This window comes from Cupressus sempervirens, chromosome 10 (assembly GCF_028749045.1).
Source record: "Cupressus sempervirens isolate cs-2001-9-10 chromosome 10, ASM2874904v1, whole genome shotgun sequence".
Lineage (NCBI taxonomy): Eukaryota > Viridiplantae > Streptophyta > Pinopsida > Cupressales > Cupressaceae > Cupressus > Cupressus sempervirens.
Window position 1 is genome coordinate 937159406 of NC_143127.1, and position 72089 is coordinate 937231494.

Here is a 72089-nt window from a genome sequence, read left to right on the forward strand (position 1 = left end):
CTCTAATTCAACACATGGTGTCTACAACACTGTAGTTTGCATCATTAACTAAGTTGTCATGTAGACAACACAATTATTCGCACTCCTAATTTAACACATAGTGTCTACAACATAATTTTGCGTGCTACACCATTGTAGGCTTATCCTCTCATCATCACACTTACTCCTATGCTTAATGGAGGATAACCCATATCTAGTGGACATGTACCTAGTTGTATGACTTATCATGTTGCTGATTCCTATGCATTCTAGAAACATTCTAGAGGCCTTTATATACAGGCACTCCTAGTGTACTTTCATATTGAATCGAATACATATCGATATTCTGATCATACTCTTTTAGGTCTACTGTTGTGCTTGTGCTTGAGTTTTTTGATCTTGGGTGAATTTTTCCCTGAGGCAAATTCTTACATAAACAAAGGGTTTTGAATTTGTTTACAAGGAAACAACCAAAACCCTAACAACTTAGGAACATAGAGCCCTAGGTCAAGAACATTTATTGGAGCACAAGGCAAAAACTTGAACTTCTAAAACCCTACCAATAGGTCACGTTCTCAACTTTTTTCACCTCAAGACTTGACTACACCTTTACGCCATCAAGGATCTCCCTCAAAGCTAGGTGACAACTTTGCTTACTCCACCAACAACTACTAGATGACCCACTAACAGTGACACTTCATGATAGCCCTCTTCTTCCAAAGGCTTCCCACGATTGACACTTGTGTTCTCCCCTCAACGAGAAGAAAATGAAGAAGATGATAATGCTGATTGTTGAACATTGTTGGACCCAAATCCAACTTAGAAAATAGGCTAGGGACATAAGGATGAACCAATGCCTCTAACTTCTCCTGCCACTATTCTTATGACCCGAGGGTGTTCCTTTCTGAAGTTGAGCCTTTTAATTATCAACTCTTGTTTTTAGACTACGCCCATATGACTGTGTTTTAAGATTTGATAACTATTTTTCGACACTACCCATACGACTCGCTTTGGAGCTTGCCCACATTTTTTTCATGGATATTTTTTGATTATTCTCCTCCCCTTTTTCTCCCTTGTAACTTTTGAAATATATAGGGGAGAGGACCCAGTAGTTGAATGGGTTCCAATTGTTCTGATAGTAATTGTTCACTTAATGTCCAATTTTTTTGAAAAAATTGTACCAATACTTGTGACTTTAAAGTTGTTAGTACAATGATGATTACCCAAAATTGAATGAAAATGTACCCTTTGTTTTAAAAAGTAACCAATGATGTGATGCCCCATCAGCTGTTCAACTATGGGTACCCTTTATGCGCTATTATTGGTCTCACTTTTTTTTTGGGCTGTTTTGGACAACTTGGCAAAAAGTATGCTGATGTGGCATCATAACAGGTGACGTGGACTTGAAACCTTAGTTATAAGTAGGTGACTCGCCAAGTAAGCTACTGTAAAAAATTAAGAGCAATTTGAAAATTTTACGTAAGATTTTGATAAGCGTGAAGTTAGGGTGTTCAACTAGTGGGTCCTCTCCCCTAGTAATTTAATTGGTCAGCTTTTCAATTGAAAAATGGAAAACATTTTCCCTATGTATCAACAGAGTGTCAACGCCTCTGCCGTTGATTACCCTATAAATGCAGTCATCATGCCTTGCACATACGCTTCGAAGATTGCAGGCGAATATGTAAACCTCATTTTATTAAGGCCCATTGGGGTTGCTGCGCACACGAGTTATTCTTACATTTTCTCCCAATTTTCCACTATATTGGCGAAAGTACGATTCGACATCGCGAAGTCAAGGTAAGTTTTTAAAGATTCTCAAATTTCAAATTGCGTAAATTTATAGTTTTCAGTTTTTTTTAATGCAAACAACAGTTTTGGTCTGTGGATTCCTTTTTGGTTCTATGGATAAGTTTTACCCTTCCAAATTTTAGTTACATAATTTCTGCCATCTACTTCAAAATCCTGTTTTTCTATAGTTGTTCCCTGAAACCCTTAGTCGATTAGGGTTGTAAACGAGCCTTGCTGTTTGATTAGGCGTAAAGCCCTATGGGGGTATTTTGTTTTCTGGCAGAATTCGGGCGAGCACAGTAAAGAAATTAAGACCATCTTTACACCGAAACCAAGTTTAACTCGGGAACCACCATTGTCGAGTTGTTTGGAAAAGGTTCAAATCACACTGCGAGTTTAGCTTTACATTCTTATTGTTTATTGATTATTTTCATTTGGGTATTAAAAAGGTCCAGTAGATGAAGTATCATTATTGATTTCGAGATTTATGCAGTGCATAATTTTTAGTTTTAAGCTTCTGGAAAACTGTCTTAAGTGTTTAAAGAAGTTTTAACACCAAGCACAGTCCAAGTAAATCCAGGTTCAATGTCAGAAATGTATGAAATACCTTAGAGACTCGGATTTTGCAGGTCCAGAAGAGTCAGTCAAAGAAAGCTCTAGCATATTATAGAGGACAAAATGAATTCAAAATTACGAAAAACGGCTAAACAATCTGTGCTCTGCACTAAACACCACGCTTTTCTTCTTCGCTTGGTTTTCATTTATTTTCTGCTTGTTTGTTTTTCTCATGATCTTGCTTGGCTGAGGACTTGGCATACCTAAGTCTTGCCTATTCTTCCAACTTTGGTTAGTTTCCTTTTCTAACTTTCTTTTCTTCATAATCTGAACTTAATATTTTGGAGTCATTGATTTTCTGCTCAGTTTTCACGTTGTATTATATTTAATGTAGCATAGCCTGTCTTCATAGCCGTTAATACATTTTTACCTGCTGAAATATACCTTATTCATAATCTTGTCACTGCATTCACATTACTGTCTCTTATTTCACGTCTTCAGATAACCAGAACATCTGCACTCTGCTTCTATCTCGAAATGACGTCTCAAGAGCTTTATCCTATATAACCTGGCAATTGTTGTCTTTTTTTTAAAAACATTTACAGCAGTTTTTCCAGAACTTTGATCTACATTGGAAGAATTATTATTTTTAGAACTTATTCTATCATCCTGTTCATGTGTGCATCTTGTGTAATATAAATGATGAATACTACACTGCTAAAATTCTACTTGGGTTCACTTGGCTTAGGACTTGGTTCCTGTACCTTAAGCCATGTTTTGTTATGAATAGTATTCTATATTTTGAGGGGAACACATCAATGAAATCATTTGCTGTTATGCCAAAATCTCTAACTTTCAACACTTGAAGGACAAATGCCAGATTTAATCTGACCCAAAGGAGGCGGTTAAGCCATAACATGAGTCCCCTTGGTGGTGCTGACCACCAAGTCAACAATTTCCCCTCAACATGGACTGAACCTTCGGCACCCATTGAAAGGAGACTTGAACCTGTGACCCAAGGCTAATTTGTGAAATTGTTTTCTCTTGTGCCAAAAGCTTGAACTGTCATCGTACAATACAAACTCCAGATTTAACTAGACCCATGGGAGGTGATTAAACCATGTCACGAGTCTCCAAGGAGGTGCTGATCAATTCAACAAATGCCTCTACACAAAATGACGTAGGTGAAGTATAATCTAAGTTACCAGATTCTTTCCAGCAACCCTCAAAGCTTGGTTCAATTCTGTACAAAGTCTGGTCCTTGTCAAATTCTCCCCAAATTCGCCTATAGAGCCACAAATTCGCTGCATATGCTGTCTGAGGAACTCGGCCAGAATTTAGAGTGAATTTTGATTTTTTTTTGCTCAGCAGCCAAATCTGGGCTGAATTTGGTCTCAAAATAATTTGTTTAACTATTTAATGTGTTTGTTTGCCTAATTTGATCCAAAAAGTGACCACCAAAAAGGTCAAAAAAGATGGAGTATATGTCATTTATGCAATTTGAATGAAAATGAATAGTTGCTTATAGAGGAAATCCAAATTGACAATAGGTGAAATCCAAGTTGACGATTATAGAGGAATTTCTTTCAAAAGCAATGATATCTTTGAATCCAGGGCTAAAAATATGAATCTCAACTTTTGATCTAGCCTGGTTGGAAATCCTCTAACCAATGCAAAATAAATATTCAGTTAACTGCATTGATCTTTTGATGATTCCTTTTGTTTTCATACTGTCCCCTTGATATTGAAATATGTCCCATGCATATGACCAAGCAAGTCACAAGTGTATCATGTTGTGCATATGGCTAAAGTATTTTTCTTTGTTGCGTAATGAGCCCAAATTAATGTATGAACAATAGATTACTCCATAAATTATTAGTTAATACAAAGACAATTTATAAATACATATCTTGGATTATTTATTTGTTCGGTTACTATTGATTAATCAATTGTTTATAAATTAAATGATTGTAATCTAAATCAATAAGTTATGTAATCATCCTAACATACAAATTGATGTAGGAGCATCTAGTAGTGTAAGGGCAATTCTGTATCAGCCAAAAAATATGCTTAGAGATAGTTTCTGTTTAATGTGTTTTTATTTTTGGATACCCATTTGGGTCAAATAAAAGTTTCAACTCTCACAGTTCCACTATTAGTTTTCTGGGTTAGAGTTTTTAAGCACCTTAAGCACCTTGGGATATGTGTAAATGCAGAAAATGAGTTATTTTATAATTGAGCCAAAATTATGATGAGTTAGAGGGTGTAAGTTGGAGGGATGATTATACTTGTAATTTGAAGTGCTCCAGTAAAAGAATCAGGTCAAAAGGTTTTACGGTTAGAAAGTTATTGCAGTTTTAATTTTCTTGGAGACCTCTGAAAAGTGCTTCAAAGTCAGATTCGAGGCACTAAACAGCCTCGTATGAGGCCGAAAAATGGGGGACGAGCGAAGCTGGTCCATAGGGCTATAGAGAGCTTCGAGAGCTTTCCGGAAATGTAAATGGTTCGTCAATCGGAGTCACGGTTCAAAAGTTATGCCTCTTGGAAGTTGGACTACTGTTTCTGGATCCTTCTAATTTTTCACCAACTTCTAACGTGATTTTTGGAACCTTTTGTTTTGGCGGTGGATGCTAACTGGCATATTCTAGAATGTATTCTTAACCCTAAATCATTTGGGGCTTATTTAAGAACACTTTGGGCATTGTAAAAGCAGTTCTCGGTGGAGTTAGAGAGAAGGTACTGTGTGGAGGATTTCTTTCTCCAGACTCATACTATTGTAAGCCCATAGGGTATTTTTCATTGATAATAATAATTCCCCTTTTCCTGTGTGTTCATTCTGGTCTTTATCACAAATACTAATTACTACGTTATATAATATCTAAATCTAACAATAACAAAATTTTTATAATTATAAACTAATGACAAATTATCTTTAAAACACTGCTAATAAGCGAACCCCATATGTGGAACGACCCTTCTAGGGTCACGTCACCTCAACCCACGAATATAAGAGGGGAGAGGACGAGTACAATCAAGGGGGGAAATATAATTTAATGCACACAGATTGAGGTGAATCAGACGCGAAGTCAAAGGTAAAGGACATCGTTTACAGGTGAAGGGTAAATTAAAGGAGCATGGGATTGAAGGAGTGAATTCTCCCAAGCACAAAGTTAAAGTACTGCTGGCAGAAGACAAGGACGCCATCTCATACCCTCCACATCGAAGACATTAAAATGAAGTGCCTTGTAGCAGAAGAAAATGGAGTTATTTCGGTGAAGAGTCCCCAACTAGTGGTCACGTAGGTACAAAGACCACTCACAAGGTATATGACATCGGACCCTACAAAGGTGAAGTAAGTTCTCTTAATAATATTAAAAAACGTCTACACATATATAAATTACAATAGAATAATAAATTTATTAAACCAATATAATAAGAATGTATAATGATAATAAATATTCAATAGAAATATATAGAATTTATGATCCAAGTATAGACCTTTTGTGGAGGACATTGGTTCTAAATGTCATATAAGGTCCGGGTATAATTCTTGGTGGAGGACATTCATTTGAATGTCATAAAATGATCCAAGTGTACTTGGTGGAGAATGATCCAAGTTTAACTTGGTGGAGGGCATTCATAGGAATGTCATGGAATGATCCAAGTATAACCTGGTCAAGAATGATCCAAGTATAACTTGGTAGAGGGCATTCATAGGGATGTCATGGAATGATCCAAGTGTAACTTGGTGGAGAACATTTGTTATGAATGTTAGTTATTTAGATAACTTATTAAAGAGATGTCATATTCAATTGAAAATTATTATGAACAAACCAATTTTTGTAGTTGTTATGTGTGTCCCAAACTAACCTTGATAGTGGGGACATTACATGTTGGCTTACTATTAGCAGAGTGTTGTATGCACACATATTTTAGAAACATATGTTTTTGTATGGAAGAACCCAAAACAAATTCAAACCCAACCAAAAAAAATAGGACAGATTTCAAACCCGAATCTTGAACCTGCATCCATACCAGTATCTGAACTGGCAACTTATAGACTATAAACAAATAAATGCAAAAAAGCAGCAAAATCTCTTTTGAATAGTAGAACAACTAGATATTTTAAGAATTAATTATTACGTTCCTGTTCATATGGGCGTCCTGTGCATGTAAATGTTTGGTACTAAAGTGCTTAGGTTTTTTACATGGGTTTGCTCAGGTCAGCACTTAGTTTGCATTTCCTAACTCATATATCCTTGTGAACAGTTTTATATTTAGAGGGAAAAACAACTCTACACAAAATGACCTAGGGGAATTAAATAATTGCAACTAAGGTCCAAGTAGTAATCAGTTAAGCATTTCAAATGAGCTTGGACTGACAAGTGAAATTCATGATAATAATATTCTCAAATAAATGCATAAATGCATAAATGATATACAGTAATTGCATGGACACATAGTTTTGATATATTTGGGAGATATTTTTCCCCGAGTGTCAAGAAATCCTTTCACCAAGGCATTAGAATTTTGCACTCTGTTGCTTGTCTTTCAGTTTAACTGTGCATCGTCCGGGTTCACTTCTGGCAACACTGATGTTTTTGAGACTCACATATCTGATCTGGCAGAATGAATTCTCGTAGAATTTACTTGCTCTGAATTTTTATGTTTGATTGTGTTAAAGTATGGGCAGTTTTTACAAGCATCGTTTGAAATGCAAGCATCAAGTCCTTCTCTGTTAGGTCTTGGGCCGGCTAAGATTTACGAGACCGAGTAAAAGATCACAGATAAATAAACAAGTGTGCAGCAGACCTTGGATAATGCCATAAGCAGAGAAATGCAATTTGGTTTCTTCTCTTTGTTCCTAGGTCTAGATTTTCTTACACTCAAGCATGCTAGATGATTTTCAAATGAGTGAGGGTCTTTAAATGCAATAATCAACAAAATGTGCACTAGGTTAGCTCACAATGGCTAGTGAAGTGGTTTAGGTGAGCTGCAAATTTGAAATTTTGAATTGTAAATGTGTAAGGGTCAAATCCACAATTGCAGAGCCATGTCAACTCCATACTCACAATTGAATCCAGCCAGGACCAAATTATCCAAACCCGGGGATCAATGATAACATGGATAGCAGAAGGTGAGGTCATGAGCTCTGATTTACATGATTATGCCACTTGTAAGCTAAAATTGTTGCATTTTGGACACTGTCATCAAAGCAGGTCCAAAACTTAAGGGAATAAGGCACGTGTATGTGATTTCCCCCATCATAATATGCGCCTGGGTATAATTTGTCCCTCAGTTTCTACTGATAATTCTCGGCAAACTATACTTAAATGTAGTACAGTTAGTGTTCGTTTCTTTTATACATGGTCTGCTCACTAAAATATACTAACTCTTATTTATATACTGTTTTATACTATTTACAAATGATTTGGCTGTCAGTTTATGTTGCATCACGGTGTTCATATCCCACATCTCTAGGTGACCATCTTTTTCTCCTATACTTCCTATCATGTTTCAATTTCAAAGCGATTGTACCTATTGGTGCACAAAGTTGTGGGTTTGCAACTATGACAACTCCTTGAAGTTATAAGATTTTTGTAAGTGCTAGCAGTGTAAAACTTATGATTGTACAAGAGCAACATTTGCTCAATTGATAGGGATGGCTAATTCTTTCCACTTTAATCATTGCTATAAGCCAAGATAACATTCTATAAGGTGTTTTTTAAAAGGAAATGAAAGAGAAGTTACATTAGATTGAGCTTTGAAATAAAGACACATAGCATAAAAAAACTATGTTCCCCCGAGTTTTTGGGATGGGGACGGCAGGGGAGAGCGGGATGGATTTATGGGACGGCAAATTTTTTTGCCAATTTTGGGGATGGTGGGGGATGGCAAATGGGGATGGCTATATAACAATAGGGAAAATTAAAATATATAGAGAAATTTAAAATATTTAAATGAAAACATGGATAAAGCATGTACTTATACATGATAGAACCTTAAAATATAAGAATCAGCAGAATTCATATGCCAAATTTGTGTTACTTTGAGAGTCAAAGTCTAATTTGTACTAGAAGTCAAATTCAAAGTCCCCTAGGTGTCCCCAAGTCTGGGTTTGTGCCTCCCAAACTCACTACATTTGTGCAGCATCATCCTCGCTCTTTCAATGATAACCATAAATTTATCTTTTGTAGCATATATTTAATTAAACCATATGGTATTACATATTCTAAGACAATCTACAATCCATAGTACTGTATGCAACATTTTGGATTACACTTAGTGATCCATCATGAGGATGAGAGCTGAAGCTTTTTAAATGTTTTGGATCACACTTAGTAATCTGAAACATCGGTGCAAGAAAGGACACATAATTGTATCCAGAAGTAACATAATGCGATACATATAATATATACAAAATAAGTATAAATTATTCATATATATTTAATATTTCACATCTAGATTATGTATTACTATATTGTTTAATTGTGTGTGTGTATATATATCTGTACCTGTATTTGTATCCTAGTGGGAAAGAAATTGTTGTACTGCTGGAACAGAATTTGTATGCCGCAATTGCACATGTACTTGAATTGTCAACTTAAAAAGATCCTTACCAATTAAGGAGCCCAAAATATTTCTTGATAACTCCTAGTGATATTCACCTTAAGCACAAAAAATGCATATCCCATTTGGGATAAGGCTGGAAGAAAATACAAAACTTATGTAGTGCTAAGAGAGCTGTTAACACTGTTGTTGTAAAAAGATATGTATTTTGTTGTTTTTAATGTGATTTTATGACGAGGGTGTGGACATGTAGCAGATGGGTGCCTTTATTTTACAAGGGCAGCAAAGTCTATGTTTCGAAACTAAAGAATAACACAAGTATAGTCCAATAGAAGACACTTAATGAAAATGGCTATAAAGACTATGCTTCACGATCCCACACAAAACTGGCTTCTATGCATGTATACTGGAGATAGCATTGCAACAAGTGTAGTTGAACATGCCTTAGCAAGCCATTAAAAAAATAAACTTTACACATTGTTCTAGTAAAATGCCTTACAAGAGCTATACAAGGAGTTTTATAGTCTTTCAATTGAGAAACTAGTCAATAGCAATATTTAAACCAACAAATGTGATAGAGAGAATCAATAAGACCATTGAAAGATAATAAAATGCTCATGTAGAGATATAGGTATATTAGGGTTGAAAAAAAATTGTTACGTGATGATTGCAAAGTCATATTGGGAGAAATCCAAAATATTATACTCAACATGCTTTTGGTTTGTTATAGGATTGATAAGAAGGAGATATTTTTGAACATGCCTTAGTAAACCATAAACAAAAACATAAACTTCACATATTGCTTTGGTAAATTTTCTTACAAAAGTTATACAAGGAGTTTTATAGTCTTCCAATTGAGAAACTAGTCAATAGCAACATTTAAACCAACATATGTGATAGAGAGAATCAATAGGACCATTAAAAGATTATATAATGTTCATGTATAGATATAGATAGGTATTAGTGTTTAATAACAAATTTGTTATGCGATGATTGCAAAGTTGTATTGGGAGAAAACCAAAATATTATACTCAACATGCTCTTGGTTTGTTATAGGATTGATAAGTAGGAGATATTTTCTACATGTCAAAATTTGATACTGCTGTTAGGATTTAATTGTGTAGTTTTAGAGTCAAACTCTTTGATGATTTTGCGAACAGGTTGTAAGCAAAGCGGGCTTAACCTTGGAGGGAATTTTGTGGTTAAGTGTGCTTGAGATGAGTAGTATTGGGACGGGTGACCAATCTTCTAGGTGAATGCTAGTAACCTTGTAAGGAAAAGGACTACAAAGTGATTTTCTTCAATATTTTGTTGTCAAAGAAGAGGGTGACTCTTTGAAAGAAGATCCAAGGGCTTATACCTCAAACTGCCTTGATGATTTGTAACACTCAAGGTATTGGCAAAATTTTGAAAAAATGACTATTGATTCTAGGGTCTTTTCAAAAAACTCTGAAAGTCATTCTTTTTGTCCCCTTATCCCTTCTATTGATAAGGACCCACCTTTGGAGGCAGAGTAATTCTCATCAGTACATCCATCCATCAAGTTTCAAGATTCTTGGATTTCGGTTTCTTCTCCGCAATGTTCAAAATTCTTGTTAGGATTAAACCACGGACAAAAATAACAATTACATGCAAATATAAACAATATCAAAAAATAATAGAGCACACAAAAAACAACACAAGACACCGAGATTTAACGTGGTTCACCCAATCCCTGGGCTACGTCTACCAAACAACAAGTCCGATATTATTACAATCTAGTGATTACAACCTGATTACAATCCGTAATCTCTTACAACTCAATACCGCTGCAAGAACCAATTTTCGTATCACAACAACAAAACAATCCCTAACCTTAAGCCCTTTTATACAAGTATTTTTACCGCGTTAGGGTTATAATTAATAATTACATGTTGGCCCCGAAGAATTTATGAAGTATGTACAATACTTTCTTGATCAATCACCACAAACTAACAATCCTTAGATTTGCTTGTAATGACACCTCAACTCCTTGTGTATTTGGTAGATTCTCTTTCTCTTCCTCCTTATAATGTTCCTACTTTGTCGGCAAGTGATTAATGTCATATCAGATCAAGGACCTCTAGTATTGATTTGTTAGAATATATAGTCCACCAATATAATTAAGAGGGTGGGGAGGTGAATCAATTATACAACTGTTATCACAATTATTAATCTTAATCAAACTTAACCATGTGAGCAATAGAATCAAAAAATACAACAAGATACTCATGCACAATAACACCTGATATGTTAACTAGGGAAACCCTTGATCAAAGGGAAAACTCCGATGGGGATGTGTTAGTACCCAGTATGGACATGGTTTTAAAACTTGTAATTTATGTTTTCGAACCACTTTGAACCTTAGGTCAAAGTACTTCGAAGTGGTTCAGCGGTAAAATGATCTATCTTGCAGGTTCAACACAAGCAAAGTTTAGAAATCCAATGGTTCAGAGATCAAAGTTTCAAAGTTCAAGTCTTGGGTTACAAATTCAAGGTTCTGCAATGGGGACAAACTGGTGGTTTTCTCTCCAAATTATCAGGAAAGTTTTAACTGCACATTGCCTATTTGATAACATCTCTCATGAACACAATATCAACTCCTGTGGATCATAAGGGAGGTGATTTGCATAGGGGCTCATCATTCCTCATAACCTTTTCAAGAGGTAGAAGTCATGCATTTGCAAATATTGTTGGAAGAAGCTGCTGTAATTTCTATGACCACAAATTTGCAGGAAGCCAGAATATTAGTCTCAGTGCAGGGAGCATAAATCCCAATCTAACCGTTGGATCAATCTCATTTTTAGAGATGTTTGAAGAAACCTAGTTCAATAAATCCTCTCCAAAGAGTTTTGTTAGATTATATATGGATCAAAAGTTACAGGTTTTTGAGTGCAACACTATCGGATCAGCAATAGCAGTGACAAAATGCAGAGCACAGTAAAACAGTCATGTTGCGGGGGTTGTATCTCACCATCCAACTACTGGATTGGGCTGAATTTCAGATATGTATGGCCAAACCTAGTTCTCTGAATCCTCTCTAAAGTGTTTTTTCAAATTAATTATGGATCAAAAGTTACAGGTGTTTGAGTGCACTACTATCGGATCAGCAATGATAGTAACAAATGCAAATGACAGGAAAATAAGTCTTGTTCCGGGGGCTATATCTCCTAATCCAACCGTTGGATCAAGGTAAATTTTGGATATGTTTAAAAAAACCTAATTCTCTAAAATCTCTTCGAGCAGTTTTTCTTGATTATGTACGTATCAAAAGTTATAAGTTTTTGAGTGCAACACTATTGGATTAACACTCTATCACCAGCAAATGCCACCTGTCCATGCATACATCATAGAGGTGCTCACAAAGTTCCTAATTAAATGTAGTCGAAGGGAAATCTTGAAATATTTTAAAGGCCTTGAAATCTGTTTAACATATCAGGATATTATAAAAAGGAAAGGCCATTGAAAATAATCAAAACTTGCGGTAAAGTTTATCTTATAAAGAAAAACTTTTTAAAAAGTTAAAGGAGAGGTCATGTTATAAAAGATTGGAGTTGATCTAATACCCCAGGAAGAAACTTTTTAAAAAGTTAAAGGAGAGGTCATGTTATAAAAGATTGGAGTTGATTTAATACCCCAGGAAGATGAAAAGATGGGGTTTCTTTCAAAGAATCAGATACTCAAACTGAAAAGAAACCAACAACAGGAAAGATAAAGATGCCAACAACAAAGATAGCAAGGGTTCCATTCTTTAGCAACTTCCGGACTGTAGACTATGTGCTCTAGGAAGGAAGGAGATTTTCGAAGATCATTTCATTTTCTTGAGAGATGGTGAGAGGCAGAGTATGAGCAAATTTTTCTGTTTTTGAACTGTGTGTTTGAGATAGAGAAAAGATTTTGGTGATTGATGTAATATTGTGGAAAATGTTTCTATTTTCTTTGAATAATGGTTTGATTGTAATGTGTAAAAGAGTCTTTGTGGTCTTTTACAGTCAGGGAAGGGAGGTTGGAGGTTAAGCAAATTAAATTTTGATTATAATGTATTTTTCTTTCCACTGATTATGATCTTTGTGTCATTTTCAGTTTTCTCTGAAATTACATTCCAATATCATTGTTTCCTTGTTACACTATCATTTCAAAATATCTTTCAAAGCTCTGATTTTAATTCCCTCAAGAAGATGAAAGACATGGTTTCGTTTTCATTATGTAATGCAGCGTTCAACAAATGAACCTTGTGTCATTTGTTGTTCTTTACTTTCTTTTCCTTTTAGTCATTAAGGTTTATGCATCTACGTTGTATTTACGGATAGATTGCTTGATATCCTTTCGTGCTTTTTGGTTAAAAGTGCCTATAATTAATTCATTTTATATTTCACATGGGGAGTTGTATCCGATAAAATTCAGAGGAAGGTTATCAATCCAATGATAACTTGTCCAACTGTTGGTGCTGATTAGTCCTTTTACTTGGGCATTTAGGGTCAGGTTTGCACACGTTTTCTCGGAGGACAATCTGTTCACTAACAGGAGGATACTCACAAGATGATGTACTAATATAAATATTCTTTGTTAGAGGATGAACCCTGTTAGGAGTCTATAACAACATTCAGTACATATCAATCCCTATTAGGAGACTTTGAATCCCTATTAGGAGATTCCAACCCTATTAGGAGTTGTTGTCATGCCCCCTCTTTAGCTTTCTCTAGCAGTGACATGAGGGCTAGCCTATTATGGAGTCTTGTAGGTTGGTAGTGGTGATCAGGGACTCAGTTGGGGTTTTCAGTGTCCAAATTCGGTATTACAAGCAATAGTAGATCAGTTGAGATCAATTCCTTGATTTTAGGAGGTAGTTCCTTAATTGTAGGAGGAGATTCCTACCTTTTAGGAGGTTGATGTTTTCCAGAGTTGAGGTTCTATGATATCACCCCCTGGAATCAATTTTAGGAGATTTGGGTGTGTTCCTATTTTTTTGGAGTATTGCTAGATTTGAGGGTGAGACTGCTAGTTGGCCCACGTTGTCTGGCATCAGTTACAGGTAGGTGACAAACTCAGTTTCATGTTTTAGAGGTGTTTGGGTTGTTCCTTGGCTACTTGGGAAATTTTTTAATATATTTAAATATTCTCCTAATTTAGCTTTTTAATAATTTAAATAAGGCTAAGTGTTTAGCCATTTTGGAGTAATAAGGAGTTTTCTGGCTCCATCTGAATTGATATGCCTATGTGATAGCTTGTTGGAAAAAGCTCAGTCTCCACTATTTGATTATCACTTACCGGGACCTATTTGATGCTTGAAGCTATTTTTCATTAATAGAGTAATGATTTCTTTCTATTTGGACGATTTTATTGGGGAAAATAATATTATGTTATAAAGTTTAAAAGAATTTCACTTTAGGGTTCTTTTAGGTTCGAATTGCCTTGGAGAGGGGATATAAGGAGAAGGCAACCTAAATGTGAGCATCTTTTATCATTTTGTCAACCTATTTTGGAGGCCATTGCTTTCGAAGAGCATTCCTCACCTAGGACGCAAACCCTAGTGTTGAGAGCAGATTTGTTGGTACGTAGTCCTCAACAAGATTAGATTCGAAGGTTCTTATGCATATAGTTTGATCAAAGCAAAGGATCGATTTCTACTATTGCAGTCACATTTTTTAGGCAGTGGATTTTTAGGTAAGGCGGCCACTTTGGTTCAGCCTGGCATCTCCTCACAGCGGCTCACATGAGGAATTGTGGGATGTTTATTTGTAGCAGACTGGAGTTATTTTATTGCAGCAGATTGGGCTTTATCATTTAAACTTGTTTGGCTGTAGTTGGTTCCCATGTTCAGCTGGCGTCAACCTTGTTTGAAGTACATCTGTATTGGTACTATTTTGAAATAAATCGGACTCTGTTGGTACAATTTTAGAATCATTTCCAAATTAGTATTTATTGCTGCATATAATTTCTATCACTTCTATTTTATCAGTTATGGTTATTTATTCATTGTAATAACTATATTCTGAAAAACACAAAAAGAAACAACCTTCTTCTGCAATTTCTGTCTAGCTTTATAAGATCAAAGAAAAATCTATAGGAAAATATAATTTATATAATTTAACATTATAGCAGCAGCAGTGTAACGCCCCGCCAAGGGATCCAAAAGAATTAACCTAAAGTTTTACTAAGTTTGCCAAACAATTTTTTTTTAATCATGAAAGATAAACCATTCATATCAATCGCATAGTAGTGGAAGCAATAACATATAATCATCTAAAAGCATACATAACAGGTTACATTCCTTAAAGATCCCAAGAGGTTGAGTCACATTTAATTTAATTAATACTAAGTCTAACAACTACCACATCCATATGAAAGAATAATTAAAGGTCCAAAGTCCATAATATACATTTGTTCCGAATGCCTCTTGGCAATTTAAATTTGGAATGCTCAATCATCCACTGTACATGTCACAGGGTATGAAAAGCTTAAAAGAATATACATATGTAAAAATAAAGATACATCATCCTCATCGAATCCATGATATAAGTGCAATAAAGTAAGTGAACCATAACATACATGATACATCCATCCATCAATAAGGATATAACAATCATTGTAAAAGATAACCATCTATCATAGAACACAACTAAGTGCGCGGTTCCTCCCAACCGTCAATAGCATCATTAGACCATCGTGGGCCCTAGCCATCCCTTCGTGCGTAACATCCCAAGTCATCGAAGAGATCATCGATATTATCATAGTAGGAATGTTACTCCTAAAACATACTACTACATATGCATAAGGAAATCTAACATGCATGAATAAAACATAAGATAATCCTACAAAGTAGATAACATCATCTATCACATGCTAATCATCAATATAAGGATATGTGTTAGTAAATAACATCCATCATAATGATCCAAGAACAGAATGAAGATAAATACCAACAAAGAATGCTTTAACCATGGTGTTTACGGACGGATCTCAAATGGTAAGAGTGAAAAAAAACTACCACCCCACCATGTGGAACCTAAATGGCCCACTCCCACTGCGCTGAGGAGATAGTCTCAAGTCCCAAACATGATATCAAATCACATAACACAAGATAACAAATCACATAACACAAGTACTCTCTAAGTTCAAGAATCCTAGAAGTATACTAACTCAAAGGTTCTAGTGAGAATGACATCTAATCCCAAAGGCACAACAAAGACATGTAGGAAATCTACTATGTAAGCGGGAAAGTGTCATTGCACGAATCACGCTAGAGTTACCCTGGTAGTCTCTCAATAGACCCTGACCCGCTAGTGATCCCTATGCGGCCACTAGTATCCTCTCATACTGATGAGGAATACTACAGAATGCAAGGTCGCAACTAAGCGTTCTCTCTACTCCCATCCTAGTCTGTACTATCACTCGAGGCATGGGCGAGAACGTACAATTATCTTATTAGGTTCATTTTAATCTCCATTTAGTGTAAATGTTTTCACTTATTAAATAACTTACAATGAGTTACCCTGGCAGCCACTTAGGGCCCCGACCCCCATTGCAAGCCACTTTCCGACACTACAAGTAGACAACCTACCCTAGGCTTATGAAATCACAAATCACAAAATTACCTCAGTCCTATACAAGCCACTGGAAAGCATCATAAAGATAATCAAAATAATCACATCAGTTCTCCATGAGCAACTGAAAAACATCCAATGATAATCATAATATCCATCGGTTCTCAACGAGCAACTGGAAAGTATCTCGAAGTAATACTGATCGAAGACTCCAAAATGGTCAAGTCAAACATGTCACAATATGACGTCATCAAGATCAAACAAACACTTCAGTCCCATCAAGGTGACTAGAAAGTAACTCAAGTATAATTGATCGATGACTAAAAAATGGTTAAGTCAAGTATCTCATATACATACACCTCAGCTTCACACAAGAAGCAATAACAATCAGTAAATACAAACATCTCATAGAGCATACCGTCACATTACCATGGTTGGGTTTTAAAAAGATCGAGATCAACATCAGTATGAAATCACAAACACATAACCCTCGAGCCTCTGGTAACAACCTGAGACTAGTCAAAGCTAGGACAAACCCTCAAACCCTAAAACACATAAAGCATAGAGAAACAAGACACAAACACATGTTTTGGTTTGCTTTTGCAATCACATGGTTAAGCCAAATATGAGGTTTTTGATTTTCGGTTTAGGTATATTCCAAATGTATAAGATTCATCATTTATTCTACAAGTCAACCCATTTATTTTTCAAATAACGCATAGAATTATCCCTCCATTAATTTAGACAATTTTCTAAAATAATCAGAAGATAATTATTTACTTACTTAAATCATTGAACTAGTTCCCATTGACTTTTAAATAAAATCATTGCATTATTTTACTAAAATCAATGTTATTAATAATTAAATGAAACTCCCTTAATTCCAAGAGCATCTCCCATTATTCAAATCATAAGAATAATACTTATCAACTTTCAAATAATTAGTTTACAATTTCCTTAAAACACTTCAAGGACAATCATTTATTTAAAATAATCTTCATTGATTTTAAGGAAAATCAATCTCATTAATTATTTAATTCTACTAAACACTTATTAATATCTCTTTTCTTTTAATTTGCCCTCATTTAAAAATCCATATACTTAAATTGACTAATAATTAATTACACTTCTGCTATTTATTAACTAATCTAATTAAAATTTTAGTATTTGTTAAAAGAATGAATGTTAGATCAATGTGATTTTCGGTTTACTATTAAACCAGAATCATATTGCTCTAAGTGTGTTGTAGTGTCCTTAGTGGAATCATATCCTCCTACATGGGGAAGGGGTTCAATGGGACCCGCATAGTGAGTTTTTTAGTATTACCATTCTTGTAGGCTTCTAGGAGTAAGCCTAATTTTGGGGGGGTGGATATAGTGCCTGCCCGTACGTTACATTTTTCTATCATTGTTGAACTCTTTTAGGGCTAGTTTTATGTTGATGATTATTAGTAACATTATTTTGAGATTATTAGATATTGTTTCAGATTCAGCTTATTATATGATGAGATTACTTGGTACTTTATAGTTCATGTATGTATGATGATTATTACAATGTTTGTAGTTATTGATGATGATTAGTTAGATGATTTATTATCATATGTGTTTTCTTATGGATACTTACCCCATACTTGCATGTGTATGGTGTGCGTGTTTGTTTTATTTCTTTATGGCGTTTCTAATGTGGTTAAGGAAGGGAGTCGTAGTCATTTGCTAGTTGGGATCTACACGATGCACCACTTCCTGCCATTGCCTGTTTAGCTTAGTATATATTGTGCTTGTACATGCATGGATTTTATGCAAGTTGCAAGTACCGGGTATCGACTTCCTTGAATTGCCATAATGAGTGTACTTTATCGCATTATCTCAATGATAAGAGAGGGGAGATAAATTCTCAAGTCCAAATCCCAACCCTTTAAGCCATTTGTCCTAATTGAAAATTAGGACAAGTATCTAAGTTGAGTACCTTCTGAATGCATCGGATGACGTAATTCGTGATGTTAAGCCTTGGTTTGATTTTGTATGTTTTGCTATGATGGGTTTTCGTATTTTACTTTGTGAGTCTTTGGTGTAGTTTCTATTAAGTAAGTCTAATTAAAAGATTTTATTCAATGGAAAATTATTATGATATTTTAATATTTAATTTTATTTAATTAATTGAGAAATTAATTAAATAAAAAAGAATTAAATTTGAAGATTAAAGTTATAAGTTTAAATTTCGAACTTGATAATATTTATTTAATTTAATAATAATATATTTAGAGTTTATTTTTAAGTAAATGCTAAATAATATTATTATTTAAGTTAATAAATATTTTATCAATTAAGTTTCGAAAATAAATTTAAAAGTGGAAAAGAAATTAATTTATTAAAAATTTCATGATAAGTGCATGAGATTTAAAATTAATAAATTAATTTAAAAATAAATAAATAAAGTGAATATTAAATAAAGTAATGTGCATTATTTTAATACTTATTCACATAGGAGTATGCGAACTCTTGTGAGTTGTCATGTTGACAACATAGGAGTTTGCACTCTAATTATGCACGTGTTGTCTACACTTAGGAGTTAGCACATTATTTAAGCAAATGGTGTCTACAACATTCTAAACACCTCATCATGTTTATCTTTTTATTGTGGAAGATATGTGCTTAGTCGTCATGCTTATCTCTTAGTTCTTTCTAGACACATTCTAGATGCATCTTAGAGGCTTTTATATATAGGCTCTCCTAGTGTGTATGGACATTCTCATATGCTTCTACAAGCACTCCTAGTCACTTGGGGGGGATCGGTTTTTGGAGGAATTACGAATGTTGGAGAAGGAAGGAATTTTCGAAAAGGAGAAGGTTCTAAGAGGAGGAGCTTCGCGTAGCGAATTAGCATCAGTGTGCAGGTAGGCACTCATGATTAGTTCGCATACTCTATTACGCTCTCCCTCTTCCTATCTTCATTATGTCTGTTATGTGTGTCTGAATAATTTTCTATGAATGAATCTTCAAGTTTGTAATTTGGAATTCAAGCATGCATATTGTTTCATCAAGTTATGGGAATTAAAAATATTATTGCAATCTTCCCTTAGTAGAATCCAGATTTGGAAATTGATTCGGGTTTGGGTTCGAATTAAAATAGAATCTTATTATTATGCATTAGTTTTATATGATTTATTAACTAATTAAATTAAATTAAATCTAATTATATAATACATTTCATTTCATTTTAAATTTTATTTCATTCAATAAAATTTGTCCACAATTGAATAGTATATATATATATAATTATTATTTTATCATTATTTTATAATTTTTTTATATAGTTTGCAAATATAGTCTGATAGAAGAATCACTACCAACTATGAAAATTTCTCATTTTAGAGTTTATTTTCAAACCCTAGCCAAATTTAATTTTCAATTTTATTTTAATTCAAACCCATACCCAATTTAGTGTCCAAATTTTGATTCTACTAAGGAAATGTTGTAATGCTATTTCTAATTCCTCACAACTAGACGAAGACAACATGCATACCCAAATTTTCACAATATAAAACATTCATCACAAGAATTATCCAAGCAGTCATCTAGCAGACACGATGAAGATAGGAAGAGAGAGCGTAATAGAGTATGCAAAATAATCACGAGTGCCTACCTGGACACTGATGCTAATTCGCTACGCCTTAGGAAATCGTAGAGAAGCTCCTCCTCTTAGAACCTTCTCCTTTTCGAAAATTCCTTCCTTCTCCAACATTCGCAATTCCTCCAAGAACTAAACCCCCCTAAGTGACTAAGAGTGCTTGTAGAAGCATATGAGGATGTCCATACAAACTAGGAGAGCTCGTATATAAACGCCTCTAAGATGCATCTAGAATGTGTCTAGAAAGAACTAAGAGATAAGTATGACAACTAAGCACATATCTTCCACAATAAGAAGATAAACATGATGAGGTGTCTAGAATGTTGTAGACACCATGTGTTCAAACATTGTGCTAACTTCTAAGTGTAGACAACACATGCATAATTAGAGTGCAAACTCCTATGTTGTCAACATGACAACTCACAAGAGTTCGCATACTCCTATGTGAATAAGTATTAAAATAATGCACATTACTTTATTTAATATTCACTTTATTTATTTATTTTTAAATTTATTTATTTATTTTTAAATTAATTTATTAATTTTAATTCTCATGCACTTATCATGAAATTTTTAATAAATTAATTTCTTTTCCACTTTTAAATTTATTTTCGAAACTTAATTGATAAAATATTTATTAACTTGAATAATAATATTATTTAGCATTTACTTAAAAATGAACTCTAAATATATTATTATTAAATTAAAATAAATATTATCACGTTCCAAATTTAAACTTATAACTTTAATCTTCAAATTTTAATTCTTTTTTATTTAATTAAATAAAATTAAATATTAAAATATCATAATAATTTTTCATTAAATTAAATTTTTTAATTAGACTTAATTAATAGAAAATACACCAAAGACTCACAAAGTAAAATACGAAATCCCATCATAGCAAAACACATACAAAATCAAACTAAGGGTTAATATCACGAATTACGTCATCCGATGCATTTGGAGGGTACTCAACTTAAAATGGCTTAAAGGGTTGGGATTTGGACTTGAGAATTTATCTCCCCTCTTATCATTGAGATAATGCGATAGGGTACGCTCATCTGGCAATTCAAAGAAATCGATACCTGATATCTGCAACCTGCATAAAATCCATGCATGTACAAGCACAATATATACTAAGCTAAACAGGCAATGGTAGGAAGTGGTGCATCGTGTAGATCCTGACTAGCAGATGATTACGACTCCCTTAATTTTTCATTAAATTAAATCTTTTAATTAAACTTAATTAATAGAAAATACACCAAAGACTCACAAAGTAAAATACGAAAACCCATCATAGCAAAACACATACAAAATCAAACCAAGGCTTAATATCACGAATTACGTCATCCGATGCATTTGGAGGGTACTCAACTTAGATACTTCTCCTAATTTTCAATTAGGACAAATCGCTTAAAGGGTTGGGATTTGGACTTGAGAATTTATCTCCCCTCTCTTATCATTGAGATAATGCGATAGAGTACGCTCATCTTGGCAATTCAGGGAAGTCGATACTCGGTACCTGCAACATGCATAAAATCCATGCATGTACAAGCACAATATATACTAAGCTAAATAGGCAATGGCAAGAAGTGGTGCATCGTGTGGATCCCGACTAGCAGATGACTATGACTCCCTTCCTTAACCACATCAGAAATGCCATACAGAAAGAAAACAAACACACACACCATACACATCCAAGTATGGGGTAAGTATGCATAAGAAAACACATATGATAATAAATCATCTAACTAATCATCATCAATAACTGCAAACACTGTAATAATCATCATACATACATGAACTATAAAGTATCAAGTAATCTCATCATATAATAAGCTGAATTTGAAACAATATCTGATAATTTCAAAATAATGTTACTAATAATCATCAACATAAAACTAGTCCTAAAAGAGTTCGACAATGATAGAAAAATGTAACGTACAGGCAGACACTATATCGTCCCCCCCTAGAATTAGGCTTACTCTTGGAAGCCTACAAGAATGGTAATACTGAAGAAATCACTGTGCGGGTCCCATTGAACTCTTTCCCCCTGTAGGAGGATATGATTCCACTAAGGACACTACAACACACTTAGAGCAATATGATTCTGGTTTAATAGTAAACTGAAAACCACATTGATCTAACATTCATTCTTTTAACAAATACTAAAATAGATCCCCTATACACTTTAAACAAATGATCAATATAATGCTCACAAAGATAATCAAAGACATGCTACCTTATAGCATAGATAAAAGACACATGTTTTACAAACATAATATGTTCAATTTTGAGCTTGCCTATGTTTAGGTTTACGTATAATTTCACTTTTGAAACGTAAGTGTTGAAGTATGAAAATATAAAACTAAAAGTTTAAGTTCTGTTTTCAGTTCAACTAGTTCAAGTTTTAGTTTGAAAGAGATACACATGATAGTTCAAAGTTTTCATTTTTGGTCAACTAGTTAACACTAGTGGCATTCCAATATACCCAGAGCTCCCAATGTAGAAACTCGGGCTCTGGTACTAGATGTAACGCCCCGCTAAGGGATCCAAAAGAATTAACCTAAAGTTTTACTAAGTTTGCCAAACAATTTTTTTTGATTTTGATTTTATTTAATATGCTTTATAACAACGTTAATAATAACTTCCCAAATGTATATAATACATTTCATTTCATTTTAAATTTGATTTCATTTAGTAAAATTTGTCCAAAATCGAATAGTAAATATGTATATATATATATAATTATTTCATCATTTTTAAATTTATTTTTATATAGTTTGCAAATATAGTCTGATAGAAGAATCACTACCAACTATGCAAATTTCTCATTTCAAAATTTATTTTCAAACCCTAGCCAAATTTAATTCTCAATTCTATTTTAATTCAAACCCATACCCGATTTAGTTTCCAAATTTTGATTCTACTAAGGAAATGTTGTAATGCTATTTCTAATTCCTCCCAACCAGACGAAGACAACATGCATACCCAAATTTTCACAATATAGAACATTCATCACAAGAATTATCCAAGTAGTCATCTAGCAGACACGATGAAGATAGGAAGAGAGAGTGTAATAGAGTATGCGAAATAATCATGAGTGCCTACTTGGACACTGATGCTAATTTGCTATGCCTCAGAAAATTGTAGAGAAGCTCCTCTTTTTAGAACTTTCTCCTTTTTGAAAATTCCTTCCTTCTCCAACATTCACAATTCCTCCAAGAACCGAACCCCTCCAAGTGACTAGGAGTGCTTGTAGAAGCATATGAGGATGTCCATACACACTAGGAGAGCTTGTATATAAACGCCTCTAAGATGCATCTAGAATGTGTCTAGAAAGAACTAAGAGATAAGCATGACAACTAAGCACATATCTTCCACAATAAGAAGATAAACATGATGAGGTGTCTAGAATGTTGTAGACACCATGTGCTCAAATAATGTGCTAACTCTTAAGTGTAGACAACACGTGCATAATTAGAGTGCTTAAACTCCTATGTTGTCAGCATAATTAGAGTGCTTAAACTCCTATGTTGTCATGCTGACAACATAGGAGTTTAAGCACTCTAATTATGCACGTGTTGTCTACACTTAGGAGTTAGCACATTATTTGAGCACATGGTGTCTACAACATTCTAACAACTCACAAGAGTTCGCATACTCCTATGTGAATAAGTATTAAAATAATGCACATTACTTTATTTAATATTCATTTTATTTATTTATTTTTAAATTAATTTATTAATTTTAAATCTTATGCATTTATCATGAAATTTTTAATAAATTAATTTCTTTTCCACTTTTAAATTTATTTTCGAAACTTAATTGATAAAATATTTATTAACTTAAATAATAATATTATTTAGCGTTTACTTAAAAATGAACTCTAAATATATTATTATTAAATTAAATAAATATTATCACGTTCCAAATTTAAACTTATAACTTTAATCTTCAAATTTAATTCTTTTTTATTTAATCAATTTTTCAATTAATTAAATAAAATTAAATATTAAAATATCATAATAATTTTTCATCAAATTAAATCTTTTAATTAGACTTAATTAATAAAAAATACACCAAAGACTCACAAAGTAAAATACGAAAACCCATCATAGCGAAACACATACAAAATCAAACCAAAGGTTAATATCATGAATTACGTCGTCCGATGCATTCGGAGGGTACTCAACTTAGATACTTGTCCTAATTTTCAATTAAGACAAATGGCTTAAAAGGTTGGGATTTGGACTTGAGAATTAATCTCCCCTCTCTTACCATTGAGATAATGCGATAGGGTACATTCATCCTGACAATTCAAGGAAGTCGATACTCGGTACTTGCAACCTGCATAAAATCCATGTATGTACAAGCACAATATATACTAAGCTAAATGGGCAATGGCAAGAAGTGGTGTATCGTGTAGATCCCGACTAGCAGGTGACTACGACTCCCTTCTTTAACCACATCAGAAACGCCATACAGAAAGAAAACAAACACGCACACCATACACATGCAAGTATGGGGTAAGTATTCATAAGAAAACACATATGATAATAAATCATTTAACTAATCATCATCAATAACTGCAAACACTGTAATAATCATCATACATACATGAACTATAAAGTACCAAGTAATCTCATCATATAATAAGCTGAATTTGAAACAATATCTGATAATCTCAAAATAATGTTACTAATAATCATCAACATAAAACTAGCCCTAAAAGAGTTTGACAATGATAGAAAAATGTAACGTACGGTCAGGCACTACAAGCAGAGCAAATATCCATTTGGGATATTTCAATTGTGTAAGGCAGATGGACCTACTGTCCAAACAACTTCAAGCGCAAGACCAATGAACCCACTGTCCAAATGACCTCTGTATTATTTCTTGCAGAATAATAGAATAAAATTGTACTTTCTTCCTCTTTCTCTATCATGTCAATTGGACTTCTGCTCCTAATCTTGTAACTAGATCACAAATCTCACATCTAGTAATCCCTTGGATCGCTTAATCGCATTCACCAAACACTATTCTCCTTTTCGCACTTCACATAGAACATATATTACAATTACATCTTACAAACAAGGAAAACATCTTTCCTTTATACTCTATCTTCAAAATAATTCCTTGAGTCGGCCTTGAGGCCTTCTCAATTAATTATGATAAGATAATTAATTAATCCACAATTACAATAGTACTGTCGGCTCACAATATATACAAAACTTCACACGTGTGATACTAGGGCTTGCGCACTTGCTGATGTTACCATGAAATTGTCTTCAATCACTGGTTGACTACGCATCACTAGATTATATCTTTGCTAGAAGATATAATAGGATCATCAAAAATTGCTTTCCATGCACTCTATCTCTGTACTGCTCTCTGTAAATCACTTATAACTTACATACATCGTTGGCTTAGACTTTGAGCATTTAACCTCGTCATCAAGACACAAAGTACAACATGTCCTTAGACGTGCTTCACTTGTACATCAAAACTCTATCCGTACAGGTATGATCTCTGTTTGCTACTCTACCAATCTTCATAGACTTATTGCCATGTTGATATCAATGACAAACACAGTCATGAATGCAACATGTTAATACTCTCCAATGCTTAGGATACTCCCCCAAAGGAATACCATCAACATTCATGCTAACATGATTTCCACAGGCTTTAAGATTCCAAGGTGATTTTGGAGGAAATCTTCAAAGACATCCCCATTTCACTGGAATGTAACTTGGACAAGGTCTTGGCAGCAGCTTTAGATATAGATGAGTGTTAGTGAAGAAACTAAGTAGATATAGATGAGTGTTAGTGAAGAAACTAAGTACACTATTGACAAGGATTGGGAAGGTAGTGATCCTTTGAGAATTGAGTCTTTGTTAGACATCCTGGAAAAGAGACACATCTCATAAATCTCCTCAAAGAAAACTAGATGTAAAGGGGGAGAAAAGAAAAAGAGGGGCTATGAAAACAATCATAGCTCAATTGGAAGATGCCGCATGTGCTTTGGGGCAAACCAATTTGAGGTCGAGAAAGAGGTATCATGCAGGATAGTGAAGATCCTTTCTTGGAATGTCAATGGCTGCAATGTCAATGAAAAATTTCATTTAATCAAAAGATGCATTGATCAAACAAGACCAAAAATTATCCTTTTAGAAGAATTAAAAATGAATGATTTGGATGATTTTAGTAAGCAGCTTTGTCATTGGCAATGTTCTCTTGTTGAAGCCTAGAGAGCTTCAAGGGGATTGGGCTTGCTTTGGAATCGTGAAGTTATTAATGTAATGGCTTCTTGGAGATCATGGTAGTTGGTTCGTGCAGTTTTTAAGCCAACTGATTGGAGGTTATGATCTCTTAAATGTGTATGGCCCATCTTCCACTACAGGTTTGTTCGACTTATGGCTAAAATTATTAGACATTCGTCAACAACAAAGGGATGGTTTTTTCATTCGTGGATGTGGTTTCAATTCAATTCTAAGACCGTTTGACAAAAAAGGTGGGTTAGGTTGGACAACGCTAAACCGAGAATTTTTTGTGACTTTGTAATGAATAATAATCTTTTTGAGATGTTTTGCTAATTAGGGAATTTACTTGGACAAATAAAAGGAAAGGCTTTTCCAACATTGTAGAAAAGATGGACAGATTCTTTACAGCTGGCAATTGGACCTCACTACCTTGGGACCTCTCATCGGACATTCTTCCCATCTCAAGGCCAGATCACTTGAGGATTCCATTCTAGAGTGTTGCCCCATCAAGTTTGAGAAAATGTGGATGTGTTCAGAAGGTTTCATAAATTCGAATAAAATACTTGTGGAATCTAACTCTGCATTGTGAAGGTAATAAAACTTTTATTCTCTTTACAAAGCTAGAGTTTTTAAAAGAACAATTGAAAAAATGGAAGAGTAGTTTTTGAAAACATCTTTACAGAAAGGTTGTGAATCAAAGAGGAACTTGAATCTTTAAATGAAAATGTAATCAATGAAGGTATGACTAGAGACTTTGAAGCAGGGATTTTTTTTAAAGAAGAGAACTCTAAAGCATTATAGAAGGAAGAAACATTCCGAGAACAAAAATCTAGAGAAACATGTATGCAAGAAGGTGATAGAATTTAAAAACATCTTTACAGAAAGGTTGTGAATCGAAGAGGAACTTGAATCTTTAAATGAAAATGTAATCAATGAAGGTATGACTAGAGACTTTGAAGCAGAGAATTTTTTTAAAGAAGAGAACTCTAAAGCATTACAGAAGGAAGAAACATTCTGGGGACAAAAATCTAGAGAAACATGTATGCAAGAAGTTGATAGAAATACTAAGTTTTTTCATAACTCAATAAAAGCTAGACGGTATATCAATTGAATATATTCTATTAAGTATTCCACATGTATTACTTTAATTGAAAAATAAGGAATACACAAGGCCAAGAGCTGAATTCATGCATCCCTTGGCCTCATGCATCCCTTAACCATTCTCTTGAGGTGGTGTACCTAGTGAGGCCTCACTCTTTATCCTTTTTGCTCTTCCTTTGCTTCCCAAATGTGGTTGATTATTGCAGGGGCATGATATTTTCAATTTGATAGATAGAAATATACATTTTTCCTGCATATGTTGATTATAAACATATAGATATGTTGGAGAGTCTGCAAAATATTTTGGCATTCAAATATGCACAAGGAGTACAACTCCCTTCTTATCATGATGCCTAAAGGTGTTATTAAACATGATCTGTTGTGGATGATATTGCTGGACAATGATTTTCTACTTCTTGTTTGATGATGACTCTTGGTGCTGGTGCTCATTTATTGTTACAAATGTAAATGGCGGAATACTTGAATGAATTAATCAGAGATCAAACTGATCTATATATACAAAGAGGGGAGTCGAATAGAATAGAAACATTCTATTCTAGACTACACCTAAATATTAGAAACATTCTAATATTTACAGAGATATAATAAGATATAATAGTGAGCATTAAAAAGAAACATGAAGGTTATTTTAATACCCCCCCTTAATGCTCAATCTATTTACTACACCAATAGATCCCCTGAATTTAACAAACTTGTCAGGACCAAGGGGTTTAGTGAAAATATCTGCTGATTGCTCTGAGGTAGGAACATAGCGTAACTGAATAGATCCATCTTCTACTAATTGTCGGATGTAATGGCAATGAAGCTCTATGTGCTTGGTTTGTTCATGAAACACTGGGTTCTTGGCAAGTTTGAGTATGCCCTGATTGTCTGAAAACAAAGAAGTCGAACCTGCTTGAGGAATATGCATATCTGCAAGCATCTGCCGGAGCCAAATTGCTTCACAAGCTGCCTTGATAGCTCCTCTATATTCTGCTTCTGTAGAGGAGAGTGCATCTGCTTGTTGCTTCTTACTGGTCCAAGTAACTGCTGCAGATCCGATACTAAACACATAGCCAGAAGTAGATTTCCTATCATCAACTGAGCCAGCCCAATCGGAATCAGTGAATCCACTGAGCTGAGGAGTAGTACTCCTTGTGTAAAGAAGACCATAATCTAAAGTACCATGTACATAGCGTAACACACGTTTCGCTGCAATCCAATGATCAATCTTGGGGTTTGTCATGAACCGTGAGATGTAGCTGACTGCAAAACTGAGATCAGGTCTAGTAGTAGTAAGGTAGATGAGACTACCTACTAGCTGCCTGAAGAGTGTTTCATCTACAGGAGGAGAAACAGATTGTGCGGACAATTTCAGACCAGTCTCCATTGGAGTAGAGGCAGATTTGCAATCCTGCATTCGAAACCTATCAAGCAAACTTCTGGCATACTTGGACTGAGACAAAAAAATACTATTGTCAGTCTGCCAAACCTCAATACCTAAACAATAATGAAGCAATCCGAGATCTGTCATATCAAAAGTTTTGCATAGATCCTGTTTGATTTCTGAAATCAAATGTTCTGAATTTCCAGTAATGATCAAATCATCCACATAGACAACAAGAAAAAGAATATCATTACCAGAGTGTTTAATATATAGATTACTGTCTGACGGACTACGCTGAAATCCTTGAGCAACCAAGTAATGATCAATCTTTATGTACCAAGCCCTAGGGGCCTGTTTAAGACCATAGAGGGCCTTCTGGAGTCTACATACTTTGTGTTCTGAACCGGCAACCTTAAAACCTGGGGGCTGCGTCATGTAGACTTCTTCCTGTAATTCACCATTGAGAAAGGCGCTCTTCACATCCATCTGATGAACTTTCCAACCATACTGAGCTGCAATTGCAAGAAGAATGCGAATAGTGCTCATCTTGGCTGTCGGTGCAAATGTCTCCTCATAATCAATGCCTTCGCGCTGGGTGAATCCTCGAGCAACAAGTCTAGCTTTGTATTTGTCCAAGGTACCATCTGCATGGTACTTGACCTTATAGACCCATTTACAGCTAATGGGTTTCTTCCCAGGAGGGAGATCTGAAAGAACCCAAGTGTGGTTCTTTTGAAGACTCTGAAGCTCAGAATCCATTGCTTGTTCCCATTTTGGAATTCCTTTGGCCTCTGCATATATCTGGGGCTCAGGGATATTGTGGATGTTGGCCATAAGAGCTATATTAACTGTGTTGTGCTGAAGGCTCTTATTTCTGGAGGTTCTACCCTCAATGAGTTCATCAGGACGAAGATCACTAATTGTTTGAGCCCACCATTTTGGCCGAAGAGTCGAGGAGCCAATATCAGATGCTGACGGAATAGCTGGATGAGAAGCAGGAGCAAGAGTTGTATTATCTGGAAGTGATTGAGGTGGTGTATCAGTAGCATCAGATGACTCATATAAAATAGAAGAACCCAAGTCAGAGATTGCTGAAGACTGAATCTCGGAATGTGGTGGGGAGTCAGAGAGCGGAAATGGTCCAAATTCCTCATCAAACACAACATCACGACTGAAGATTAAACGATCAGTATTTACATCAATCAGTTTGTAGGCCTTATGTGTGTGACTGTATCCTATAAACATAAGTTTCTGGCTTTTGGAATCCAACTTAGTGCGTTTGGCATCAGGAATCCATACATATGCCAGAGAGCCAAAAACTTTCAAATGGTTGATCCTAGGTTTGCGACCAGACTAGGCTTCCTCAGGAGTCTTATGATTAACTGCAAGGGTGGGTGACCGGTTAAGAAGGTAGACAGCTGTGGATACTGCTTCTACCCAATATTTTCTGGGAACATTTCTATGTTCTAGCATAGTCCTAGCCATTTCTGTGATGGTACGGTTTCGATGCTCTACAACACCATTTTGCTGAGGGGTGTGAGGTGTGGTGAACTGACGTCTAATGCCATGAGTAGTACAGAAGGCAGAGAAAGCAAAAGAACAGAATTCCCCCCATTATCAGTCCTAAGAGTACGGATGGAGGAACCAGACTCTTTTTCTACTAGAGCTTTAAATTGCTGAAATACAAGAAAGGCATCTGATTTTTGCTTAAGAAAATATACCCACATTTTGCGACTGAAATCATCCACAAAGAGTAAAAAATACCTGTTCCCAGTAATAGAAGGAGTATTCATAGGACCACATACATCAGCATGAACTAGCTAGAGTACTCTGTATGCCTGCCATGATTCACCATTCTTAAATGGTGTCCTATGTTGCTTCCCTGCTTGGCAAGCTTCGCAAACGCGATGGTTCTGGGTCTGAATATTAGGTAGGCCATGGACTAAATTATCTCGAGCAAGTTGTGCTAGATATTGAATGTTCAGATGACCGTATCGCTGATGCCAGAGACTGCTGAGAGCGGATGATTCGGCGATGAAGGCATGCTCAAGGGAATCGCCTGAATCTACAAGCCTATAAATACCATGATCCTCAAGACCGAAAGCAAGGGTAGTGCGGGAAACACGATCAATAATCGAACACTTATTTCCACTGAAAACGACATCCAACCGAGGAGAGTGCTTCATAATCTGACTAACAGACAGAAGATTATGTTTCATGCCAGGAACATAACATACATTGAGAAACATGAGTTTTCTTCCTCCAGACTGAATCTGAACATTGCCCTTGCCGACAATATTGTATTCTTCACCGCCTCCAATGATTACTGAGTCAGAATAGGGAGTGAATTCAACAAACCAATCACGCTTATGAGTGAAATGTCGGGAGGCACCAGAATCGATGTACCAAGCAGAAGATTTCACATGATTTGTAGGTATGCTGGCCATAAAGGCATGGTAGATAGATTCTTTCTGCTCTGAGTGTTGGGCAGCATTGGCGTGCTGTTTAATTGAGTCCAACTTTTGATGCTGCTGATACAGATGCTTATAATATGTGAATATTTCAAATGGCACAAACTTTGAGGTGAGAAAATGAAAGACCCAGAAAAATTGGAGAAGTAACCAAAAAAGAGCTCGAAAAACCCAAAAATAAAATATTGTCGAAATTTGGATCCGCTGGCTCGAAAATCGAGGCACAAAAAACGAGGCACCCACAAAAATCTGATGAAGACCCATTTGAGATTTCAAAAAACCCACCAAGAATATGTGCTCAGAAATTTTTTCCAAAGTCAAAAACTAGGGTTTCAAGCAGAATAACAGTCGGCGGCCAAAAAGGTCAAAAAGGCAGAAAAAAGATGTTTGCAGGTGAAAAAAACAACAAAACCCAGCAGCTGAAACGCGAGCAGAATATCCAATAGGGATAGACAGACCTGTTTTTGAAAAAAACAACCAAAAAATCTCACTTTTTGAGATCTGGATGTGAACATATTTGAAAAAAGGACCTCAGATTTGAAAAAACGACCTTCAGATTTGTGACTTACAGACTAAGCTACGGGTTTCCAAGAACGCTAGTAGCTGAAGACACAATTTTTCAATCGATTTGCACAGAGGATTTAAACCCTAGCTCTGATACCATGTTACAAATGTAAATGGCGGAATACTTGAATGAATTAATCAGAGATCAAACTGATCTATATATACAAAGAGGGGAGTCGAATAGAATAGAAACATTCTATTCTAGACTACACCTAAATATTAGAAACATTCTAATATTTACAGAGATATAATAAGATATAATAGTGAGCATTAAAAAGAAACATGAAGGTTATTTTAATATTTATATCCTTTGATTAGTGTTGGAAGGTCACGACTCTTCTCACCAGTGGTAGTGGTTTGCAAGGGAGGGATCTTTGCAAAGATATCTGTGGTCTCTTGATTAACTTAATTAATGATAACCAATCAAATATAATCTTAGTACATTCAACCCGTAGCCTTTTTTAGATGTGATTCTTCTACCGTGAAAGGGAGAATCAATCCTTTGATTGATATTGATTTAGGAGGTGCTATTAAAGCATTAGATTGATTGTAGATGTGCAACCCGTTTAGATGTACTATTGGACATGTAATGGCATCCCATGATTTTAGTTTTTTAATTAGGCATGAGCTATGGTTTTCTTTGACCCATCAAATTTGGGGATTATCAATTTCCCTATCTCGTATTTTAAATCATGGATGACTTGGCTCCTCCCCTTTTATGAAAATTCTCTATTCTTGCTTTTTTTGACCTTAGGTTCGAGTCTTGCATATTCGTTGACAAGGTCCCTCAAGCTAGATTGTTAATTTCTTCAATTTCCCTTGCTGGCCTTTCTTTGGTTAAGAAAGGAGGTCTATTTGTTCTTGAATTTGGCCCTTATGTGGTTCTATTTTCACTTTCATATTGGCTAGTGGCAACTTCTTTAATGCCTTTGGCTTGGTTTAAGTTTGTTGTTTGTATTTTGAAGGGTTTGGAGTAATGATTGGGTCTTTAGTTCATTCTTTTCCATAAAGGCCCTTGAATCATGTTCTATTTCAGTTTTTATGTGTTTTTGTTTAAAATCTTTTTCTCTTCCCTTTGTAGAGAACTTAAAGTGCATTGACCCAGTTGCATCAACTATTGTTCACCGCTTAAGACAGGCTGGCAAGATGATACTCTGATAGCACTTGCAGTATCCTTTTCCTGGATTGCCTTGTAATCTGCCCTAACTTTGCAAAATTCAAATGTAATAAGGAACACAATATAGTTGGAGATATAACCCTAACCTAGGAATAAGATGAGAGTAAGCCTCTCTTGGCACCTGCATCAAAATTAGATAATAATATAATCTTAAGATATGTAATACGTCCATTTAGGGCTAAGAGAGAAATATACTTATAACACACAATTCTCATAGGCTCAAACCAAAATAAGGGTTGAGATAGGAAGGATGTGATGAGGTACCTTATTTATCTCAGGCCCTTGAACCTAGGGTAGAAATTGTATACACCTTGGCCTCATGTCGTCCATTACCAATCTCATGAGATGTTTTACATAACGAGGCCTCACTAATTCCCCTCCTCGCATATCCTTTCCTTGATATGGTTGATAATTTCATGTGTATGATATTGCTAATTATGTAGATATAAAATCATCAGTATCTACTATCTTGATATCTCAATTTATTCTGTTTGCATTACATATCTTTGTTTGTGAGGTGCCATAATATTATTTGACACTTTGATTGCTTTGTAATTTGTGGGCAATAGCATGTGCTTTTTGTTACAATTTATTATAAAATTTGGAGTAATTTTGTTTACATTTACTTGCATATATTTATTATAAGCATAATGATATGTTAGAGATAAAGTCTGCAAATATATTGACATTCACATCCATTCAAATATGCACAAGGAGTACAATTATTCCTTAATACCATGATGACTGAAGGTGTTATTACAACTTGATGTGCTCCAGATGACACTGCTGTTTGATGATCATTGATTATCTTCTTCCTGTTTGAGGCTAACTCTTGGTGCTAGAGTGCTCCTTTATATCCTTTGCTTAATTTTGGAAGGTTATGACTCTCCTTAATGGTGGTGGTGGTTTGCATAGGAAGCATCTCTTTGGAGATATCCACTGCCTTTTGATTAGCTTAACTGACGAGAAACTTCTCAAGCGTAATCCTATTGTGCTGTATCCTTAGCCTTTATTAATTATTATTTGACAAGGAGATATGATTCTCACACCATGAAAGGGAGGATCAATCCTTTGATTGATATCAATTTAGGAGGTGCATGATTGAAGCATTCTGTGTAAGATGATTTCATTATGAAGTTCATTATTCATGCCAGACTAGGGCCATTGCATTACATAGTTCTTCCTTAATCTTATCAAACAGTCAAATTGGGCATTACATTCTGTCTTGCAGGGTGTTATTCATGGAGACATAATTACCTTACGAAAGGTGTATGGGTCCATATATTAGCATTTTGACTATATTCTTAGTTCTTTCTCAATCTTAATTTTTTGAAGGATTGGCATATGCTCTATTAATACTAGTAAACTATTGTTAGAAACTCTAATAATACTTGTGAATAAATTTTTGTTAATTACAAGCTACAAAACATAGGTTCTACTAATGTGGCTACTGAGTGAGACTTTTGACATACCTCAAAAATCTCTTCTACCAAGATATCACATGTGGTTTTCCCTTTCATGCATGGTACAAGTGCCCAAGCTAAGCTTCCACCCTTCATTGATTTGTTTTCTTCAATGTTCCACCTGGTTCTGGAATTGCAGGTGGTGCTGTTATATAGTACTTTAAAAACTAATTAGGAAAGGATGTATAAGAATTAGAGTGTAAATGAAACTTTTGCAAATTAGTAAAATTGAAAATAGTTAATAGTAAATAGTAAGTTTTAAGATTTCCATTTTAGTTCTAAATTCTTGAGTACTAAATAAAAATTGATAAATGCAATTGTTAAATTGAAGATTTTTCTATTGTATCAAAATACCATAAAGATGATTACGAGTAGCATGACATCAAATAAGTACAAAATGTCAAAATGTAGTGAAGGGACGCCTCTTCCCGTGGAGCTACTGGATTCCTTATGGTCAAATTTGTAAGTTTAATAGATCTTGTTTGGTGGAGACTCAGTAATTTATATCTGATTGATTTCCTTTGAATGACAGACCTGAAGGATGTAGAATGAAGTCTTGATTTCTGAATTTGATGTTATCTGATCCTTGTTTAAATTTCCAGTCTGAGATTGATATGTCACTATCATATATATTAATCTGCAGATGAAAATTTGAACCGGATATATATATATATATATATATTGAAACATGATCAAGTTGAGGCATGACCCAACGTGATCATGCTGCAATGTATACAATATTAATAGTAACTGTTCATAACTAATCTTTAACATATACTAATCCACCTGATGGTAATCTCATTAATGATAATGGTGATTGTTTAAGGAAACTCCTGATTATTCGATCGGTGGAAGTAATAATGAAGTTCCCTTTATAATCGGATATATATATATATATATATATATATATATATCAGAAACCCAATACTCATTGGTGTTAATAACATGTATTAAATGCACCCGATACAATCGGGATTTACAAGAGGCATTGAACTTATTCTATTCAATCTGAAGATTGACGAACCTGCAATCAGACTGACAGGTGAAATATATATATGTATTCTGTCAACATTTAGGTATCTGGGAAAATATACCTAAAGAACCATAAGAATAGATTTTCATGGTGTCCGGCAAAAATCCGGCCTAATAACCATGATGGATATCAATGTGTCTAGCAAAATTCAGCCTAGTAACAATACACCAATAATTTTCATGATGTCCAGCAAGATCCGGCCTAATAATCTTGATGGATATTAATGTGTCCGACAGAATCCGGCCTAATAACAATTACACCAATAATTTTCATGATGTCTGGCAAAATCCAGCCTAATAACCATGATGGATATCAATGTGTCCGGCAGATTTTGGCCTAATAACAATGACACCAATAACCTTCAATGCTTTTGGTATTAGAAGGTTGGTCATCTATTGATAAGATTGTCACCTCACAATAGAGACCTTAAACCATATATGAAAGATCGTCACCTTCATTTAACAAGTTTGCAAACCATATAATTTAATATAATATTCATGAATAAATTTACAAAAAATGTAATTACAAATTTGTCATACCAAGTTTTGTTCTAAAATATTCTATTTTCACTCTTGCAAGAGGTTTAGTGAAAATATCAGCATTTTGATCATTTGTGTTAACATAGATCAGCTTGATCACATCTCTGTCAACCATGTCTCTGAGATAGTGGTAAGGAGTCTCAATGTGCGTTGACCTATTGTGGAACACTGGATTTGCAAAAAGTTTTATGCAACTTTGATTGTCACAACGGATCATAGTAGACTCTTAACTTTTTTCCAAATAATCCAAATAACAGCTTCCTTAACCAAACTGCTTCATGTGCTCCCATGGAGGCTGCCATATATTCAACTTCAGTGGAACTCAAGGCAACTTCAGGTTGTTTTCTACTGAATCATGATATCATTGCTGATCTGAGATTGAAATTTGGAACAACCAGCCCAATCATAATCAATATAGCCTTCAATTTTGATTTCAACATTTCTATAGTTTAGTCCAAGACCCAATAGTGCGACGTAGATATCTCAAAACATGTTTTGCGGCCATTAGGTATATTTTCTTAGGTTCTCACATAAAGTGACTTAGTACATTTGTGGAATAACAGATATCTGGCTTAGTGTTACCAAAAACATAAGAGACCCAATAGTTTGCTTGTAAAGGGTAGGATCAATAGATTTTGAATGTGCAGCTTCCTCTTTTAGCTTGTGTAGATTAGTGCCCATTGGTCTAGCAAGTGGCTTACTGTCCATCATCCCAAATATATTCAGAATATCCTAAGTGTATTTTCCTTGATTTAAGAATATGTAATCTTCCTTTTGACATACTTCTAGCCCCAAAAAGTAATGTAATAACCCTAGGTCTTTCATGTCAAATTCAGCAGCAAGATCTTGTTTACATTTAGCAATAAGATGATCTTCACCTGTTATTAAGAGATCATCAACATAAAGAACTAATATAATCATATCTCCATTAGAAACTTTAAAATAAATGTTAGGATTGGCTTTATTTTTAGAGTATCCTAATTTGGTGAGATAGCTGTCAATTCTTTCATACCATGCTTGAGGTGCTTGTTAAGGCCATACAAAGCTTTCTTTAGTTTGCATACAAAAAGGTTTTCATTTTTTATCACAAAACCTTCAGGATGTTCAATATAAACTTCTTCATTTATGACCCCATTTAAGAATGCTGTTTTCACATCCATTTGATGCACCATCCATCCTTTCACTATTGCTAATGCAAGAACTGCTCTGACTGAAGTGAAACGAGCAACTGGGGCAAAAGTTTCTTCATAATCAATACCTGCCTTCTATGAAAAACCTCGAGCTACAAACCTTGCTTTATGTTTCTCAATGTTTCCATTTGCTGCATATTTGATTTAAATAAGGCCATTTAGAAGAGACAACAAATTTGGCTTTAGGTCTAGGTATGATATCCCAGACATCATTTTGTAGTATTTATTGATATTCTTCAACCATAACATCTTTCCATGCTTCACAAGTTAGAGCTTTTTCAATAGATATAGGTTCAGATTTAGTAAGCTCAGTTACTAGTGCAGTATAACATGATTTGTTTCTAGTTTTCTTGACTTCCTTAGTAATTTCATTTGGTTCAATGTCATTTTCCTTGAGCATTTTTTCTTGCTTACAAAGGTCTTTTCTTGACATTAGGAAAGTTATTATTTTTTGCATCTTGTTGTGTTCTAGTTTCTTCTGATATACTCTCCCTCTGAATTTGAGACGAAGGACTTCCAAGTCTGTATTAGGCTCATTATCTGTACTTGCAGATAGTTTTAAGGTAGTGTTCTCCTCGAATATGACATCTCTGCTAACTTCCATTGATTTTTGTCCGGGAGCATAAACTCTATATCCTTTTGAGTTTTCACTATATCCAACAAATATTCCTTTCTTTCCTGATGGTTCTAATTTAGTGCTTTTTTCTTTAGGTATATGTATATATACTGGACAACCAAAAATCCTAAGATGACTTAAGTTTATTTCCTATAAAGACTTCTTCAGGTATTGTGTTCTCTAGAATGGAGTGAGGACATCTATTTTTTATGTATACAACAGTATTTGTGGCTTCCACTCAAAATGAGTATTGTAGGGTTTGATCATGGAGCATAGCATTTGCTGCTTTAACAATAGTTCTATTTTTCCTCTTTGCTACCCCATTCAGTTGAGGATTATAAGGTACATTATACTCCCTCTTAATCCCAACAGATGCACAAAAAACTTTGAAAAGTTCATAAGTGTATTCTTCCCCATTGTCAAATCTTAAGAGTTTTAATTTTCTTTGACACTTGATTTCTACCAATTCTTTGAATTCTTTGAATTTTGATAATACTTCATTCGATTCTTTTACTTTTAGGAAATAAATCCAGGTCTTCCTCGAGTAATCATCAATGAAAGTTATGTAATATGAGTAACCTCCTAGAGAAAGAGTTGGCATGGGCCCACATAGATCAGAGTGAATTAGTTCCAGAATTGATATGGACTTGTGTTCACTTGGAGGGAAAGGTTTTTTTATGTTCTTTCCTAGAGCACATCCTTTACATATACTTGTGTTTAGAATTTAGGTTTGGTATACTAGAGGTGATTTTTTCTATCTTAGGTTGTGAACTAAAACCAATATGCCCAAGTCTCCTATGCCAAATTTCATTTGAATTTTTTTTTTCATGATTAAGAGCTTGGTTTTGAATGTTGCATAGTTTGTATAAGGTCTCATCTTTGGTTCCTATGGTAATAGCATTTTTTAGGTTTGAGTTTTTAGGCCAGTACAAAACTTTGTCTTCATTGAATGTTAACTTGAAATCTTTCATCAGCTAATCCAGAGATTGAAATGAGATTTCCTTTTATTCCAAGTACAAATAGAATGTCTTTCAGTTTTAGTGTAGCTCCAGTCCTTAGTTGAATGGAATAGGTCCCAATACCTTTGATTGGATGAGTGGAATTGTCTCCAATAGTAACTCTAGATTTATAATTTTCAAGTGTTTCAAATTTTTCTTTGAATCCAATTATATGTTTGGAAGCACCACTATCTATTATCGACACACTTTTATTAGAGTTTATTTCACTTGATAAAGTAGTGTAGAATAACAAATTTTCATCTTTCTTACTTTCAGCTAAAGAGGCTAAGATTTTTTCCCTTTCAGGACATTTACTGAAGATGTGTCTGAATTTCTCACGCTTCTAACGTTTGACTTCGGAGAAATCAGTTTTGTTGCATTTATTATTCTTTTTCTTATAGTCATGTTTCTTTCCTTTAAATTTCCTCCTCTTACCTTGATGATTAGGAGTAGACAAAAGTGCTTGATTTTCTCCCTCTTGATTTGATACAATACCTCTGGAGATTAATCTTGACTCTTTTGATATACAATCAGTCTTTAGTTGATTGAATGATGGAATTGAGGGTCTATTAGCAACTTGAATGAATGCTTCCCATGATAATGGTAATCCTCTAAGTGCTAATATTGAGAGTTCTTGGTCTTGTACCTTGTTCCCAATAAAATTTCAATGATTTTTAATTTCAGAGATCCTTCCAAAATACAAAGCGATTGTTTCTCCCTTATTCATTTTAGTATTCATTAGTTGATTCTTCAGAGTAATCAATTTGCTTGAGTTTTCGATTTCAAATGCATTTTTTATTGTGGTGAATACTTCAAAGGCTTTCTTCAGATCTGATATGGAAGGGAGAATGTGATCTTTTATAGAGTCTATTATGATTTTCTTGGCTTTATTGTTACGCCTTTTCCAAGTGGCTTTTTCAGTTTCATATTCAGGAATTTGAATATCAGATTCAATAAAAGATTCTACTTCTAGTTCTTCAAGAATCATAGTAATCCGAATTTTCCAGGAAAAGAAGTTTACAGCACCTTCAAGTCTGTCTTCTACTCTTATGGTATTTGACATGTTCGATTTAATAATTTCTTTACCAATTAGGCTCTGATACCATGTAAGTTTCATAGATCTTGTTTGTTGGAGACTCAGTAATTTATATCTGATTGATTTCCTTTGTATGTCAGACCTGAAGGATGTAGAATGAAGTCTTGATTTTTGAATTTGATGTTATCTGATCCTTGTTTAAATTTCCAGTCTGAGATTGATATGCCACCGTAATTGATATTAATCTGCAGATGAAAATTTGAACCGGATATATATATATATATATATATATATATATATATATATATGTATGTATGTATGTATGTATGTATGTATGTATTGAAACATGATCAAGTTGAGGCATGACCCAACGTGATCATGCTTCAATATATACAATATTAATTGTAATTGGTCATAACTAATCTGTAACGTATACTGATCCACCCAATGGTAATCTCATTAATGATAATGGCGATTGTTTAAAGAAACTCCTGATTATTCAATTGGTGGAAGTAATAATGAAGTTCCCTTCATAATCGGCGATGGATATATATATCAGAAACCCGATACTCATCGGTGTTAATAACATGTATTAAATGCACCTGATACAATTGGGATTTACGAGAGGCATTGAGCTTATTCTATTCAATCTGAAGATTTATGAACCTGCAATCAGACTGACAGGTGAAATATATGTATATGTGTGTGTGTGTGTGTCAACACTTATGAAACAGCAGGTGTTTCAAAACAGAATGCTAACATTCTTAACAAAATTTGCCAAATTAACCAGCTCTGCATCTGAAGTTTTTGCATCTTCATCTATCTGTACGATGACTCCTTTGGCTTTACATCCCATTGTGTTGCTGGACTTCCATTTCGATGTAACATCAGAATCATTGTTTATTTTTTCCCCCAAGATTCAGCATCAAATCTAATTTAAATAATGAAACAAGAAAAATAATAAATAAATAATGAAAAGCAGAATGAAACAAACAAAAAACAACAAAAAACCTACCTTTGTGCTTGAAAAATCTCCCCAAGTTGCTGTAGAATCTTCCTCCTCTTCCTCTTGCTCCTTGTTACTCTTTCACATGCACTCACCCAATCTATTTTCACTCTTTTAATCACTGTTTTATCTCCTTTTCACATAGTTAATGAAAAAAATCAGAACCAAATGCAAGGAAAAATTAGGATTTTGAGGGGGTTTTGTAAGTCACAGAGGGCGTAGATGGGGCCCACTTCAAATTAGGGTTCAGCCTGAGCCCCCCCAAAAGAAAAAAAAAATGATTTTTTTTTTTTGAGATGTCTGGGGATGGTAGACTTTATATGGATGCAACATTCATAAAAAAACACAGACATTAATAGAACATAATTTTCCAAGTTTTTAAAGAGGATTTTCATTACTAAAAAAGTTTATAGTTACATGATCGCTGCATATTCTAAGATGCTATATTTAAATGTAGTTTTATTATTAAAACAAATTCCAACTTTTTAATAGTTTGTTAGAATCATATAGTATGAAAAATATCATCATTGTTCTTCTGAAATTGGAGTTATAGATCATCAAGATTCTTCAAAGAGTTAGATTACTAGGTTTGAGTGCGACCACCAGCTAAATCCTTAAAACCAAATGAAGATTCATCAGAGGATTCTCCTACCATGGCAGAATTCTTAACAATAGAATTGAGATGTGCCACTGCATTTATAGATATAATAATGTCACTCATCTTAGATTATACATCCCAAAGTCTATGGAGGAATGCAATAGTAGTCAAAGATTAGAATGCACATATACACGTGCTTCGCTTTGTGGGTCATCAACTTATTTATGTCACAGATTGGATGAAGTCGGATGTACTCCATTTCTTGTCAAAATGCAAAAGAGCTTGAAACGTGATCCACCACTTTATAGGGTCCATTTTTTTCTTTTTATCTTTCATTGCATCAATGTTGCATAAGTTCCATTAGAGGATGCAAATGTCCTAATTTCATCTTTAAATTCTGCAACAACTTTAGGATCTGTAAACATTTTTCTAAACCTTTTTTTATCCATCAACAATCTCATTATCCATATTTGGTGGTCCTATTTGACAATGCTAATATAACAGCATGGCAATACATGGGGTTCAAAGCATATGCCAACAGTTGTAAAAGGGTTGTCATTTTATTGTATATCTTCCTGATCACCTCATATATTTGCCTAAAGAAGTTTAGAGGGGTTTTGCTATAATAATATCTTTAATTTACTCTATCATAAGTGCCCAATATTGGCTTATCCGATTCACAATGACAGACGAGGGATTATATTGGTTTAGTGAAGGATATTAAGTAGTCTATTTGAGGCTTGAGCCCACTAATCATCATCAAGAATTAATCTAATGATATTATTGCCTCCAAACTACCTAAAACATCATTAATTGCCATGCTTTTCAAGGTTGGTCTTACATCAATGAGCCTTTTAAGAACAATGTAGTGCATGGCAAAATATGTCTCAACTGTCTTCAAATAAAAAATAGTTTTAAAAAACATATAAATTGTGCTTATCTTTCAAAAAAATACAAAAAAGTAGTATATTTGAATATTTCTAATACAAGGGCGGGGGCCCTAGCTCGGTTGGCTAAATCTTCCCTGTTGCAGGGGGTTGGTCACGGGTTCTAGTCTCCCCCGTCCCTGTGGTACCGGTGGGCGTGTCGCGCCAGTGCTACCGGTCACATTAAAAAGTTTACCCGGCACACTGCAGTTTATAGGGGGGGCCATGCTGCACCCGATTCCTGCAGTCTAATAAAAAAATAAAATTTCTAATACAAAATAAAACTTATGTTTTACAACTGTAGCTTATGTCTGTAAATGGTCTAAATTACAATTTAGTTATTTTTCTTTTAAATGAAATTTGCCTAATCTTGAAATTTGAGAGAACATTATATGGGAAATATTAACAGTGACCCATGTAATTCCAACACACAAGATGTTCAACCCACCTTCCCAACACAACACCATTATATAAAATGTACAACACACTTTTTCCATGAGTATTCAACTTCCCATTTGTTGAACAAAATTCCAGATGGTAAGGCCTCAAGAGATTTATCTAATGAAAGTTTGTGAATACTGTTATTCTCTCTTTTTTCAATTTTGCATTTGGAGACCTTTCAAATTAGTATGGTTAAAAAAATGGATAAGCCTGCATAATACCTTAACAGGATTTGAATTCTTCAACTAGTTGGTTGCCTGATCCATTTCTTTGATTTTAAGCTGTATTATTCCTTTCAATACTGAGAATTTTATGGTATTTTCATAGTAACACGGGGACGCGTCCCCCCCCTTTTTGCCCAACGTCTCGGAGACTTCAACGCACCGGAGACTTGGGGACTCCGTCTCCCCGTCCCCAGCGGTGCCACTAGATTCCACCACCTCCACCGAGGATGGGGGACATCCTACTATTCACTATTTGCAAATTCAACTATTTATGTTTAATGTTCGATGTTCCAATTCAATGCAATGTTTCAAGTATTCACTCTTTTACATCTTTACATCCTATATTGCAATACATATTTTCATAACTAACATTTTTAAATACCATATGCATAGATATATACACCCCTCTTGTCCCCTGTCGCCGTCCCCCCACCGTCCCTCCGCCGTCCCCAAATTAAGGCCCCTCTGTCCCCCCGTCCCGGAAACTTGTACCCCGTTTCACCGTCCCCCCGTCCCCTAGGGTGGTGTAACTATGGGTATTTTCCTACATTACTTCAGTTTAATTTTGTGCAAACTGGATTTATGCAGGTTTGTTCATTAAAACTGCCGGGTGCCTGGAGAACAACTGGGTGGTTCCTTGACTATTTCCATTCAATGGCATTTGAATGCCATGAGGCATGCCAAGTATCCTCCTCTGGTTTGGCTGATGATGCTTGGGATGAAGAAATAATCTCTTCCTCACAGGCCCTCTGTCCTCCTTGTATCTCCCATGTAAAGGAAGCAGGTATACAAGCTAAGTTTAGCAGCAGTGGACGGAAGTCAAATATGACAAATGAACAGGACAGTTGTAATACACAACGTTCATTTCTTGACCTCCCTCCTGTTCTGATAGCAGAAATTTTCAATCATCTCAGTCCAAGGGAACTCAGTATGGTGTCCTGTGTATGTATTCTTTTTAGGAGAATTTCTTCTGATAGCCATGGCTGGAAGGAATTCTATTGTGAGAGATGGGGGCTTCCTGCACCTTGCAAGCCTTCTGAAAGTTCTGCCTTGCCAACGGAAAAATCATGGAGAGAGCTCTATGTGGAGAGAGAAGCTCGTAGCAAGGCTTTTTTGGGCCGATTCAAAGTAGATTTTCTCCAAGGCCATACAGAGCCTATCCGATCTGTTTGTCTTTTGGCATCATCGAATCTCATATTTACAGCAGGATATGATACGGTGTTAAGAATGTGGAACATGGAGGAAGGCTTCCTGGTTGACCACTCTAGACCCCTCCATGGTACCATCCGGGCTATAGTGGCAGATACAGAAATGTTGGTTGTGGGAGGAACTAAGGCTTTTGTTCAAGGTTGGCGAGCACTTCCCAAGCTGCCCCAGTTGTTTGATATCTCAGGGGTCACAGGCCAAAGCAGTGAATTTTACCTTCGAGGGCATATTGGGCCCATTACCTGCCTTGCCCTGGATTATTCTAGAATTTATAGTGGCTCTTGGGATATGGCCATACGCGTATGGGATAGGGCTTCTCTGAAATGTTTGAATATTCTCAAGCATGGAGATTGGGTGTGGTCATTAGTTGCTAGAGGCCCAAATGTTTTGAGTACAGCAGGTAGTGATATGTACACATGGAATGTTGAAGACGGAGAGCTAATCACAGTGAGGTTGAATGTCCATGTTGGAAATGCCTACTCTTTGAAATGCAGTCGATCTGGTCATTTGCTTTTCACTGGAGGTGAAGATGGAGCTATCCATATGTTTGAAGATCGATCTGCTCGTTGTCATGCAAGCTATTGCAGTGATGATTTTGCAATTAATGATAAACCAGTTGCATCATGGATTCCACATTCATGTCCTGTTTATTCACTTGCATTTGAGGATCCCTGGCTTGTTTCTGCATCTGGGGACGGAAAGCTTGCCATGATGAATGTCAGGAAGCTACTGAAGTTGAACAGCTGTAACAGGCTCAAGTCAGTCACTAACAGCTATAGTCAGTTGGAGCGAGCTTCTATTATAACATTGGAAAATGAACCACCAGAGCGCATGCTTCATGGTTTTTGCAAAAACTTGTACTCTGTGGATATTGGTGCAGAGAGAATAGTGTGTGGAGGTGAGGAGGGGGTTGTGCGGATTTGGGACTTCACACAGGCTTTGGAGACTGAGCGCAGGGTGCAGGCTTCCAGAAGATTTCGTTTCGAGAATAGAATGGGAAGAAAGAAAGTCCAGGCAGCAATTTTGAACAAATCTAAACAGTTGGATTGTTGTACTATAGTAGCTAACAGTGGGGAGGCAAGTGCCAGAAAAGATAGGATTTGGCGAAGGCATGGTGAGAGAGATAAAGTCCAGGCTTAGGCTAGTTCTGAATTCTACAGATACTATTAGCCTAGTCTAGCATGGATTTTTCTGTATTTTTTTTGATTTTCAATCAAATGCTTGATTGAGTGTTGGATTCAAGTAAGCCTACCATATTTAGTATCTGCTGTGTCACCAGTCAAATTATTTGAACCGCCAGAAAGGATAGTTTAATTGATCAAGATTTCTAAAATTTAGTCATGGTGGACTTTGTATGTGGCCATTGCTTTATGCAGCAATAATTACATGCAAAATTTGTGGTAGCCCTAATGAGCCATTTGTTAAAAATTGGAATAACTTAATAAAAGCTAGGTTGATTTACAAGTTATGCTCAATATTTCTAAAATTTAGCTATGGTGGACTCTGTATGTGGCCATTGTTTTATGCAGCAATAATTACATGCAAAATTTATGGTAGCTCTAATGAACCATGGAAATATAACGGTGTTTTTATCTCATCTATAGGCTCTTCAAGGGAAATGGCATTTGGTGTTTTTCTCTCTCGTAGTGCTATTGGTTTGTAGGAATGAAAAATAATGATATTGTAAGTGTATTGGGTCTGACATGAAATTTTATATTGAGAATATTAGGTTTATTTATAGGAAAGATGGTGGTTTCTAAAAGAGGAGCACTGATATTATAAGACCATGGATGGATATGATTGTGGATGAGATTAACTAATTATGGATATGATTGTGGATGAGATTAGCTAATTATTTTATCATTGAAATATGTAGAAAATAAGATATAGTTCATTACCACAATTTTAAGATTTATTGCAAGTCTTATAATCAATAGATAGAAAGCTAAAATAGATAAAAAATGGAGGGCAGTTTGATTGGGGAAAACATTAGGAGAAAATACTTTACATGTTATTAAAAGATATGTGAGGTACATCAATTCTTCCCACATTTGTCTAAGTGGAGAGAAACATATAGAATGATTAGATAATAGAAACATATAGAATGATTAGATGGTAGAACCATATACTAACACAACAATGTCAATATTCTAATTCCATCCAAAGTATCTAATATGGAGACAATAGTATATAGACAATAGTGTATGGAATTATCAAAGATGAGTGAAAAATTCATGAGTCAAATGTGGCCCCTGAACTCCTAAATCCCCTAATCAAATTCTACCATTTAAATTTTAACCAAATTTGTATGATCATATATCATATATCATAAAACACCATTGTTATCCTTCCAAATTGGGCGTTGCAATTCATTTTATTTGAATGGTCAATATTCTTTTTTTTTTGATCGATAATAAGATATTTTATTTATTCAAAGGAAATTACATAGTCTAAAAACATTAACCTTTCCGGGGTTTCACCATTCTACCACTGAGTCTAAACATTCATCCCCTACTTACAAAAAATTACATCGTTATAGTCATCTGCTTTCTTTACAATTCCTTACAGATTCAAACAAAATAATTACAAACTACAAACTTTACAAACTACACGAAATCTGCTACAGGGGGCCACCTTGTTATATTCAAAGCTCTATCATTTCAAAATTCTTCTTTTGCACGATATCTGCCTTCCTCGGTCGCACTATTTGCCTCTGGTTATCTTCCCTGGACCGTTGCCTTCATCTTTGGTTTACCTTTCCACCATCTAGAGCCAAAAAATGAGATTCCCATTTGCCCTTTTCTTTACTATCATTCATGTCTAGAGGCGACAAAAAGGTTATGGCCTCTTTCTCAAAAAACAAAAAACCAGCCTTCAACTCTTACCTATGCCCTCTGCTGGCTCCTCTTTCCAAACGCCGCTTCCTTGGCACAATCACATTGAAGGGTTCATGCCTTTGCTGCGCAATGAACTCCATGATTGCATTTTTTAAGGTGTTCCATGCTGCTCAACGCTCATTGACATAGGCCTCTCGCTCCTTATATCCCCGCGGCCAATTCACAAATGACAAGATTCCTTTCTCCCTACCTTCCTCCTCATCTGCATAACCCTCCGAGAAATTGAAAGCCCAACCCGAATGGGCCCATTCTAACCATGCTTCCATGTTTGGGATTAATTTCTCTTCAAACAATTCCTTCATAACCCATTCAACTACTCTTTCATGCTCTCCAATTTCTAAGCCCTAGGCCATTGTCATCGCGGCTATATCAACTTGCGCTTTCCATCGGTGCTCCGAATCCTGAAAAAGGGGTCCCAATGTATCTTGCAACACGTCCACCACCGCCTGCGATGGGCATTTTATCATCTTCTTCAGCCTTTGATCCGTGACTCTCCCGAAAAGAGCTTTTTGCTGTCGCTGTGTTTTGAAAGTGAAGGATGGTTCCATCTCTGCTATTTCTCCCTTGCCTTCTGCAATTTCTATCCCCCTGCAAATTCTCGCTTAAAAAATGATATAGGTAGTGCCATTTTAAAGGCAATTATTTTTCTTTCAAATCATTAATGCTATCTGCGGGCATCGCACTTGAAAGATTTCGCACACTTCGCAAGATACTTCAGACGGGCTGAGCTATCTTTTACATCATTTACTGACAGTGTCCTTTTTTCCTTGTGAATTTAGGATGTTAAAAAGTGTACCTTTTGAATTTACCTTTTCAATCCTTATTGTCTCCTCATTCATTGTTAAAGCCCATTTTGAAAGGATGTCGGCCTCCTGATTTCCTTCTCTTTTTATATGCGTAATTTTAAAATCTTCAAATTTATTCAATTCTTGCTCTATGTTATTAATAATTGATTGTAGATGCCATGCCTTTGCGCTCAATTTAGATATTGCTTGCACTGTGATCAAAGAATCCCCTTCCAGATGTATTTTTTTAATCCCTTCCTTACTAGCTATTTGAACTGCTAATAATGTTGCTTGACATTCTGCTATGTTATTCGTTCCATATGGGAGTTTTTTCGCTCCTGCTAATAAAAGGTGCCCTCTGTCATCTTTAAAAACAATCCCAATTTCTGAATCCCCTAGATTACCTTTTGCTGCTCCATCAAAATTCACATTGACCCAGCCTTCCTGTGGAGTAACCCATTCAACTGGCTTATTCTTTGTTTTGCTTTTGCTTGTTACCAAAGCTCCTGAGGGTGATTTGAATCTAATCCCCAGCCAAGCATTCTGTAAGAGTCTATCATCTCGTGTAAATGGAATTTTCTTAGTTTGTTTCCTTGTAGCTGACACACTAACTGTTTCTTCTATTGCATTAATGATTTTGCTTATGCACCTGCTCAGACTTTCTTTTTCTCCTCTAAAGATTCTCCTATTTCTCTCCTTCCACAACTCCCAGATTATCAGAGATGGTGCTACTATCCATATATTTGATAAGGTTGATTTTCCAACTATCCTTGGCCATCCATCCAAGGTTTCCCTTATCGTTTGAGCTCTTGGTCCTTGCCAACTTAGTTTAAATTGAACTATATCCCAACATTTTTTAGCATATTGGAATTGAATTGAAAGATGGTTAATGGTTTCCTCTTGTTTCTCACATAATGGACATCTGGATGGTCCATTAATCCCTATCTTCCTTCGTCTGTCAGCTGTTAAAATTCTCCCTTTATAAGCTAACCATGTAAAGGCCTCAGCTTTAGGTAATATATCTTTGTTCCAACATAAGTCTTTTGAGAAGAAACTTTCCCTTCCTGTCTTAGCTAATAAATTGTAGCCTAGTTTTACTGAGTATTTACCTGATAATGAGCCACACCAAATTACTTTATCCTTCTTCTTTGTTAGCATCATATTCCTGTACTTAAAAATTTGTTCCATTTGCTCTTTTTGTACTTCTGTCAGTTCCTCCCAAGACACTTCCAACACTACTCCTTTCCTACTGGACCATCCTTCTCAGCCATATAATCTTTTACTGCATTACCCCATCTTTCTTTAAAGTAGGATTTCAGTTCATTGTTCCCTACAGATTCCCTTAGCACTTCCATCCCATTCCATGAATCTTCCCAAAATTTTGCAGAAACCCCATCCCATATCTGCCATGTAATATGCTTCATTATCACCTCTCTACAGGATAACATGAAGTTCCATATGGCTGATCCTTTTGGAGGATTTCGGATTGTTAGAATTCTGTGGTTATCCATAGTGTCTAAATATTTGCCTTTTAGAATTCTTACTCAGTAGAAGTGTGGGTTTTCATAAACTGCCCAGATTAATTTAGCTCCTAGTGCTCTATTCATAAAACTCCAATCCCTCAGACCAACACCTCCTTCCTCTTTGGGTCTACATATTTTCTCCCAAGCTAATAGTGGAATCTTATTCTCTTCATTGGCACCATTCCAGAAAAACTTCCTCATTTTCCTTTCCAAAATTCGAGTAAGTTTCTTTGGAATCTCTAGACACATCATTGGAAAAATCGGCATTGCTGTTATCACTATTTGAAGCATAAGTATTCTGCTTGCCAAAGTCAACCATTTGCCCCGCCATCCTTCCATTTTCTTTTGGCAAATTTCAATAAGCTTATCCCAAAAGTCTGCCTTATTTCTTCCTGCGAAAAAAGGGATGCCTAGATATTTGTTTGGCATTAACCCCAATTTGATATCCAATATTCAACAGATCCTAAATCTCACATTATAAGGAATATTGAAGAAAAAAATTTCTGACTTTTTCCAATTAATAAACTGCCCTGAGACTTTTCCATAAAGCTCTAAAGTGTTCTTCATCACTCTTGCTTCTCCTAAACTGGATTCTCCTCCTAAAAAAGTGTCATCTACAAATTGTAGATGTGTAAGGGATTCAACTGTTTCTGTGATTTTAATTCCTTTCCATGCACCTTGCTCCCTTTGCTTTTGGATCAGCCTTCCCAGCACCTCTGCCATTATTATGAAAAGGAACAGAGACAAAGGATCGCCTTGTCTTATTCTTTTTTCCTGTTCAAAAAAACCTTGAGGGCTTCCGTTTATCAATACAGAAAACTTGGGTGTTTGAATACAACTTTTCACCCATTGAATCCATTTCTTACTAAACCCAAATCGTCTTAGCACTTCCAACATGAAACTTCTATTTACCTCATCATATGCTTTCCTAATGTCTAATTTTACCATCATGTTTTGAGTTTTTGAAGCCCGGATGGTATGCACTGCTTCATGTGCCACAACTACCCCTAAAAAATCGATCTCCCTGGAAGAAACCCACTCTGCTCTATTGAAATAATGGAGTTCAGTACTTGCTTGAGCCTATTTGCCATCACCTTTGATATGATCTTATACATTGTATTGCATAATGAAATGGGTCTGAAATCCTCAAAAGTTTGCCGTGTATCCTTCTTTGGCACCAGTGCTATAAAAGTGTTATTAAAGTCTTTGAGAATGAAACCTCCTTGTCTCGACTCCTCCACTACTTCCCATAAGTCTTTCAAGAATATGGAGCTTAAATTCTGAAAAAACAAAGCTGAAAAATTATCCGGTCCTAGGGCTTTGTCCCCTCCTAAACCCTTTAATGCTTGAGAGACTTCACATTCTGTAATTGGATCCATTAGAGCCTTGTTTTGTTCACCAGTTATTATTGTCGGAATAACACCCAACACTTCTTCAACCTCAACACTGTCCCTTTCTGTCATCTGTCCTTTATGTGAGAAGAAATTTATAGCCTCTTGTTTTATTTCTTCACTATCAGTCTTTAAAACTCCATTCATATCTTTAATTTCAAAGATTTTATTTGTTGCCCTCCTTACTTTTACCGAGTTATGGAAAAAGGTAGTGTTCCTATCTCCATCTTTTAGCCATGTTTCTCTAGATTTCTGACACCAATAAATTTCTTCTTTGTTTAAGCAGTCCTCCAGCGCCTTTCTAAGCCCTTTCTCCAATTTGAAATCATCCTCAAACATTCCACTTTCTATGACTTTGAGACTTAAAGTTTTTAACTTCTCTTCAATATCCTTTTTTTTATCAAAGATATTACCGAAGTGTTCCCTATTTCAAATTTTTAATTGCTCTTTTAGAAATTGCAACTTTTTAAAGAAAATAAAAGCTTTGTTACCTTTCCTTAGCGAGGCATTTTTCCACCATTCCGCAATTAAGTCTGAGAAACCTTCTACTTTCAGCCACATTGCTTCAAATTTAAAGGGGCATCTATTTGGAGATTTTTCATCTTGAATTCAAAGAAAAATGGGGAAGTGATCTGGACCCTGGTAAGGTAGAATTTCCGCATCACATGACCAATTTGCTTCAGCCCAATTCCTTGCCACTAGAAACCTATCCAACTTTTCTGCTATATGCACAAAACCTTCCCTTTGGTTTGTCCATGTGAAGTCACCTTTTTTGAAATTTATATTTACTAATCCATTGTCATTTACAAAGTTGCTAAAATCTTTTTGACTCTCAAAAAGCCATCCTTTACCTCCCTTTTTGTCTTCTGGATTTAGAATGGCATTAAAATCCCCACCTAAAATTGTCACCTCATTTGGAAACTCCTGTACTTTTTCAGCTATTATTTCCCATAAATCTCTCTTCTCAACATTTTTAGTTGGCCCATACACATTTATCATCATAAATGACCAATGTAGATTTTTAACAAAGATCTTGCCCATTGCCAATTTGCATTTAAATTAGACTCCGAAATTGTGATAGTTTCAGGTTTCCAAAGTATCGCCAATCCACCTGAAGTGCCCTGTGCCCCTGTCAACAAACAATCCCATCTTCTAAATTTATTTTTAAAGCTGGAAAAATCTTCTTTTTTTAATCTTGGTTTCCTAAAGAAAAACTAAATCTGGCTTCGATTGATCAAGACATCTTTTGATCAATCAAATTTTGTTAGGAGCATTGCAGCCCCTGACATTCCACGATAGGTTTTTCATGGCTCTCGGGAAAAGGCCAAGCCTTTTCTCGATCTCAAATTTTTTGTTTGGCTTGCTTCTTTGCTCGCCATTGCTAGCTTTACTTTGACTGGTTTTGGTCCTCTTTTTTTTTGGCTTCCAACATTCGGCTTCTGCTTTTTGGAGCTAGTTTGTTCTAATGATCTCTCTCTGCCTGTATTCCTGGCATCTCTGATAGTCCAAGGTCATTTAATAGGTCCTCTTCTAAGGGTAAACCCCTTTCCTCCATTCCACTGTAGCTGTCCAGAGTTTCCTCAAAAGAATCACTTAGATTTCTTTCTGGGGAGACTTCAATGTCTTTAAAAACTATTTCATCATTACCTTCTTGATCCTTATTTTTGGGAGTTCCACACCCTCCACTCTCTCCTTCTATTGGGGATTGCATCTTATGTTTACTGGATTCTTCAATACTTGCACTACTCCTTCTTAGGTTTGTAGGGTAGTCATTCAACCCTTGCTGGTCACCATCTATATCTTGAAAGTTTCTTTGCCCCTCCATTTCCCTTTGTTCACATTCTTCTTCCCATGGGGTTTCTAGTACTCTTTGGGTGGAGTTCTCTGCGACCCTTTTAACCCCTTCCTCCTCTACTCTATTTGGCATATCTCTTTCCTCTGACTGCAATGGAGGATCTTGAATTTCTTCATCAATGTTTGGGGTATTTGGTCATTTAAGTTCTGTGCCTAAAGCTTCTGTCCTTCATCCATCTCTAAAAAATCTAAGAGTTTATCTACCTCCAAACCTTTCCCTTTCCTACTGCTGATATTCCAGGATACCTCTTCTGGATTATTTTTATCCTCACCATCCCATTTCTCTACCTGCTATTTCCAGACCATGTATTTCGTGCTTAGGTTTATATAATCTAGGCATGGATTCCCTTCCTTTAACAAGATCAATAGCCTTGGATGAGAGGATGAGTCAGCTTTATTAAGGACCATATCTGACCTTACATACTCTCCTATTGTGTTTCCAATCTGCTCCAACACCTTTTCTCCCCAATATTCTACTGGTAAATTGTGAAGATTGATCCAAATGGGGGAATGACTGTAACTTTTCTTTGTTCGGATCAAAGTTTGGTGTCCATTCCTTTACAATGATTCCCTTTCCTTCTAGAAGATAGGGGCCATTTCTCAAGATGTCATCTTTATCAGATCGACTTGGTGCTATTCCCAGATAGAATCCATTCGCTAGGGTTTTAAATCTACATTCTACCCCCCATAGAGATCGGCTCCCTTGCCTTATAATAGAAACTAACGACCATGGCCCTAACCACTTAAAGAAAAAAGCTTTCTCTTTCATTTCATTAACCGATTCTAGCCAGTTTTCATTACTGATGCGTATAATAGACATTATCTCATAGGTGGCATTGTCCTCTTTGCTTTGAGAGTGCTCCTCCACCGCTTCTTTCTCCCCCATGACCACTTTCTCCTGCTGCTTCGGCCTATAAAACTTGTGGGCAATTTTGGAGTAGTCAAACTTATCAAACCTTTTATAAAACCAATCATTTCTGTTCCCTTTCTTACGCCAGTCCCATTTATTTGCTTCATCCTGTCTTCTCTACGGTGGATAAAACTGTCGACGGTTTTGGTAGTAGGGTTTTTCTTTCTGCCCCCCATTCCACCTATACCGATTCATTGGCCATCTTTTATTGATCTGTTCTCCATAGGCCCATCCCTCATGGTGTTTGAATCCTAGATTCCACTCTGTAAACCCCTTGTGTATTCTCTTGCCTATTGCAGGTAACCGTTGCCCCCATCGTTCAAACCTCGGTCACTCCCGCTCTCGCTTCATTTTTGAATGGTCAATATTCTTGACATTTAGTGTTAGAGTCGAATATACACCATTGCTATCCTTCCAAATTGGGCATATATTCTCAATTTAGATGATGTTTTGATTTGAAACATTAATCCAAAAAATGTAACATAATTATATTTGGTTTAAAAAAACATAAATAGTTATGAATTAATATTTTTAATAATTTCTTTATCACTCTATTTAATGATGAAGTTATATTAAAGGTATATTCAATATTGAATTTAATTTTTTCCTAAAATTTGTTGTTCATGGTAATCTTATATTACTTATGAAAAACTCATTAAATATGAAAAACAACACAAAATAAAAAATTATAATTACAAGAAAATTATAAAGAGAATATAGAAACATGTTATTGTTTATTATAAAAATAAGAAATGTCTGTATTTTTATTTTATTTATTATTCTTTTTAGATTAATATCTTTGTAGTTAATATTTATTAAATATGAAAAAAAGATATTTTAGTTATAACCTTTATATCTATCTATATGTACTTTTGTGATATTGTTTCGTTACATTCAAAAAATAAATTCCATTTTTTTCAATTTTTTTTCAACATTAATTATTTTTTCCTTTTTCTTTACACCAACATATTCCTAACATATTCCGAGTAATCTGTACTCCCAACATGTTTGTCCTTTATCTTGATTTATAACTAAGTTTAGTTATATAAATAAGATACAAATTCTCAATACAAAAAAACAATTGTTATAGCATTTGTGTGAATAAAGATTTTGGAATTAGAGTTTAGTCTCATTAATATTGGGCAGATCTTATGTTGTAGCTTTTTGGACTTAAAAAATAATATTACTCACAATTCATTATAATTGAAAAACATGCCACCTTGGAAAAACAAATGTATGAACAACATAAACGAATAATCTAATTTGAAGAGAATATATTTTCAATCTTGAAATTTTGTGGTTTAAATTTGTGAAAATATGAAAGTTCCATAATGAAGGAACTTGCATATTGAAGAATCCTTGGACAATATTAAATTATTTATATTTTAAAATTTGAAGCTTTTATGATATAATATTGAGAAACATGATTTTTTTCATAGAGTAAATGTGTACCCCTCATAAGGTTCATGTTAATGTGTATATCATACCTTATTTCTCCTTAGGTCTAATTGAGAAAGATAGTCTCATGAATGAGTAAAAATTAGAGTCAAAACATTAGAAAAATTGAATTTGGGACCGACATGACGTGTTTAAGAAAGATAAAGGATACTTAGGGGATAAAATCATTAATTTTGGGAACAATACTTTTGTTATTAATGTGTAATGTGTCATAAAAAAAAAGAAAAAGAGATTTGAAGATATTCGAATGTAACATTGATATAAGACATGATGTAGTTGACACACATAATTAGGAAAACTATATGATTAATAATTTTTCATACGTGTTTGATGTGTCATGGCTAATGAAAAATATTCCTTACATTGACTAGAAAGTTCTCACTTTGGGACACATTAATGTCTCTTATTACTTGCTTTTAGTCTAGAGTGTCAAGTAGGATGTCACTCTTCTCTTACTCTTCATATTGATGTCTATTTTTATAATAAAAATAACAAAAAAAATTTGTTGACCCTTTAGAAGACATGTCATGTAGGTCAATTATAATTGGTCAAGGACATACCAAAACTCTAATACAAACCACTTATAGTGTAGTAGTAGTCCTCATTAAAGGTGGGAATAAAATTCACCCACAACTCAGGTAATAGTTTAGGAAGAGAAGGAAGAACAATCTTTCCTCCATCAATAAACAACAATCCAAACAATACTATCATTAGGAACACCACCATCACAGGGGGAGTTGGGAAATCCCCAGAGTGAGATTATTTGCACAAGGAGTAGAGTGTTTAAGAAGCATCATCTCATCTACCAAAGGTTGGAGTAGAGTAAGAGCAATAAGTGGAGAAGGGTCTTCCCAACCAAAGGGATACATTTGGAGCAAGAGGTAGAGTAGGATCCATTGGATCCAAGGAGGCTATACCAACAATTGGAGGAAAACCATTATCTAGGAGGAATCATCATTATCTTATGAAGATTTATTAGAGGAACAATCAAAAGTTTGGATCATTTGGCAATTCAACATTAGTTTCCTTCCACAAAGTGGAAATACCTCTGTGATGTGTGAGAGAATGATTCGTAGCCAAGTGACTAAAAATTTACTCCTTGTAAGGTACATGTTCATATGTATATTGCACCCTTTTTCTCCTTCTAAATAACCAATAAAGTTTATCTCTAGTTATTCTTATAAATGAGAAAAAATGGAGTCAAATCTGTTGGCATTATTGATGGTGTGATGGTGAGAAAAAGAGTGATGATTTTATTAAATGATGATTAATTATTGTGGTGTTATTGATGTAAAATCTTGATCAAGTGTTCGTAGGATGTTGCTAAGAATAATTGAATGTTGTAGAGAGAATCAAGTGTATGTGAAGAGAAGAAGAAGAAGAATGAGATGATTGGTGAGGTAATAGTAAAACTACTAGTATAGTTAGTGACAAATGATAGGAAATTCAATTGGTTTATAAAATCCATGAATGGAATGAGGCAATCACAAGATGACAGACAAGATGACATGACAGATTAGTCGTGTTTCGTCTTGTTCCTTTTAGTGTTTCACCTGGTTACTTTCAGGGCATGACAGATTTTCACTAGATAGTGAAGTTGACATAGTTGCAATAGTAACTCATTATCATGATAGGTAAACCATTTATAGGATGGAAAGTTGACATGTGAGACAGTTTGAGGTTAGATATATGACCAATGAAGATATGACAAGCAACTGAAGCCATGACAAACAAATTTAAAGAAGAGACATACAGGTTAACAAAGAATGAGTTCTTGAACAATGAGAAGTTAACTGGAATCAGTAACAGGTGATAAGGTTGCAATGACTTCGGGAAAGTCTGTGTAATATAGTGACATATATGTACTTGTGGAGGTAATGATCTAGCATCACAATGATCAAGATTGATTTTGTGGAGAATATTCTTGAGGAAGCTCATGATAGGTCAAATTATGTTGACCTCTAGCACAAAATACTATGAATTAGTTGATGTGGTCATGTAAAGTGAATCGTAAAATAAGATAAGACCTTATGGCAGTGGAATCTGAGTTGGATATTTGAGTTTTCCAACTATAATACATTTCGGGTTTGGTTAAGTCAATACAAGTGGTAAAAATTGGTATATACATGTGAAGGAAGGGCAAGTTTGATTTTGTCGATCTTGGTCCAATTTGTGTGTGAAGTAGAAAGTGTAGTCTAGATAGGAAGAAGACAAGTGAGTTGAGAAGAGTTAAGAGAGCTAAGCAGGTCTTATTAGACATAGGTACTGTTGTTTTCCAAATCATTCTTGTTATTGTTCCCTAATAGTTACAAAAAGTGAAATCCCTTTATCAGATGGATCCTAACAAGCCCTTATTGCAAATCCTTTAATTAGATGGAACTTTAAGTAGTGTTTTAAGTCCTCTAACAAGGATACTCCTAATAGGGTTAAGCTCCTAACAGGGTGTAGTTAAGAAGAGTACAAATTATTTGTGGGTACTAATCCCCATTGTGGTTTTGATCCAATTTGGTTTTTTGCGTAACCAAGATATCTATGTCAAATGTGTGAATGATTTCATGTCTTGGACATTTTATTATATGCTTTAAGTTCATTACTAGTTAGTGGTTTAAAAACTAAAAAAGGTATTTGATTTATTGATTACAGATTCATCACCAGTAATCTAATCACTTCAGACCAACAATTGGTATTAGAGCTTTGGTCCTCAATTGTGGTAAACCCTTAAAAACTTGAGTCCAAGATGATGAAGGAAGCTCCCAAGTTCTCAAGAGGAAACTACCTACTATGATGTAGAAGGACGAAGCTCTATCTTAGAGCTATGGGAGAGAAATATTAGGATCATGTGGTCGCACAATATGTTACTCCTGTAGAAACTCTTAATACATATCAGTTGAAGCTACAACAAGATCAGACAACTACACTTTCATACTAAATATATTGATGTCAAAGACATGGACACAACCTACGATATGTGGGAGAAACTAAGATAGTCTATGGAAAATATGCACATGTATCAAAGGCAAAGGTGGATAGCTTAAAAGGAAAGTATGACGAGATGAGAAATTTGAACAATACATTGAAATGATCAAGGATGTAGTTACTGCTATTAGAGATGCTAATAGAACACTTGTGGAAGATGACGTAGTTAGTAAAATCCTTGGAACCCTATTCCCTAAATATGCTACTAGAGTCTTAGCTAATCAAGAGGTTAGATCTTTAGGTACTAGTGCAATTACTTTGCATTCATTGATAGGAAAGTTGACAACTTTTGAGCTAAGTAACTTTGATAATAGTAAATCTAGATTCTTTTAATACATCAAAGGCTCTTTTTCCTACACAAAAAAAGAAGAGATATTTAAAGTATTCATCTGTTTATGGTTATTATTCTATTTTAACTAAACAAAAAGAATAGGAGGATCTAGAGGTGCTACTTGCTAGGAGGTTTCTTAGTGGAAGTGACAATTGCAAAGGTATCCTACCTTTGAATTTCTTTAATTGCAAGAAGATTGGACATCTCTCTTTCAAATGCCCAAGAAAGGAAATAAAGATAAGTAAAAGAAATCTAAGAAGAATAAGAGGACATGATACATTTTAGAAGACGTTGCTAATAAAGGGTCTAATGGAAAAGAAGAAGAGATTGTATTAATTACAATCAAAGAGGATCCTATTGAAGGTGTTGAGAAGGATTTGATCTCAAACATGAATAATGGATAATTTACAATGATTTCTCACATCACATGAACAATGATCAAATAAAGTTCATCAAAATGGAAGAATGTGATGGAGAATCGGTGAAGTTTGGAAAAAATAGTCTTTGTTGTGAAAGGTAAATGCACTATTGTTTTGAATGATAATACACAATGTGAAGATGTCTATTTTGTTGAAGGATTGAAATACTATCTGTTATGTGTTGCTAAGACAAATAACAAAGGTTGCAAATTGGAGTTCAAGAAAGGAATGTGCAAGATCATTGGAAAATCATGAGATGTGACTAGTATTGGCGAATAGACAAGAGGTAAATTATTCCAACTGAATTCTACTATTAAAAGTTGTCTGATTACTAAGGTTAAGGATTGTTGTTTGTGGCATAAAAGGTTCCTTTATGTCAACTTTTATATGATCTGGTCAAAATAAGTAATATTGAAGTAGTAAGAGGATAGCCTAATCTACAAAAACTAGACAACACACTGTGAAAAGAGTGTTATCTTGGAAAGTTAACTAGTTCTAGCTTTATTAGTAAGAATTACACTTGTAAATGTATTCTAAACATAGTTCATACAAATTTGTGTGGTCATATAGAAACTCAAAGTGTTGTGATGTGGAACTTAATCAGACTTGGAGGTTAAAATTTTCTCACTTTATTCGGTGTGGTTTCCCCCCAGATTTCACGATGGGGGTTAAGGGGAAACACCTACAAGATGGGGTCAAGGGGTAGTGCCCCTTGCGGGGTCTTAGGGTAGAGCCCCATGTGTGCTCCCTACTGTAGTATAGGGTGGGGTCAAGGGGCAACGCCCTTGTGAAGTTTCTTAGGGGCATCACCCCCGAATGCTCGATCAACTTTATTATTGTAAAAGACATCGACTCCTATTTTTCTATTGGATGACTTATTCTAGCCCTAATTTTGTAAGTGAAAAAATCTTGTATAAAATGGTTTAGGGTTAGGGATTTCATAATGTATGATGAGACTGTAGCTTCTTGGGGTGGTATTGAGGTATAAGGGATTGTAGATTGTAATCATGTTGTAATCATTGGATAATAAGAATATTGGACTTGCTGTTTGGTGGACATAACCAAGGGATTGGGTGAACCACACTAAATATTTGTGTCTTGTGTTTTCTTTTCTGTGATTTATTATTTTCTGATACTGGTTATATTTGCATGTAATTGTTATTTCTGCCTCATTAATCCTAATACAAAGTCATCACAAAGATAAGTGTTTCATGCTATTTGTTATTTGGAATCCACGTTTTAAATCCCATTTTTCCAAAGTGAGGATTCCAAATAAAGTGAAATTTAATTGGATTTGACATTTGGATGCCAATTTTTGCATCTATTGTTGCCCTCGACATATGCCCGACTCATTTGATCAACATAATACTCAATTTCAATCTCACCTTACTCATGTCTTGCTTTTGATACCTTTGAAACATCTGATTAAAAGGAGAGTGATCCAAGTGATGGTTGTGTTTTAAAATCGATCAAGGTGGATTCCTAGTAGCATTTGGCAATCCATTATTTGTTAGGTGTGGCATATTTTTAACTAGTCAGAGAGGTGGAAATGCAATTCCCACCTACTATCGTGAACCTTCCAAGAAACTCTCATTAAAGGAGTGACACCATTAATCTTCTCAGGGCTTGCAGACACATTTATAAATTCTTCCATGTTGAGTTATAAATTTTAGGTGACTTTTATGCTCTACTAGAGAACAATCTTGCGATATCATATCTCATAACCACCCCAAAGTTAAATCTATATATTTTCATGTCTTTCAGAAAATGATTGATCTCCCACCTTCAACCCTTTGCCATTCTTTAGCTATGGAAAGAATAGGCAACTCAATTAATTTGGATTTCTCTTCAATTATGCCCTCACCCTATGTTTTTTAATCATGACAATATTTTACTTTTCTTATTTCCTTTTTCATATTTTCCTTTTCAGAGGTATCGATGGTTTGATGTTTTTGCTCCATGGCCAAGATGATGCCCAAAGATACAAATTAGAGATACAAACTATCTCTCTCACTGTAACTTTATATTAATCTTCTGAACCACATATTTTTATTTTGAACCAAACATACATGGAATAAAAAATTCCAAATATCAAATATTTTTGGGTTTGAACCAAACGGTCCCAAAATAAATTCTAAAAATCGTACTTTGGATTTCAAGTTCTAGAATCCCAAAACCAGGATTCCGAATGCCAATTCTTAAATCATATTCCAACAACCAAACACACCCTAAAGGAAGAAGTTAGGGTAAAGGCCACGAAGGAAGAATTAGAACAAATTAAAAAGAACTAGTTATGGACTCTAGTACCCATACTAGTCGATAAAAATATTATTGAAACCAAGTGGGTTTTAAAAAAGAGAATGGATGAAAGTGGTGAAGTAATTAGGAAAAAAACAAGGCCAGTTTGCAAATGTTATGCATAACAGGAAGGATTGGACTAAGAAGAGAAATTTTCACCTCTGCTATACTTGAAGGGGTAATAATAATACTTGCATTTTCTTCCTACAAAGGATTTCAATTTTATCAGATCACTGTCAAGTCAACATTTGTGAATGGTATCTTAGAAGAAGAGGTTGACCTAGAATAACTTGAAGGGTTAACCAATTTAGAAGGCCATGTATGGATTGAAATAAAAACTCAAAGTATGGTATGAAAGGTTGCATTCATACTTGATAAAGATTGGATTCTCAAGGACAAGTGACAACAATAATATGTACCTAAAGATAGAAAGTGATGATGAGTTGCCGAGTGCAAAAATATATGTTGATGACATTATCTTTGGAGGCAATGATGTGACGAGTATTACATTCTTGAAAGAATTGAGGAAAAAATTTAAAATGTCTATGATTGGTGAGATCAAATTATCTGTAAGTTTGCATATTTACCAAATTAAGGATGAAATATATATAGTCAGACTACGTATGTAAAGGAAATATTGAAAAGATTTGGGCTGGAAGATTCAAAACTAGTTGCTACTCCAATTATGATAGGATGAAAGCAATTTAAAGTAGATGATTCAAAAGCAATGGATGATACCCACAGATCCATGATCAAAAAGCTACAATATGTGGTGCACAATAGACTGGATATATCACAAGTATTTGGATTAGTAGCCAGGTTTCCCTCTAATCTAAAAGAATCCCACTTTATTTTAGTAAAGATAATCTTTTGATATCTCAAGGGAACTAAAGAATATGGATTTTGGTATGGAGAAAAATGATATTTCACATTAAGTGCATAAAGTAATGTTGATTGGATAGGTAATCTATGTAAGGAAACTTGCAACAAATAATATAATTGTTTCCACATAACCCATAATAGATCTGAAACAAATATGCAATTGAAATCCACATGCAAGAAAATAGACAACATACCCACAAAAAATGTGACACAAGATATATCATGGGAAACCCTCACTGAGGGGAAAAACCTAGCCTCCAAAAGCATCCATCACCATGTATTATTCAACAAAAATACCATTGCAATACAACCATGAAAGCTTTCAAAGCCATAGCCACTACCAAGCAATCCATGTGAACAAGCATGAACCTACACATCCCATGCCATGCTTCTAACCTTCACAAATGCTCCCTTGGCTAACCTGTTAAGCCTTGTCCCGCTTGACTCTTTCTCTTTTTTGCGTTATATTTTTACACACAACTACCCTTGTGGTTGCTTATATAGTAGCAAGTTTCACAAAACCACCAAGTGGTATTACATAAACCATGTGCTAAAACAATGTGCTACCTAACCCATTGACCCCACATTTAATAGTGGACACTTAATTTCTTTTCCCCAATATTAAATAATTGCATCAAATATTATCACAATGTTACAATACAACTTATCAAGAATATCTCATGGGAATCTTTACATATTGCACATCCATCTAGGTGCTCCTAGATACAACATTACATAATAAAATAAAATAGGACAATATAACAATATTATGCAATGTGTGCAACACCCATTATCTCAATAATCTCCCACTTTTGTATACATTGCATAGGGTCAATCTATAGCCACATAAATGAACAAGGAAATAATCCCTCCTAGCACATCCACCATCATGGATCAAAGTACACCATGTGCTCCATCTTGGTACTTGTAACAAAATCAAAGTATCTAGCATCTCAAACATGAATAATCTCACCTCCTATTATGCCACTGCCACAGAACATACATAGAAGCCATCCAAAGAGAAAGCCACCCAACTTGTCACATGAGAAGATCATAAAATCCTGTACCAACTAAAATTCCAAGCACAAAAAACCTGATCCAAAGGTAATCATATGTATCAATTGTCAAAATATCCATAGCTAAAATAACACCCAATTATCCATACCTCCAAAGGTATACCAAGTGAATCTCACAATCATCAACATATCCAATTTGTAACCTGTAATCACAAGCCTCAAGAGCAATACTTGCCACATTTATACCAAGAAACCCCCACTGCAAAAGATAATGCCAAATCTGTAACCAATCCACTCACAACATCTCAAAGAAGTGAATCCATGTAGTCTCAAGGACATCCACAACACATAAACCAATAACCTACAAGAATAGTTCTCATAACCAATCTGCAACACTCTCCCAAGTTCTCCACAACTAACAAAGGAAAGAGATAAATAAAGAACCATGCCTTCTCTCACATGGCATAAATAAATACAAACTAGTGATTACAATCTCCAACCAATCTTAAATCTAATGTAAGTGAAACCAAACATCTAGGAAGATAACTAAGACCAAAGATAAACCATGCAAACCATAACTTGTATCATGTCCTTCTACACACACCTCTAGATGTAAACTGTGCAAGTATGATCTCCTCCATAAAACCCAAACAAGAAGGCTCAAAAACATCCAAACCATACCATATAATTGTTATAAATTCTTTAGAATAATTGAGAGGGGAGGGAGGGGGGGTGAATCAGTTATTCAAGGTCGAACATGTCCAATTCAAACTTTTCACTAAGTGTAGTAAGCCCATTCAACCATTCATTCATCCAAGCTTTAGCTTTCCTATTCAACAAGTTACTATAAATTAACATGCAAGCATAACACATAAAAGATCAACACATAACACAATGATTTACATGAAAACCCAATTTAGGAAAAACCATTAGTAACATGCTACTCAATTCTCACTCTTCTGAAGTGATGCCCTATGAAAGGCCTGCCCTTTTAAAGACTACAACATACTGTTAAGTGTGACCTGGTTAAAGGATTTAACCACCCTACTAGAAGTGGGCCTAGTTAGAGGACTTTTGAACATTCACTTGGAATGCCACCTTGTTAAAAGATTTACAAATGGCTATTAAACTAACCTAAGTCCATAGGATTTTCTTCTACCCTAACTAATACAATTTCTAGAGAGTAACAATAAAGGGTTTAGACCTGATTACATAATACAACTCAACTTGCAGATCTCAGATCACTTCTCAACTCATATATTTTCCTGGCTTTCAGTCTCTGCAACTCTTGACAACTTTCCCTCCTTTCAAGCTTAGTCTCTATAAGTCTTCATGCTCACTGTACCAATGCAATCCTCTTTTCTTGACCACTTTCTGAAGCAAAGTCTCTATGTTTTGTTCTTCCTTCTCCTAGATGTCTTCTCCTTAACACCCTTCTAACCACTTCACAATTTGGCACTCCAACAACTCTTACTTCTTGGTTTGTGACTCCTTAAATAGAAGTCTTTAAGTTTCTTTTCCTGCTCGATTCTTCCCTCCTTTAATTTTAATTCATATGGATTAGGTAGGATTCATTAAATCTAACCCATATTATGTTTCTTCTAGAAACATCATGAAGAATCCACTTGAATTCGCTCAAAAATGGTTTACATAAAATTCTATGCCACTAGCTCATCATCCTTATCCTTCAATTGGTTCACAAAATTCAAGGTAACAACTTTGTCAGCTCAGATTTGGTGAATCTTCATCATTTTCAATAATGCAACAGCTCGGCACTATTGAAATCCTGATGCTCAACACATACTGTGTTACTCGGCATCAACTGTGTTTTACTGATGCTCGACACCTGAAGTTAACTTGGCTCCAACTAAGATTTTCTGATGCTCGAAACCTATTACTTTGCTTGGCACTTGAACTTCACTCAACAGCTAAAGTTCACTCAGCATACACTAGATTTTTTGATGCTCGGCTCCAACTGAAAATTTGCTCGGCTTCAACTAGCTTGCTTGGCACCCACTGATGAACTTAGTTTAAGCTTTGCAATCAACCTTGTTACAACTTATTCCTCCAATGTTTCTAAGTGTGGCCAACCTCTATATCTTTGAATATGTTACCAATACATCATTTAACCATTGTCTTAGCTAATCTTTGCATTTCATTACATAATCATAACTCAACCTTTCCCTTAGGTACTCTTGTTAGATCTTGTTGATCAAATCCTCTTTATCAATCAACTAAGTGATAGTACTTGGATCTTATAAGCAATTGTCATTCCCACAAATAGCAGGTTTGACATTGATGACAAAATAATAATTGAAAACATTCTTTTAACAACAATCTGCCTCTTTGATCTTCAACAATGATCTTTTCAATCAGATATCCTCCGTAAAACTCGAACAAGAAGCCTCAAAAAAATCCAAACCATACCATATAACTAATCATGGATGTAAACCTCTCACAAGAAAATCATTATCATAATTTTTCTTCAATTTCTCAATTTCTCAAGATTCCTCTTTTGATTTGGGACATCATTATCATAATGTTTCTTCAATTTCTCAAGACAAACATCATCAATGATAATATTATTCATTCTACCAATCTCAGACTTCCAACCTTTCTCTTCTTCCCACTACTAGATTCTAGCTTATCTTATGATGTAGGCATATGTCCTCTCTTCCTTTGTAAACTATCTCAATCTTAGACTTTTTAGGGGTTGGTCCTTGAGCCATCTCTTTTACTCTCTTGGTTCTTTTAGGGGTTTCTTTCAATTTTTCATCTTTAATATTAGTAATCAAATTTACTGTAGGTTTTCTTGTCATAACAAAAGCTGAACTTCTAGATCTTCTTGTTTGCGGTGCAGTCTACACGTGAGTAATCTTTACTTCATCCTTTGATTGTGTTACTATGGAAGGTGCTCCTACTGGTGCTGATAAAGTTACTACTAAAGGAGTTGCATCAATTACTAGTGACTAAACCAATATTATGTCAGACTATCCACTATCCCTCATTTCCATAGCATTTTACATTGTTTCTTGAAACTCTTGTCTAGTCATACCATAGTACTTAAGCATTTGCTCAATTTTCCTATCCACTTCCTTCTTAACATCTTTACTATATAGCCATTCTCTTACTTTGTTAAATATATTTTCATAAGTTCCCCATCTAGGGCACTCTTCATCTCTCTTTGATTTTAGAAAAGCTTGTGCATAACTATCAAACAATTTTTTTTGTCACTTTATAGACCATAGGTTCTATGAAAACGTGTCTAAGTTCTACAACCTTCATGTAAGTATAATTAGTTTCTACCTTAAAAAAAATTTCATCCTTGTATACATAAACTATTGATGTAGGGATTTTTAATCTTTTCTTCATCTCATTTCTGAAAAGACTTCATCATTTTATAAATATCATCTACAATCTTATCAATAGGCGTGCTACTTCTCGAATTAATAAGCAATCATTTCCATAGTGTACTTATCACTAGTCCATTCATAGTTTTGCATACTAGGAAATCTATTCATTACTTGAAAGAATAAATGGATTATCAATGATTAAAATATGAAAGGTGAATACTTGTTTTTCTTTAACCTCTTAATGTTATCAATCAATCATTGTCTCAAAATTTTACACATATTAACATTTTCTTTTTCAACTATCATGTTGTATGTACATGGATGAATCTAGTTGACACTGAATTGGGTCTTGAATTGTAGTTTATCTTGTATCCAATAATTTTTCTTATCAATCTTACACTTGTTTTCTTAATTTGGTCCAATCTCATGACTGTTCCATCCCAAGTAGATTTAGTCTTAACTTCAACCAAATTCTTAACCTTCTTTTCAGAGATATGTATGCTTCCCTCATTGCTTAAACCAATCAGTTTATGGATTAGGTCATTAGCATACCACAAAATTTGTTCATTACTTGAAAGGTAAATGGGTTATCAATGATTCAAATTTGAAAGGTGAATTTTATTTTTCTTTATCCTCTCAATGTTGTCAATCAACTGTTGTCTCAGAATTTTACACATTAAAATTTTCTTTTTCAACTGTCATCTTGTATACATGGATGAATCTAGCTAATACTAAATTGGGTCTTGAACTATAATTCATGTTGTATCCAATAATTTTTCTTATAAATCTTACATTAGTTTACTTAATTTTGTCCAATCTCATGCCTCTTCCATCCCAAGTAGATTTAGTGTTAACTTCAACAAAATTCTAATCCTTCAATTCAAAGATGGGTATGCTGCCCTTATTGATTAAATCAATAAGTTTACGAATTAGATTGTTTGTTATCATAACTTGTATGTCTCCTACCCAAAACATTAGATCATGAATTATTTTGAGTATAATCCTTGCTCATTTAGGTTGTTCAAACTCTTCATAAAATATGTATTTCATTATGTTTGATTGACCGAAGTGCTAATATCCTTTCTTGAATTTCAAGCCATTGTTATAAACCTCACTCACATCTTTGTGAATATCATTATTCCCAATTGATTCAAATTTGTTGTGTATATTCACAAACATCTTCCACATGTAAAACCCTATTCATAATTTTAGAAAATGCTCCCACAAGATCTCCCAAAGACATGAAAGGATGTGTCTTGAATTGATGTCTGGGTCTCTCTCAAACATCATATACAATGAGTATTTCCATAGCTATAATTAAATCTCAAATAGAGTAAAAAAAACAATCTTACAAATTGAATAAATACCTTTCTTTTCATTATAGGGATTCTTTGATAAATTTCTCAAAAATCACTTCAAGTACTTCAAACTCACTTCCAAATCACTTAGCTAGGTTTCTCCACTTATTTGTTGTTCAAATGGTGATCAAATTCTATAATTTTAACCCTAAAATATTTGCATAATTGAATCTGCATTAAATGCACAAGTGCGTACATACAAAAATTTCTTCATATCAGTAACCTTTATTTCTTCAACGACCTCACATATGACCATAAAATTTTTGCGGTGTTAGATATAGACTTCATAATATTATCCCAATCTATTGTCAACCTCACAAAAACTAATTCCAACATCCAAGGGTCTCATAGGTTTTTAAATGCAATATCCCCTTTTTATCCCAAAATAGAGATGATTCATGTTGATGTGGAGGGTTTAGTACTTGATGTTTTTCCCATCTTGTCTTTAGATTTTGTTTTTATCTTTTCCACCCACAATTTAGTGTTTGCTAGTGTTCATTCTGTAACAAATATCGTATCAATATTTTCTTCTTGCTTTCCCATTACATTATCATTTCTTCTTGCATTATTGTTCACGTTTATTCTAGGATTAGGTATCCTCATATTTTGTGATCTCATGATAGGTGTTCTCATAAATTAAAACCATTCATTCTGTAAAATCCTGACATATATCCCAAGTTGTTGCAAATCTGATATGCAATGATTTTGATTCCATATCTTGGTCCACTTTGATTTGTCTGTAATCTACAATCTCTAGCAATATGTCTAAAGTTGTTGCACTTGTAACACATAAATCCATTGGTAATGATGTTGTTTACTCACAAAGGTCTATTTGATGCATTGTTAGTCTTTTCATGTATACTATTATCAAATATAGGTTTCCTACATTCATTAGATCTATGTATTGGAAATATAAGAGGAGTAACTAAGAGGGGAGGGGTGAATTAGTTACCACAAAAAAATTCAAGACTCCTTAGATGTCACTACAAAAAATAAACACTGCTGAAATTGCTATTACTCGGTTAATACAAAGGCACTCGGTTAACACTAACAATATGTTGTAACTCAGTAACCACTAAAATAACAACTATTATTTGGCAAATATTGAACATGTAGAACTTCATATATTATCTATGGTTAACCTTAATTAACTTAGTTGCATACACATAAAATAAATAACATGAACACAAGTGACACCAAGATTTAATGTGGAAACCCAGTATGGGAAAAACCACCAATTGCAACTAGTTACTGATTTTCACTTGTTTGAAGTGAGCCCTATTAGGAGCCAACTTGGTTAAAGGTTACAAAATACACTATTATGTTTGACCCTATTAGAGGATTTAATCACCCTATTAGGAGTGGCCTTGTTAGAGGTCTTTAGACACTTCAATCTAGACATGCCATCTTGTTAGAGGATTTACAAATAACTGTTAAGCCGACTCTGTTAAGAGATTTAGTTCACTGCTACAATGGTTAGAAAGTAACAATGATATGGCCTAATTTTTGATGCAACTGTATTGCTGATTTAAGATTTCAATTCTAGCTCAAATACTTGATCCTTCCTGATTGAATGTATCTTTGCAGCTCCTCATGGATATTCTGGTTATCCTTCCAATTCAATTCTTCTAAGCATCTTCTTATCTTTCACACACTCACACATTCTATCCTCAGCTTTACCTTATACTTATATCATAAACATTGTCAAGTCATCTTGAATACAACTTAGAATAATTAATATTCATCTCCTCAGTTGGCTAAAACCAACAAAAAAATTCAATAAACTCAATATGCCAAAACAAGAAAATTCTTTGTTGGCCGACCCTGCTCAGTAGACACTAACTCAAAAATAAATTTTCTATGTTAACCAAGTGAACTCGTTTAACACTACATCTTTGCTAACTTCCTTTGGTAACTGAGTGAGCTCGATTAGCAATGGTTCCATCCAATTTTCCTTCGTTAATCGAGTGATCTTGGTTAACACTCAACTTCTGCTACTCTTCGACACCCAAATGAACTCTTTAGACATTGTCTTTTCAACTTGGCAAACATTGAAATGCTTGGCAGACATAGGAAATTGTCTTCGTCACCTGAGTGAGCTCGACATACATTGACTAGTAAAGATATGACATTTGTGTAACATCAAAGATAATATACAAGTAACCAATTATTTTCAACAATCTCCCTCTTTGGTATTGATGGAAACACAAACATTTCATAATACAATGAAATTTTTAGAGAGAAATAAAATAAGTAAAATATCCTTAGTTTCATTGTGATTCTCATCCATGAGAACTCCCTCTATCAGTGTGAACTCCTTCTAACTTTAGTTTCTCCCTCTGTTAGCGAACTCTATCTTCAACATCTTCTTCTGATAGAAAACTCTCCCTCTTTGCTATCAGACCAAGTTCTTCTACTTTGACATCTTCAAACAAAATTTCTCTAATGTATGACTATGACAGTAAACACTCCCTCTTTAGAAAATTTCTTTGATAAATGACTAATGTACTCTCCCTCTTTGACATCTTATGCCAAAGACAATATTTAGTGAATATCAATGTACCTAATGTATAAATTCATATGCATTCTACCCTTTCATTACTGCATCAACTTGATTGATCTTCAACATGTTGTGGTTGATACATCACTAAACTTCATTTAGTGAGCTTCAGATAGGGGAATAACCCCTAACTTACCTCTCAGATACAAAAATGCATCCTTAGGTAATGGCTTAGTGAATATGTTTTCAATTTGTTCCTTAGTATTCACATATTCCAATGTCACCTCTTTATCTTGCACCAATTCTCTCAGAAAGTGATATTTTATTGCAATCTGCTTGGTCTTGGTATGCATCACATGATTCTTTGATATAGTAATTGCAATGGTGTTATCATAGAAGATAACCACTAGATCCTTGATCTCTACCTTCACACTTGTTAATAGTTATTTGAACCAAACAACATTGGAGAAATTAATTGCTACTATAACATACTCTGCCTCAGCTGTAGACTAAGAAATGCAGTTTTGCTTCTTACTTGTTCAAGACACTAGTCTCTTACCAAGAAATAACACTCAACCACTGGTGCTCTTCCTGTCATCAACACTTCTCACCCAATTTGCATCAGCAAAGGCTTTCAAATCTAAATTGCCTCATTTCTTGTACCATAATACATAGTCTTTAGTATCCTTCATATACCTCATGATTCTCTTTATTGCCATCATGTGATTTTTGTTAAGATTTTCTGAAAATCTTGCCACCATACCAACTTCAAGAGTAGTATCAGGCCTTGTATGCACTACATATTCTAGTTTTCCAATCATTGACTATATGTGGTTTGATCTACCTCCTTGGAATCATCATTTTTGGAAAGTTTGTGTCCAGTAGACATCGGTTTTCCAACTACTCTTGAATCTTCCATTCCAAATTTTTTTAGTATCTCCTTGATATAATTAGATTGAGTAATGTAGATACCATCTTTCTTCTATTGAATCTGCAATCTGACAAATAATTTTATCTCTCCAAACATGGACATCTCAAATTCCTTGCTCATTTCCTCTGAATAAGATTTGCACAAGTCATAATTTCCAGTAAAAAATGTGTCATCCATAAAGATTTCTGCCAACACAATCTTCTTGTCTGGTCCTTCTTTGATGTATAAGTTGTTATCATTTTTCCTCTGAAAAATAATCTTCATCAAATAGTTATGAAGTCTTTCATACCAAGCTTTGGGAGCTTGTTTGAGTCCATATAATGCTTTATGCAACTTGCAAACCATATCCTTTTTGCTCGAATCTACAAAACCTTTAGGTTTCTCTATGAAGACTTCCTCTTCAAGCATTCCATTCAAGAATTTCACATCCATCTTATAGACTTTAAATCCTTTACATGCAACATAAGCAAGTAAAGACCTAACACCTTCTAGTCTTGCAACATGAGAAAAAGTTTCACCATAATCAATGCCTTCTTCTTGAGAATAGCCTTTGCATACTAACCTTGCTTTGTTTCTTGAAACTTCTCCATCTTTATTTAGCTTATTTTTGAAAAACCCACTTTGTTCCAATTACATTTTTATCCTTGGGTCTAGGAACAAGAGTCCATGCCTCATTCCTTTCTATCTGTTCTATCTCTTCATTCATTGTTTTAATCCAACTCTCATTAAAAAAAACATCTTTAATTGATCTAGGTTCAAATTTAGTAAGCAAACATGTACCTTACAGTTTGTTCCTTGTCATTGTTCAATCTGACTTGTCTCCAATGATCTAATTAGGTGCATGGTGCCTTTTGAAATATCTTGCTAATACATGTACTTTCTATTTA

General features: G+C 34.8%; 1 protein-coding gene across 4 annotated transcripts; it reads left to right on the forward strand.

Annotated features, from left to right (window-relative positions):
* Positions 1–1641: 1641 nt before the first annotated feature.
* Positions 1642–45784, forward strand: LOC149537051 (F-box/WD-40 repeat-containing protein At5g21040-like). Of its 4 annotated transcripts, none has more exons than XM_089806977.1 (3): positions 1642–1776; positions 2014–2143; positions 43703–45784. In XM_089806977.1, the coding sequence occupies exon 3, from the start codon at positions 43769–43771 to the stop codon at positions 45458–45460; it is 1692 nt and encodes a 563-aa protein (XP_089663103.1). In that variant the 5' UTR covers positions 1642–1776; positions 2014–2143; positions 43703–43768; the 3' UTR covers positions 45461–45784. The 4 variants fall into 4 exon arrangements, with proteins under 4 accessions (XP_089663103.1, XP_089663104.1, XP_089663106.1 ...); XM_089806978.1 differs by having other exon boundaries at positions 2051–2157; XM_089806980.1 differs by having other exon boundaries at positions 2051–2143.
* The last annotated feature ends 26305 nt before the right edge of the window (positions 45785–72089 follow it).

Excerpts from the sequence above, each read along its gene's own strand:
- LOC149537051 (XM_089806977.1), top strand. The coding sequence starts at position 43,769 with ATGGCATTTGAATGCCATGAGGCATGCCAAGTATCCTCCTCTGGTTTG.